The following is a 72,089-nucleotide window of genomic DNA, read 5'->3' as shown; positions in this document are numbered from 1 at the left end:
TGTTTCCTTACTGCCTGTGACAGTGCAGCAAGTCAGTAGACCTAGCAGCTGTGTAGTCATGCCTATTTAGGGACAGCTTGACCACTTGACACAAACCCTCTTGGGGCTGTGGGTTTCCTCTCAGGAGTCAGGTCCTCCCCACATACTTAAGACAGTGGTTTCCTCTGTTCTCATGCTTCTGAAATCCTTTAGCTATTGGTGACTTCCTTACATTCTCTTCCTTTACTGTCATTTGGATTAGATGTCAGGTTTGGGGAGTGGTAGATTATTCATGTATGTGCTCAGGTTACCTCATGGGAACAGAAGCTTTATTTGCATTTCCATATAGACTGAAGAAAGAATAGAGAGGGAACTTTTTGAGATTTTTCGGTAGCTTATATCATACAATATCCAATGACTAAATTGCAAAGCATAAAAACACCATGAAAAGGGACATTTTTGCTGATTCCAAAATCTCTACCTCCTGCATGACTCCTCAGATGTTCACCATAGGAATTGGCAGAACCTTTTAAAGATCAGAAGCTGAGTGGTGTTTTTCTGCAGCGGCAAAGAAGGAAGAGTGGGGAGACATGGTCTGCTTGACTGCAATCTCGGAGCTCACCCCTGTGGATTGGTTTGCTAACACCATTCACACATTCCTGTATGCAGGAGCTGGAGAAGCCTGCACTTACTAGACTCCTGTGCAGCTAGGTTTCCTCAGATCACTGACCTGGTGGGACTTCAAGGTAGACGTGCAGCCCTGGTTGAGTGAGCAGAGATTGTGTCTTTTGGAAAGCACCATTGTGGAGGTTTTTGGTTCTTCTAGAACAAGTGTGCTGGGGTTTCTAGTGTTAATATCTGATGTCATGGGCATAGTTCCTGCTAACCTATACAGCATCTTTGCATTAATTCAAAAAAGATACCTAGGGGCCGGCCTGGTGGCTCAGGCAGTTGGAGCTCCATGCTCCTAATGCCGAAGGCTGCCAGTTCGATTCCCACACGGGCCAGTGGGCTCTCAACCACAAGATTGCCAGTTCGATTCCTCGACTCCCTCAAGGGATGGTGGGCTCTACTCCCTGCAACTAAGATTGAACACAGCACCTTGAACTGAGCTGTCGCTGAGCTCCCGGATGGCTCAGCCAGTTGAAATGCATCCTCTCAACCACAATGTTGCCGGTTTGATTCCTGCAAGAGATGGTGGGCTGTGACCCCTGCAACTAACAATGGCAACTAGACCTGGAGCTGAACTGTGCCCTCTACAACTAAGATAGAAAGGACAACAACTTGACTTGGAAAAAGTCCTGGAAGTACACACTGTTCCCCAATAAAGTCCTGTTCCCCTTCCCCAATAAAAATCTTAAAAAAAAAAAAAAAAAAAAGATACCTAATGCTGCCAAAAGCATCTGTTTAAAAATTGTCATTAGTATACTACTATATTAGAATAAGACATCTGCTGGAAATTGTAATAAATCTAATTGTAAGATGTCTACAGTGTGGATAGCACACCTTGGGATTATAGAGAGAATCCTGGTCAGAGATGCTAAATTGTCTGTGGTGGCAATACTGAGATTATTTTTAGAAGAGTTTACTGGGGTAGTTCCTTAATCCAAGGCTGGTTCTCTCCCTAGTCCTTTAAGAAATGCATAAGACTACATAATACCCTTTAATTAATCCCTTTCTGCATAAAGTAGCTAGAGAGGGTTCTTGTAGGCCCCTAACAACTCTGATCAATACAGGCACAAACGACAGAGAAAGTAGCAGCAGTGAAGAAAGGAGAAAGAAAACCAAATAAGTCTTTGGGGGCCGTAGGGAGTAAAGAAGGGTCCCTTAAGAAGAAACCCTTAGAGAAGTCAGCTTCCACTTAACTGCTAGGAAAACAGAGTTCCTTGAAAAGGACTCATAATATACACATGTAGGGGAGGGTTATAGGTTCAATAGAGGAGAAAAAATATGTTTGAGAAATTAATTTACTAGAGATTTTAAAATCAGCAAAATATACTTTTTTTTCTCTGATGCGTTATGCTTTACAATATACTGGTTGAATGCTTTTTACATAAATGAACATGTGACCCCGTTGATGTACCCCTGTGTTGGAAAGGAAGTAGCTGTCTGATTCACACCACAAATGGACGCACTGATGAAGCACAGACAGAGTCTGGAAGATTGTGCATTAGAGGGCCCACAGGGGAGGGGGAAGTTCCCAAGATGGGTGGGGGTGGGATGGGTGTGTGTGGGGGGTCTCTGCTGCTCTGTTTTACCAGCTTCCCTGCTAGTTTTCCTCTCTGGAAAACCTCAGTTTAGAACTGTTTGAACCAGTTTGCCTCTTCTTCCTTTGCTAAGCACCTTGTATCATCTTATTAGTTCTGTCACTTCTGGTCAAATCTAGGTGGGAAAAGGATTAGGTCTTTGATTTTTATCATCAGTTTAAAGACTGTATCTCCACATATAACTGCATTGTCTACTTGCAGATGGAAAAAAATATAAGTCTCCTAGAAAATAGCAAAGAGAACTTTTGCTTTCAACGACCTCCCCCCCCCCCCCAACTTGGATTTCTTATCTCTACCTCTCCTCCGGGGCTCTTCTTTCTCTTACCCCCTTGCCCTCTCCCTCAGTTTCAATTCAGTCCTTAAGCTTCATCTGCTTCTTTCCTGGATGCACCAAGGGCTTTGGGCCAGGAGAGTGCTGGAAAAAGAGGGCAGAAGAGGCCTTTGCAAGAGCCTGCCCTCGGGGAGTGGCAGAGGGAGGTATTCAAACCCTTGACACTTCCCAGCTGAACAAATCTTCAGGCTATTATGTTAAGAAGCATGACTGCCTCATTTTGTTGTTTTAATCTACTTTGTATTCAACCCTGGGATGGAGAACGGTAAAGGAGAAAAAAAATCTTTCCTGCCACATATAAAATATCACAGATGTTAACTGATGATTACAAAAGCCTGTCAAGCGGGCCAAGAAACCGTTGGGGGGAGCAGGGAGTGTTACGGAGCTGAGTGTTCAGGACAGATGCTCGGAGGATTAAATTACAGAATGAGGCTGCCGGTGCCGCCCCGCCTACCGCCCCGCCTCCGCCCACCAGCAGGGCTGGGACCTGTTTCAAGCCAGTGGGAAAGAGAAAGAGTCTGTACTGTTCGTCTTTAGGAGGCACATTATTTTCTTTCTTGTTTGGGAAAATGATACCTAGTACCTCTGCATGTATGTATGTATGTATGTATGTATGTATGTAGGGGGTATGTATGTTTCGTGAAGTGTTACTTGGCGACTCAATGTAAGGACTGGGTAGGTTGGGCATGTGTGGATTTGGCCTCCTCTGCAGCCATTTCCCCTCCTCTGGTTAACAGATTTTGTATGGGGACACCTTTCCTCACTCTCAGTCCATATGGTCAGTGAGACTGACCCTCACCAGACCTAGTGTCCCTACTACAAGCTGAGCACTTACAGCAACCTAAGCCATCGGTCACTGTGATTGTACTGGGGTGTCCATGTGACTTAAGTTAGGACGAGGAGGGTCAGCCCCAGGACTTCTGCTGTTACGTTTGTAAAAGAGAGGCTTGCTTTCTGCTGCGGGTGCTAAATGGATGGGATATTAGTTTGGAGTGGCTCCTGGTTTGCTTTGTGAAAACTTGCCTGAGAATGAAGCCAAGTAGAAGACATCCAGTTGTTGAACACAGAGAGAAGGTTTTTGAGGACATTTTCTGAGCATGTGCATCCAGCTGCCGCTAAAGCTGATACTACGCCATGACTTTAGATATATGTGCCTATAAGTCTTCCTACCTCCCCTTTATTTGCAACATTTTGCGTTTGGGTTTCCGTCACTTACAACCTAAAGGGTCCTACCCAGTACAAGTAGCATCAGAAAGTCCAGGAGGCTTGCTGAAGTTACTGTGCGGGGCAGAACAAAGTGAGTGCTGCTGCTATCGCATTGTCTGAGATGCTGTTCTTGCTGTGGCTGAAGCTTTCTGGCTATTTCCAGGTCATGTCTGACGTGCAGCACACAGCTGCCTCTGAGAAAAGATTGCCAGCCAGGAGTCAGCAGCCAGAACTCAGCTGAACAACCAACATGTTCAGTTCTGTGCTGCATTGTACAGCTGTACTCTCTGAGGACACCCTGAACAAAAATGAACGCACATAAAAGTCCAACACGCATTTGGATAGCCAGTTTCCACTGCCCATGGGCAAAGGAATAATTGTTCTCAGACCCCCTAGAAGAGACAGCTCTTGGCTCACTGACATGAGCTGATGTGAAAATGTTCCTTGAGTGGAAGGCAGCAGGAAGCAGCTGTTAAGGATATGGACAATGAGAAAGGAGAGGCCAATTTAATATTTATTTGTCCAGCAAACACTGATTGCTTTCTATGTGCTACAGATAATAAAAGACCAAGTTCACGCTCTTCACAAAGAGAAAATTCTGAGATGCCCTAAATTAAATTACAGCAGATAGAAGGAAGAGACAAGAGAGGTTTATCAGTAAACAACTGCAGGGTAAAACCAACAAAAGACTGCTTACACTCCTGAGTGTATGTTGAAACTTTGAATTAACTTCCAGGTGGCTGTTTCCCTGATTATCTAGAGAATAGCCAGGAGCCACAGACCATCAGGTGCCTCCCCTTCCTGCTTAGTATGAACTTTCCGGACTGTTGCACATAACCAATCCAAAAGAACAGACACTTCTTCCTTATGGCCTCTGCACTTATTCCAGAACTAACCTTGCTTCTCCTCCCTCCCACTTTATCTATAGCCAATGTAAATGTTTTGAAAACAACTTACAACTGGCTTCCCTAAACTATGTGCATAAGAGTCCACCACCTCCAGGACAGCAGACAAGTTTGTCTTTTCCACCTAGCCCTGCTCTTGGTGGTTCAGACTGCACCCCCCGGGACCTGATCCTTTTCTGGCTAGCATTTGGCTCAATAAACCCTCTTTCAGGAAAGCTTTTGGCTGTGAAAAGTTTTTGTTCAAACACTCTTAGGAAACGTGCATGTGGAGCAGGGACTCAGGCAAGAAAATCAATGGATAAATAATGTCATTAGTGATACTTTAAATGGAAATAATAGAAGTATGAGCCTCCTCACCTGCATCCTTCTCTTCTTCGTTAGTCCATAGAATCCTGATTTTATTCCGGGGGCAAGATGCTCAGGTAGCCACTACTCTCCAGGCTCAGGATGAACCATGGTAGACCTAAGCCAGCGATTCTCAAATTTTGGTGTGTATTAGAATTACCTAGAGGGATTTTAAAACCCAGAATCCTGGGCCTAGCCCCCAGAGTTCCTGATTCAGTAGGTCTAGGAGAGGCCCAAGGATTTGTATTTCTACGTAACAAATTCCCCAGGTAATGCTGATGCTGCAGGCCTGAGGACCACTAATCTAAATCAAGCATGGTCACCTGGTTTACCTGTTCTGGCATTTGGTTTAGGGTTGGGTACATAACCAAGTTCTGGCCAATGAAGTGAAAGGGAAAGCCTATGGAGGACTTCCGGGAGGAATTTTTGCTTCCTGTGGAAAAATGAGATGGAAGGAAAAAGTGAGTAGAATTATGTGAAGAGATACTGTTTGGAGCTACTGTTGTCATGTTGTGACTCTGTGAACACGGCTGAGTCTTGCAAAAATCCTGAACCAGAGAGAGCCCTGACATTGTTGAGGTAAGCAAACCCTAGAACCGTCCACCTTCAAACTCTTATTTGTGTGAAATAATTAAATGTTGTTATTCCCATTTGCAGTTAGAGTTGTAAGTACTCCAGCAGATTCAGAGGGCCACCAATCTGAGACTGAGTGGGATGGAGTATCAGGAAAGGCTTCCAGGAGGAGGTGACTCACTCTTGTTTCCCAACTCTTCAGGGAGAATGGTTTCCATCTGTGTTTTGGAAAAATTACAAATGATGACACTTCATAGACTCATTTCATAGAGTAACTTTTGAACTGGCTAAATTAGGAATCTTAAATTTATAAATGCCAAGGGTTTATTTCATGTATAAAAACTGTATGGGAACAAAGAACAAAGAAACGATGAAATCTGCCTGTGGTAAAGTCAAGGAAAAATTTGTGTAAGAGGTGACATTTGGACCCGGCCTCTGATGTGGGCTAGGGGGAAAGTATAGCGCTATCGCCTGATATGTAGTAGTATGTACCCATATCTGTGAGGCTTAACTGACCTTAGAAACACATCATCCGGAGGAAATGGCATGGACAACAGTCCGAAAATATGACAGAGCTTGGCGTCTCTGGGTAAGAGCATACACTTTGGTATGGTGACCTCTTGGCAGTATGGGTTCTGTGCTATGAATCGAAAAAAGTGGGGAGGCATTAGATTAAATTAGAAAGCAAAATCTAGGAGATTAATTAGGTCAACAACAACAACCAAAAATGGAATTTCCCAACCCTCAAACGCTTCTGAAATCTAACCCTCTGAACTTTCCTGCCTCAGGAAGGGTACCTTCTTTGCCTTAAGGAGGCAGGCACCCCTCTCCTTCGCCATTGGAGGAGAAATTATTCCATGCCCTACTTCTCTTTTACTATTCTAGTAACCAAAATCTAAATACAGCATGGCCTGCGGTGGAGCAAGGTGGGACAGAGCAGGTTGTGAAATGAGCCAGGACATGATAATAGAAAACAATCACTTGTACAGCATGCTGGGCTAGCAGACGAGAGTGATTACAGCAGGGGGTGATTAGCCCAGGGGCTCCACTTACCCAGCCCCCATCCACCCACTACGACAGTGACGGAACCGGTAATTTTACACATCTGTAACCCATTGCCTATTTACCTTTTAAACATTCCCGGTGATGTTTCTGAGAATGGAATTTGGAGGATGCTTAAACAAGGATGATGGAATATAGTTTTAGTTTGGGCTGAATTTAGTAATCGGGGTGCAGTTATATGCTAGCATGGACAGGCAAGGGTGGCTTTTCTCTTTTTCTACAATGAAAATAGCTCTTGAAACGATTTGAAACAATGGTCATTAAAACAATTCAGAAAAGTCCAGCAATATGTAAATCAGATTTCACATCTGGTCCCAGGAAATACACACCTCAGATCCACTGCCTGGGAAGAACAGCTACCTTCTTTTGTTCTTTAATTAACAGCTTTATTGAGATATAATGCACGCATCATAAAAGTTACCTTTTCAAAGTGTACAATTCAGTGGTTTCAGTAGATTCACGAGATTATGCAACTATCTCCTCTTTCCAAGAGGACGGCCTGAGGGTATGAAGGGAGCCAACAGAGTCTGTATGGAGGTAGCCACCCTGTGCTAGGGGGAGGCCATACCCCCATCTCCCCCAAGTGAAGATCAGTCAGAGAACTTCTGAACAGCCCAGAGTAACCAGAAAAGAAGCGTCATCTTGCTCATTTAATGCGTTCAGAGAAACTGCAAGCCTGGAGTTGTCAGAGTCACACAAAGTAGGTGCAGAATGGGGGAGGGGCTGGCAGAGGAAAAAGAAAAGGAAACCATCATGACACCCTTTCCTCAAGCAGAGGGAAGGAACATGCTTTAAGTTTACATAAAGCTAGCAGCTCCAATTATTACACAGGATAAGACATTGATTTCTAAAATTAGATTTTTCTTTTGGTTGAAAGCAATCAGAGAATGTTTTTCTTTGAGTGAATGATAAACTATGGGGTTTACCCAGGTTTCATCCTGCCGGCAAGAACTGACCCCACAGGGCTTATGGTTTGTCTCCTTTAACACAGAAGTTACACTAACAATTAACTTCAAAGAGTGATAAATGTGGTGAAGGAATAATACGTAACAGTTTAGATGAGAGATGATGATAATATGAAGTCAGTATTTGAGGCAAATGGGATAAAATTGGTTTAAAAATGGACAAGAGTTAGCAGTAGATTAGGTGTGGGAAGTAACAAAGAAAGAGAAAACAAAGATGACTACATTTTCTAGTTTCGGGGAATTAGGTGGATGACAGTCCCGATAACTGAAATAAGGAACACAAAAAAAGGAGCAGGTTTGGGTGGGGGAGAAAGACAAAGGGTTTTGTTTTCAACATGCTGAGTGTGAGGTTCATGTGTCATGGAAAGGTCAGAGGCCAGGAGACAGTTGGAAATATAGTTGGGAGCTCAGGTGACAATTCAGGTGATATAGATTTTGGAGTTCTTAGGCTATAGATAGCAGGGGAAAGAGAAAGTTAGATAAAATCCCACAGAGAAAAAGAGCGCAGGGTAAGAAATGGCTTAAGATGGAGCCAACATTTTTTTAAAATTTATTTTTCAATTACAGTTGACATAACAATCTTGTATTAGTTTCTGGTGTACAACATAGTGATATATACCTTATGAAGTGATCACCCCAATAAGTCTAGTACCCATCTGACACCATACACAATTACTACGATATTATTGACTATATTGTCTACGCGGTACTTTACATCCCTGTGACTACTTTTATAACTGGCAATTTGTGCATCTTAATCCTTTCACCTTTTCCACCCATCCTTCCAACCCCCCCTCTGAGATAGAACCAACATTTAATTGTTAGCAGAAGGTACCAAAGCAACTGTGAAGGAGTAGATAGAAAGATCTAAAGGAAAAGGGAACATGGTAACCGCACAGTACAAGGAGATGAGGAAGGACACCCGAGCCATACAACCACTCCTTTCAATAATGTAAACAAATTAAATATTGATGATGGCTGGCCTAGTAGTAATAATGCTATTCTTCACAACACATTAGCTAACCATCTTGACCCAGTGATAAGGAATGTTACTTGAGCAGACAATGAATTTGCAGCATTTTTATCTACTCATTTGCGTGGTGATTCCTTAAAATCTGTGACTTGAACCTGCAAGATAATTACATAGGGTTGGGATAGGGACCAAAGTCCGGAATGAAGTTGACTGTTGACTTCTGGATCATTTATCAGATCCAAAATGGCTTTACATGGGATGTAAGACCCTTCCTGCTCTGACCCTGACTCCTTTGAATCTATTTCTCACAGTTCTCCTCTGGTTTACCTTGCTCTCCAGGCCCTCCAATTACTTGAGTATGCCAAGTGCTCCCTTGCTCATTCATGCCTTTCGATATGTTCCCTCAGCTGGGATTGCAGGTCTCCATCCTAAAACCCTTCATCAACTGCTCTTGGAATAAAATTCAAACATGATCATGCATGACCATGTTCTTGCCTATGATAAAGACAAACCAATGTCATACTGGAGCTTCATGTTACCTAAACTGCCAGTTAGAGTAAAAGTTGAAATCTCAAGAAAGTCCCAGCTCTTTAAGACTTTCTTGAACACTATGTCCCGTTTGATAGGTAATGCTATTGTCACCTTGTGCTGAAGCCAGATTTTTTTCTTTTCTTTTTTTTTAAGGAGGGTGCAGCTCATGGTGGCCCATGCAGAGATCAAACCGGCAACCTTGCTGCTACCAGCACCACACTCTAACCAACTGAGCTAACCGGCTACCCCTTGAAGCCAGATTTTGAATTTTCTTACTTCTCATCATGTTCCCCTTTCTCTGTGGAATCACATGATATCCTTCTCCCCCACCTCAGCTTCATGAGCCTTCCCCTTCTTTGCTTGAATTCCACAAAAATCCCTCCTCCATTGAATGTCACAGGACAACTCTCAGCCAGGTTCGTAAGTTGTATCTATGTTAAGAGAAAACCTGTCACATAATTTGTGCTATTTCCCGCCCCCCAAATCCATAACCTCAGTCTAATCCCAAGAAAAACATCAGACAAACTCAAACTGAGAAATATTCTAAGAAATATCTGATACTCTTCGAGAGTGTTAAGGTCAAGAGAAGTAAGGAAAGACTGAGGAAGTGTCATAGACTGGAGGAGACGAAGGAGACATGACAAATGATCCAATATGGGATCCTGCATTAGATCCTGAAACAGAAAAAGTAATTTAGTAGTAAAACTGGAGAAATCTGAAGAAACTGTAGTTTAGTTAACAGTACTGTACCAATGTTAATTTCTGATTTTTGAGAAATGTACAATGGTATGTAAGATGCCAACATTAAGAAAACGAAGAGAAAGGCTATAATTTGACATATTAAAATAACTAAGGTATGGGGGTCACCCAACTTCTGGCTGGTGAACACTCCCCTTTTCCCTTCCTTAGTACTTAGGAAATGACAATTCCTGATATTAAATCCTAAATTCCAAACTACTTCTTTGATCTGATCTCGTGCTGTCTGTCTGTCATTTCATCATTCCACTGTAGCCATGATGGCCTTTTCCTAGTTCCCAGGACACGCTAACCCTCGCCCCACTGCAGGATCCTCGTGCTAGTCATTTCCTTTGTCTTGAAATTCTTTTCCCTGCTTCTTTGCAGGGCTGACTTCTCTCCTTCAAGTCTCAGCTTAATGTCACCTTCAGCTTAATGTCTTTCAAGGAGGGAGAGGCCTTCCTTGACCATCTCTCCCATTAATCTCTGTTAGAGCACCTTAATGTATTTTTCTTCATTTCCCTAATCACAATTATTTTTTTAATGCTAACCAGTTATTATTATTATTATTATTAATTTTTTATTAGGGAACAGGGTGTTTCCCCCGGGCCCATCAGCTCCAAGTCGTTGTCCTTCAATCTAGTTGTGGAGGGCACAGCTCAGCTCTAAGTCCAGTTGCCATTTTCAATCTTTAGTTGCAGGGGCTGCAGCCTACCATCCCATGCGGGAATTGAACCGGCAACCTCGTTGTTGAGAGTTCTCACTCTATCCGACTGATGGCCACCCCTCCAGAACTCAGTGGCAGCTCATTGTCTTCAATCTAGTTGTGGAGGGCGCAGCTCACTGGCCCATGTGGGAATCAAACCCGCAACCCTGTTGTTCAGAGCTTGTGCCAGAACCAACTGAGCCATCCGCTGCCCCACCTAATCGCTATGATAATGTGTTGATTTATTTACTGGTTTTCTCCCCTCCAGACTGTTTGCTCCATGAGGCAGATCTATCTTGGTCTATCTTGTCTCTGCTGCATCCCCAGAGCAGTGTCTTGCCTATAACAGTTGTTCAATGAGTACTTGTTAAATGAATGCCAAATAATTTCTAAGAGTTAAAATCATGACTTTCATCAAACACATAATAAGCATGCGTCAAATATTTCTTTTAATTCATTTAATAAAGGACTGAGCAAGATAATAAAGCTGGTTCAAGGAGAATTCTAGGAACAGAAGTTTATAGAGAATCTGGAAGCATGCCGAGATAAATTAGCCTGGTTAGAAGCAGATGTGGTCAATGTTTTCTACAGGGCAATAATCATTGGAGGTGTATTTTCGGTGGAATCATTTGCATCTCTAACAGACAAAAACCTACAAATTGACAGGCAATGTCACAGAATCTGGACCGTAATGATAATGATTAACAAGTCAAAGAAAGGTACGTTTTATCAGAGGAATAATGCTTGGGCAGGCCTCGTTAGGCAATGCTCCAGCATGACATTGAAAAGACACACAATTATCTTTTTGCCTTAATTCTAAGTTTTGGACAATTAAAAAAAAACAAAAACGAAAAAAATAGAATGAGTGAGCAAATGTTCCAATTGAAAGGAGGCATGCTCAGTTAGCTGGGGAGAAAACTAGACCTCTGCTTTATCGTATCTTCCCTGAAAGCATCATCATTTGATCTAGCATCCATTCTCAAGAGTCAGCCTGTTTTACCTTCTCTGTGAAGTCAGCCTAGAGTTTCTTTCACCCTGCATCAGGCAAACTGAGGTATTCAATCCTTGTTATTGAATTGTTATTGTTTCAAGGCCCTAGATTTCTTTTTCCTATGACATGTTGTAGCTCTGCTTTATGACAAGATACCCTATTCCTGTTGTAACCCTTGTCTCCCTGGCTATATTTTTGATTTGTAGATATACATGAGACACCCTTCGGGGATTCTTAGAAATTCCCAAAGGTGGGGTGGGGAGACTTTAAAGGTGGGAGCCCTGTTCCTGTATCAGCAGGTGAGGAGGGCTAGGGGTGAGGACAGCGTAAGCAGAAATATAAAGATGACTTCATTTGTATTCCAGGTAGTGGAACCAGTGCACACTGGTTAGACAAGTATCAGAGCTGCTCCCGCTCTTGGTCGCTGTGAAACAGGTGCAGAGTCCAGCCTCATAGGTATATTTTTCTCTAGTTTTAGAATTTACTTTGTTAGAGGGGGTAACATTCCTTGGGACCCAACTCTTGGGCATTGAACCAGGGGCTATCCTGAGAAGAAATCATTTCCAGGGCGAATAATGACTCAACCCAAGCTGAAAACAATCCCCTTAGTACCTCAGAAGGGACATATTGGCAAGTGGTATCTTGCCAGGGAACTGACTCAAAGCGAATCTCTAGCAGCGCAGAGGTGCTGGAGGGGAGTTACAGAAATCGTCAGCAGGGGAGGACTGTGCAACAGCTTACAGGAATTGCCTCACTCACACTTCGATGTTCATCCTTTGCAGAACTCTGCTTATGCCTGTGGCTTCAAAATAGCACATAGGAATCAGAGATGGTTACATTAGGAACTCAGCAGACCTAAAAGACATTCTCTTCCATGTCTTTCATGGTACAGGTGAGGGATTCTAGGTGCAGAGAGATGAAAGGATTTGCTCAAAGCCACACAGTGGAGAACTGTGAACAGAACCTGGATCTCTTATTTCCTGGTTCAAATATTTCTAATGCCTGGTACCTTATATATTAGCTAGGCAGACGATGTGGCAACCACATGGATTTGCTTTCTTGCTGATAGATCTCTAGTCCTGGTGCGGAGCTCAAGCATCAATCGACACACAGTAGGAAGAGATAGCTGTGGCTTCAGTGATAGTGTGTCAGCACAGACATAATTTAAAGCCATGCCATGGCAACCAGCATTCGCTCTGGTCCCAGACAGCACCAGGAGCTACAGAGTGTGATTGAAAATGGCTTCTCACTTGCTGAGTGGAGTGCTTAGGTCTCTGTTTCCCCTATAGCCAGTGACTCTAAAATACACCAAGTACTGACTGCAGCAACAGGAGTAGTCCAACTTCTTTACCCAGGGCTGGAGGATTTCTCACAGGAGAAATAAACTCAGCAGACTTGGGAATCCCCAAGAATTACTGCATCTGGCAGTATTGGTTTGCAGTCTAGCAGTCTGGTCTTGCTTTCTCTTAGAGCAATGCATTGTTTCAAAGTGTGTTCCTGATCATCAATATTCCAAAGAGGGGCCCTAGGTGGTGAGGGGAAAGTAAGGGGGAAGGGCACCACCACTGGTACCTTTCTTATATATTGCAGGTTTTGCTGCTACCAGAAAAAAAAAAAAAATCATAAACCACGGCAGTACCAGGAGCGCTTTGGACTGAGTTAAGCTGTGCCAGTAGGCTTGATGATTAAGCCATTGTACTGAGATGCTGAAGCCGCCTTGATTTTAACTTGGATGCGCATGTCAACAGAACTCTTCAAACAAGCCATTTGTTGTCCCCCAATATGTGCTTTCCCCTTCTTTTTCTGAGTTTCTAATTGGGCACTTTGGAATAAAGACTTCCAGCTTCCTTGGCATGGAGGCATGGCCAGGTCACCAAGTTTTGACCAATGCACCATGAATGGGAATGCAGCTTTCCAGATTATTTCCTATCCTTCCCCTTCCCTTGGCTGTTTTTTGGTTCTGGTGGTGACAAAGCTTCTTGGGCCATAAGGATGAGGGCAGCACCACAGAAATGGTGGACCGCTAAGGCATACTTTTATGATAATTCAAAAACATGGCTACTTATTTATCAACACTAAAAATAAAGTGGGAGGTACCCAATATGCTAGATAGAAGAAGCCTGGTTTTGGGTGAAGCGTTCGAACCTGAACTGCCTTACCAGCCATCCTAGCTAATCATGCTAAAAGTAGTTTTTTTTAGGATGCTCTCAGTAACAAGCTTTGCTGAAAGTAGCTTAAAAACCTAGGATTTAAAAAAAATGATGTTGTTTCTCAAGAAATCCAGAGGTAGGGAGTTCCAGGGTTGGTTCATTGTTAAGTTGTTGTTACCAAATTGTTGCTATGACAAATTACCACCAAGTTGGTGGCTCAAAACAACCAAATTTATTCTCTTACAGTTCTGGAGACCAGAAATCTGAAATCGTTTCACCGGACAAAAGTCAGTTGGCAGTGCTGGGTTTGTTTGGAGGCTATAGGGAGAATCTGTTCCCTTGTCCTTTTTAGCTTCTGGAAGACTTCTGCATTCCTTGGCTCAGGGACCCTTCCTCAAATCGCTCCAACCTCCGGCTTCTGTTATCACATCTCCTTTTTCTGCAGCCAAATCTCCCTCCGCCTCCCTCTTCTTATAAGGACACTTGTGATTACCTTTAGGGCCCACACTGATAATCCAGGCTAATTGCTTCATCTCAACATCCTTATCTTAATCACATCTGCAAAGTCCCTTTTGTTATATAAGGTAAGATTTGTAGGTTCCAGGATTAGCACATCACCTTACATAGTTATTACAATATTACTGACTATATTCCCTATGCTGAACATTGCATCCTGTGACTATTTTTACAACTGGCCGTTTGTATGTCTTAATCCCCTTCCCCCTCCCCTTTGGCAACCATCAGTTTGTTCTCTATCTATGAGCTTGTTTCTGTTTCATTTTGCTCATTCGTTTTGTGTTTTAGATTCCACATATAAGTGAAATATGGTATTTGTCTTTCTCTGTCCGATGTATTTCACTTAACCTAATAACCTCTAGATCTACCCACATTGTTGCAAATGGCAAGATTTTATTTTATTATTATTATTTATTTTATGGCTGCTGTTCAGCCATTCTCAATGTTTTGGCAACATCTCCCTTCATGGTTTTAAAATCACTTTGGGGCTCTAAGCATCATATCCTCACGAGGCTTTGTCCACAACAACAAGGGAGGAGGTTCCATTGCTTTCTTTTCGGTTGTCAAGCAGGACCTGCTTTCCCAGAGGTCTCAATAGCAGCCACAGGAGTCTCAGGAGTCAAGACTGGGTCGCCTGCCTGTGCTCTAGCGGCACACAGGCTGAGAATTTGCTAGACTGGCATCTTTAACTTCTACAGAAGGATGTGGGCACTGCTACTCAGAAGGAGAATGACTGCCAGGGAGGCGACAACTCACTCCTGAAGGTCCTGCAGGAGAGTCCACAGGCATGAGTACCACTGAAGTGCCCGTATTTCTAGGCAGCCATGAAAAGCATGTGAGATGAGAAGATAATCATGATTGTTTGCAAAAGAATATTCTATTTAACTGTCACCTATGGATGGGAGAAAATATGTTCAATATTTGTGTGTGTGTGTGTGTGTGTGTGTGTGTGTGTGTGTGTAAAGCACCAAACATAATGCCTAAAAATTTTGGTCACGAAACAAGCCATTTAAGGATAATGTGTGATAGGGGTAGCTGGTTAGCTTAGTTGGTTAGAGCACAGTGCTAATAACACCAAGATTGCCAGTTTGATCCCCACATAGGCCACTGTGAGCTGCACCCTCCTTAAAAAAAAAAAGGATAATGTGTGATAATTGAGTTGTCCTTTTATTTATTCAACTGACATTTGAATCACCTTCTCTGTGCCAGACTTCTCCATCAAGGGTGGCAGTTAGAAATAGATACAAAAAAAGATCCTGATGTCAAGGAGATGCTGGATCCCTGTGAGAGAGACAGACAATCTATATGAAGAGAAAGTGTATCTGGGATGGAGACATAAAATGCTGGGATGATACACAGTGGTTCTTTATGGAACACAAGGGCTGTCATGCTTCAGGAAGTATGGAAGCAGGACATGAATTGTCAGGAGCCAGGACTGGCTGATGGTCTCTCTCACTTTCCCATTTCATAGTTTCTTCCTTCCAATGCCAGCTCTCTCTTTCTCCTTTCCTGTCCACATGGGTGTGGTCGGCCACCCTACAACCAATAGACAACCCTACAGTTGGCTCGCCCCCTGTAGTGGGGTGAGGTCATACCGTACTATATATACTACAGCCAGAGAAGGAGGCTTGTAAGTGCAGGAGGCACGGACAAGTGCTTCTCAGAGATGATGCAAGGGAAGAGGAAGTGGGGGCAGGCAGAGGTGATGGTTTTAATTTGAGTCACTTAAGTTAGCTGTCTGTACCCACTTTTAGACAGCTTATTCCACGTCTACAAACCTGGAACAAACTGAACAAAATCTTGCTGGGTTTGGAGGAGGAAGGAGTCATTGTCCACTGTTCTCCCCAGGAAGCACTGGGGTAGGCTGCCACAGAGAGGCTCAGGGCAGATGTGGAGATGTGGGGCTGGCACAAGGCCAGACCCTATTGTTTTTTGGATTAAGTAGGAAAAGTTCCTGCACAGAAATAACAGAGACTGGAGAAGGGGTATGGGATTTTCTCTTACCCTCAGCATGTCTCTACCTCCATCCTGGTCTTATTTCAGGAAGGAGGAAGTTGGGGTACTGCTGGCCCTCACAGACCATTGTTATTCCTGGAACTCTTTTAAAAGTCCCATTTCTGTAACCAATTACAAGGTAAATGCTTTCAGTATGAATTCGTCTTCCTGGAGTAGACAGTTCAGGTTGAAAAGACCCCGAATCTTCAGGAAAGCTGAACTTCATCATAGGGGAAGGTGACAGGAGTAGGAACGGGGACACTAGCTTCACTGTTTTTAGCTGGCATTTCTCCCCAGAGCTAACACATATTTCATCTCGACTTCAGATTTAAAAAAAACAACATAGGTAAAGATGCTTGGGTAGTAGATGTGAAAGGTCCTCTTGTTTTAATGAGTAAAACTCATCATTGTCCCCTTTCTCTGCAGGTTCAGGGGCCCTGAAACTGTCCTCACTGGGACTGGCATTCATGCGCAGTTCATTCTCCTCCTCTGGGGGAGGGGGGGGGCCCGGGAGATAAAGCAATGTGTTTTGAAAAACTGGTTTCTCCCTGCCCTAGGAGAAAGTGGGTCAGAGGAGAATCCCTGTTTCTTCTCTGTTATTTGGGCTCTCTAGTTTTAGAGGGTGGTGGAGGTTTTTACTGCTGGGCCATTAAGGCAATTTTGAGGAGAAGAAAGAAGAGAAAGAAAAAAAAGAATGAAGAAAATGGGGCATTTAGTGAGGGAAAGCCAGGAATTCTGAGAAAAGTTGGAGGTAGTAGTGAGTGCGGCTGCTGTGAAAGAGGTGCCACGTTGGGGGGTCCCCAGAGGAGGACCATTCGGAGGCTATTCTTGAGTGACAGTCCTGCCAGTCTTCCTGTGTAACTCAGGCAGTTTTCACTCCACATTCTGGCTTTCTTTGTTTTTCTAACAACTTAATCCCAATTACCTTATCTCCCCGGGGGCTTCATACTCAATACCTTGCTTCTTCTACTGGCTCCCACCATTTACCTGCATTTAAATCTGCATCTGGAGGCCTTGTGAACACCAGGTGGTGATGGTAGTCTTGAAGGCCCATTTAATCTTCAAGTTACCTACTCATGCAGCTGTCTGCCGAGACTGTCTCTCCAGCATACCAATTATGCAGGTGGCCCTGGGATGCCCTCGTTCCTGTCTGCTTGGTTCCTTCAAGTCACAGGGCCTTTCTCATGCTAGTCCATGCTTAGTCTTGGGGGCATAGGAATCCCTCTGAGGCAGGTACTTTCTCTCTACAGTAATTAGGGCACAGAGCCCCAGTCTCTGGGCCTCAGTGACATCTGCCCTTTTGCCTGTCCCTCCTTTCACTGAGCATGTGGCATTTTTCCCCCCCTGGTGTGGAGAAGGCTCCCTCTCCCCAAATCGCACTGCCAACTCCCACTTTCTGTCCGACTCCTCTCGGTACCACTATGGGCTTTAGGCTTTTGGAAGCCACAGTCAGGAAGAAGCCTCTCTGTGTCTCTTGCTCTCACTCTGTTTAGCTTTTTCCATCCTCTCATATTCCTTCCAAATGGCAATGGCATGAAACACTATCTGCTGGAAATGAGAATAGACAGAAGAGAAAACTACATGGGAAAGATTTGTTAAGCCTTCAAAATACTGTGCACACATGTAGGTAGGACCTCATGTCATCTATCCAGAAAGAAACTAGTACAACATCTGGAATCAGAATCACCTGTGTGCTTACTACAAATGCAAATTCCTGTGGTCCACCCAACGTCTACTGCATCAGAATCTTTCTAGGCAATTCCTTTTTTTTCAATTTCAAGTTACTTTATTTATTTTATTTTTTAAAATAAATTTTATTGGGGAGTATTTGGGAACAGGGTGTTTCCCCCGGGCCCATCAGCTCCAGGTTGTCCTTCCATCTAGTTGTGGAGGGCGCAGCTCAGCTCCAAGTCCAGGTGCTATTTTCAATCTTAGTTGCAGGGGGTGCAGCCCACCATCCCATGTGGGAATTGAATCGGCAACCTTGTTGTTGAGAGCTACGGCTCTAACCAATTGAGCCATCCTGCCACCCCTCTGGAAGCTCAGCAGCAGCTCATTGTCTTTAGTCTAGTTGTGGAGGGCACAGCTCACTGGCCCCTGAGGGAATCAAACCGGCCACCCTGTTGTTCAGAGCTCTTGCTCTAATCAACTGAGCCATCCGGGTGACCTCAAGATACTTTATTTTTAAAACAGGTCACAACACTAAACTTTTGTCCTGTTCTGCCAATATACAAACTACAAATGTTTGCTCACCAGCCGAGGGGCACTCTTTAGTAGCATGTTTGAAAAATGACTAAAAATCCACACAAAACAAATATTCAAATAGTTTCCACAGGCACACAGATAAGTGTGACCCCGTCTCCTCATGTTCCATATTGTTCCAACTGTGCCAAACCTACTTACAAAGTCAAGCTACACTCACAGTGACAGCTATAAGAATAGCACGTAGAGTGCCGGCAGAGAACGTGGTGAGAAGCCGAGCATGGCTTTCTATTCTGGGCCCCTCCAGGCCCTCGGGCCTCGGGCTGGGAGGTGAGCTGGGGGCGCCCAGGGACAGGCCGCAGGCTCTGCCCTGCAGAGACCCAGACCCCTCCCCGCGGTTGCCCACTGGCTGGGCCCAGGCCTTGAAGCAGCAGCGAACCTCTCGCCCTCCCCCCACCTCCATCTCCGCGACCCGATGGCTGCGGCTTCTCGGATCGCACATCCCACCGACCGCCCGGTCTCCTGGCCCAACCCTGCGGGGCTCTGCCGAGCGTTTGAGCGAAGGGCGTGGAGGGGCAAAAAGAACGGCGGCCACTCGAATGCCGCGGACCTTCGGGGACCTTCGGCCGTTAGGACCTTCGGGGGTCGGAAGGCGGGTCTATGCGGTCGCAAGCGGGCCCACTCTTAGGCCTTCGAGCCGCGCAGATGTAGGACCTGGGGTAACTCCTCTGACCCAGTTGGACGAGATGTCACCTCGCACAGACAACGACGGACAAAGGCCATAATGGGCCCGGAAGGTGAGCAGAAAGAACCCAGTCGACGACGGGTGGAAGGGTTAGTGGGCCATCGGGCGGTTGGTCTTCGTTCTGCTAGACCTGGATTACGGAAGAAAGAAAAGGCACAACAATATACCACAGTTGGCCGACAGGAAGTGCCCACCACCCTTTGGGAAGATTTACTGGCCGTGTATAGAAGGCCTGTGTATATAATATGAAAAAGCTGCTCTCAACTTTACCCCCCAACCTTCCAAAAGAAAACTGCTACATCTAGGCCTTTAGATGTAAAGAGGTTGCCGACTATGATAAAGAAGAGTTAGAAAATCACACGTCTTGCAAATGCACATTTGTTTTCTTTGTTTTTGTTTTTGTTTTTTAATCGAAGAAATGTCTTCTGGAAATGGCTTTGAAATAGAATTGTTAGACTACCCCTAGAAGTGACATCAGGAGCAACACACGTTCACGCTTGTTCAGTGGGGTAGAGGACATGGAGAAGACCTTGAGGAGGAAGATAAGAAGGTTCTATGCCAACTGGTCTTATTTAGAAGACATTTTCAGAGTATAATTATTGTTTGTGTATGTATTTCATTCCTCACTACTGTATAATAGTTGAAAACGCTAAGTACTTTTTTGAAATATCTATCTTTCTAGATGTTCTGAAGTGCCTGATACAAGTAGACGTAACAAAATTAAAACTCATGTGAAATATTGTTATTTGGGGCAATGGCCAAACCACCTCTTTTGAACAGTACACACTGAATTTGTGCACTGGTTCGAGGGAGGAGGGAGAAAGAAGTGCAAAGAGCTCTATGCCAGTGTGTTAGTGAGGTAAGATAAACCGTTGTCCCTTATGTTCATGCATTTTGTTTTACTTTGCTGTGTATATAGTGTATATAATGGACAAATAAGTCCTAATTTACAACATCTAGTCTTTCTAGATGTTAAAGAGGTTGCCAGTGTATGACAAAAGTAGAGTTAGTAAACTAATAGATTTTGTACATTTTGTTAAAAATCCCTAGAAAGACTGTCTTGAAAATTTGAGCATTATAGCCCACTTGGTTAGTAGAGGAGGGGGAGAAGGGAAGGGTTGATCTTGGACTAGAATGTTCCTATTTGGAAGACACTTTCAGATTATAACTGTTACATGTGTGCAGTTGATTCAAATCTGCTGTGTATATAGTGGACAAAGTAAGTCCTTATTTGAAACATCTAGTCCATCTAGATGTTTAGAAGTGCCCGACTATGTTAAATGTAGAGGTAGTAAAATAACACTTTGTAAATATCTTTTTGCTAAAATTCATAGGAAATACTGTCTTGGGAATGGAATTGTTAAACCCCCTCTGAGCAATGTATTATATACTTGTTCAGTGGTTTGGAGGAGGTGGGAGGGAAATTGCAAAAGGTAATATGCCAGTGTGTTCATACTTGGACATTTCAGACAAAACCATTTTTGTATGTTATGTGCATTTCGTTTTGCTGTGTAGATAGTGTATGTAATGGACAAGTAAGTCCTAATTTTGCAACATCTAGTTTCTAGATATTAAAAGAGGTTGCCGGTGTATGACAAAGTAGTTAAATTAGCACATTTTGTACACTTTATGTTGCAATTCATAGAAAGCTTGTCTTGTATAAATGACTTTTGGATGTGAATTTGTTCAACCACCTCTGAGCATTACATATATCTGTACTTGTCCACTGGATTGGTGGTGGCGAGAAGGCAGTGACAGGGGGAGTGATTCCAGCCAACACGGTCATATTTAGAAGATACCTCAGACTAACCATTGTTACATGTGTGCAATTTTAACAGTGCTGTGTACATAGTGGCCAAGTAAGTTTGTATATTAAATATCTTTGTAGATATTTAGAAGTGCTTGATGTATTTAAAAGTTAGGAGTAGTAGAATAACGCTTCTTGTAAATAACTTTTAAAAACTGTCTCTGGAAATACTGTCTCTGGAAATGCAATTGTTAAACCACCTCTCTGAACACTGTGCTCTTATGTACTTGTTCGTTGGGTTGAGGGAGGTGGGAAGGAAGAAATTTCAAAATACGTTTTGCTAGTGTGTACTAGAAATTTTTAGCTTATCTATTGCCCTGTTACATGCATTTCATTTAGCTTTATGTATTGTGTATATACTGGACAAATGGGTCCTAATTTTATAATATCTAAGCTCTAGATATTAAGAGATTGCCAATGTATGACAAAAGTAGAGTTAGTAAACTAACACATTTTGTATACTTTGTGTTAAAAGTCACTGAAAGGCCGTCTTCAGAAAAGGACTTTTGAAAATGAAATTGTGAAATCACATCTAAGTTATACACGTGCCTATACTCAACCCACTAGATTGATGGTAGACAGGAGGAATTGGGAGAAATGGAGCGTTCTAGACTAGAATGTTCCTATGTAGAAGACACTTTCAGATATGACCATTGTTACATGTGTGCAGTTTATTCAACACTACTCTGTATATAGTGGACAAACTTAAGTCATTTGAAACATCTAGTATTTCTAGATGTTTAGAAGTACACAAAGTATGTTAAAAGTAGGCTTAGTAAGATAACACATTTTGTAGATATCATTTTGTTAAAATTCATCCGAAATACTGTGTTTTGGAAATGGGATGATCAAAATGATCAAACCACCTCTCTGAGCAGTACATGTTACTATATTTGTGTAGGTTGTGTAGGTTCAGGGAGGAAAGAGAAGAAAGTGCAAAGCGCTTTATACCGGTATGTTTATAGTTTGGCAAGATTAACCACTGTCCCCGTATGTCTGTGCATTTTGTTTTAGTTAGCTGTGTATGTAGTGTATATAAAAGACGAACATCCTAATTTGAACATCTGGTCTGTCCAGATGTTAAAGAGGTTGCCAGTGTATGACAGAAGTAGAGTTAATAAACAAATACATTGTATACAGTTTGTATTAAAAATTCCTAGGAAAGACTATTCTGAAAATGTGAGGAAGTGGCATTTTAAAAATCCCCTTTAAGCATTACAGATGCTTATTATACTTGTCCACTGGGTTGACAGATGAGAAGGGGAAGAAGGGCTCTAAGCCAGAACGTTCCTTCCTATTTAGAAGACACTTTCAGATTATAGCCTTTGTGTGCAGTTTATTCAATGCTACTAGGTGTATAATGGCCAAACTTAAATCCTTATTTGAAACATCTAGAAAGACTAGTCTTTTCTAGATGTTTAAAAGTGTACAACATGTTAAAAAGAGTTAATGCCCTTTAAGTTTTTGGGTTAGTTTTTTTTCCTAGGAGTGATTGTATTTGGTGAATGCAGTCTTGATGTCTTGGAGTGGATGCTGACTGTTCACAGGGTGGGGGGAGGGAAGGAAGTACAGAGACAGGTTCTGTGCCCAGGAGTTTTCAGATAAGTTCAGCTTGTCTAACCATTGTTATAAATGTGCATTTTAGTTAATAGTGCTATGTATTCAAGGATAAACAAGTCCTAATGCCCATAGTATATCAAAAGTAGAGGTAGTAAAATAATCCCTTTACAAATGCCCTTTTGTTAGTTTTTAGGAAGGACTCTTCTGGGAGTGTCTTTGTTAATCCACCTCTTGGAGCTACTAGATGTAGGCTTGTGCGTAGTCATTGACGTGGTGGAGGAGGGAGAAGGAGAAGGGTGACAGGAAGGGCTCTTGGCTAAGATCCCACATCTAGAAGACAGTTTTAGGTTAGAATCATATATCCATGTGCATTTTTGTAAAGTACCTGTGTTGTGGACAAGGTTCATTCTTTATTTTGCAATAGCTGAGCTTTTTAGATGTCCTGAGGTGACTATGATAAAAAGTAGAGCTAATGAATCAACCAATCTTTAAATATCTTTTTGCTACAATTGCTAGAAAAGAGGCAGCTTGAACATGGAATTGTTAAACCATCTCTGAGAAATGGGTGTCCCGACTTGTTCTTGAGGTTGGCGGCAGAGGGGCAGAAGGAAGGATAGGGAGGGATGTATGCGGATGTGTTCGTATTTACATTGTGCTGATAACCACCGATGTGCGTGCATCTGTTGGCTTTACTATCAAAATACACTTAAGTATTTCCGTGGAAATTTGCCTCGTTCATATTTTAAAAGTGTAGATCATAATGAATTCCTTAGAATACTTTGTGTATTCTGTTGCTTTATGTCTCATCTGTAATTGAACATTAAGGGAATGCAGTATTTTAATTGTAACTGCCAATATCTTTATCATGGAGGCCTGTTGCCGTTTTTACCCTTTATGAAATTTTTGTCGCCAAGAAAGGTAGGATTACATTTTTTTTCTTCCAGATTGAGTTGATGTAGTGTGTTCTTGGTTATCAAAATACTCATATTGTTTTGGGATTTTGAAACAGTAAATATTCGTATGTGTGAAAAAGCTTGATACAGGACTATACAATCTTAATTACATAAAAATGGAAGCTTAGTTGTGTAGATACACACAGGACCTAGAAGGACACATCAAACTAAACTGCTTGTGATTATGACTTTGTCTTGTGTTTTCACTTTCTTATTATATGCACATGTTAACTTTTAAAAAATAAATGTTATTTCCAAAACCTAAAAAAAAATAAAAAAAATAAAAATGGCACGTACACAATGATACTAGCTGAAACACAAGCTGCAGGACGGCATTTCATCCCAGTCTCCCACGAGACACACACGGAGTGCTGACACCTGCTCCTCCACTTTGGGTTGGAAGTCATGGTTCGGGATTTGCTGCATCAGTTGTCATATCAGCCCTGACATCACATAGTAGATAGTCAGCCTCTGGAATCCACGAAAAGTAGAAGTGGCAGCAATAATGTAAGTAGCCAGGTTTTCAAAGAGCATCCTGTCTCCCACATGCGTCTTGGGCAAGCCACAGCACTCAACAACGTGATGCAGCCCATCACATATCTGCCCCGTATACTGGATGAATAACAGTTCTCATCTGGATTGGGCCGCTTCTGCAGAAGGAGCTTCATGATCATAGACAATGCGATTAAATGATCCGTATACCACATCATTCACATAATACATACAGGTTTTTCTTCGCTCGACTCATCTTTAGCATTAGAGCCTGTTTGTTCTTTTAATATGAGGTTTTTTTTGGCAATGATAACTACAAGCGTGAAAGCAGGTGTAATTTCCAGGCAATTCTTATGTGCACTAAAGCTTGAGCATATCTTAGTTCCAGCCTTAGCCAAATCATCTACCCAGTTTTAATATTGTGTTGTGCTTGTTCCCAAGCTGGTTCAGAGCACTTGGGTGTGCATTTAAATCACGTGGGGTCTTGTTCAGTTGGGAGGTGGGACCTGAGACTCTGCGTTTCTAACAAATGTTCAGGTGCTGCCACTGCCTGCTGCTGGTTGGAGGAGCACACTTTGAGTGGCAGAGTGCTAAGAAGGCTATGTTTGACATCCTCTGCAGACCTGTGAAGCCAGCTCAAGACTTTTCAAGTCCCTGGTGCCAGTGGCTTGCTTGGACTGGGTTGGAGATTGCTACACCCTTGTAGATGCTTTGACTGGGTTCTACCCAGTGGTGATGGAGATTCTAGGTAAAGTCCTTACTCCTGGGAGAAAAGGGGAAGTGAAACTTGAGTAAGCAAATAAAGGTGAGTCAGGAGTTCTTTTTTCTCTTTCAGTCCACCATCAGTGGGGAAAAACATTATAACTTCCTACACAAGCCTTGACTTTGAAAGAAGAACTGAGCCTGTGGGAACTCCTGCCGCTTTCTGATAGGTGAAGGGAAAGGGAAAACCCAAACTTGCTCTTGTCATACGTGTTTATCCCTCAAGTCCCTGGGGAGTGGCATGGAGCGTTACAGACTTTAAGAAGTGGTGAGATTCTTTTCTGCAGCCTGGAGAACTTTTGATGTGGAAACTAGCGTGGCTTTAATTTTTGTGAGTGAATAATTATAAAGCAGGTCTAAACTAGAGGTGTAGAGAAAGCCAGACCTGTGGCTCTCTCCAGACATGGAGAATCATCAGTCACATTGAAAGATCTAATGGTTGGAGTGAAGCCACCCGTGATCAGTGGACTGAAATGACAATGGATCTAGAAAGAGATCCCTGATCCTATGGTTGGTGATCTGTGGTTCTGGACTGGGGTGAGAGCCACCCAAAGCAGGGACTGCAGAAAGCTCCATCAGTGTCACCTGGAACGTTTAATAACCATGATTTCCATGCCCACCCAGAGAGGGTGACTCAGCAGGGCCTCGTGAACTATATTTTAAAATATATTCTTTGTGTGATTTTGGACATACAGTCAGGTTTGGAAACCAATGCCTTAGCACGTGATTTGCCAAATTTTAACAGAAAAATTTATTCACTAGATACTTATTGAATAACCGTTAGATGCCATGCATGGTTCTAAGCCCTGGCCAAGCAGTCATGAATAAGACTGACAAGGTCTTCCTAGAGCGCCAAGATATGAAATAGACAAAAATAAGGAGTGGATTTTTCAGGAATTTAACATTTTATTGTTTGGTAGAAAATGCTGTTTTTTGCCGAACCCCTGAAGCACTATTGGGTTCTGGGTGCATAGTTTGAGAACCACTCTTTGGGGGCTGGGAAGCAGTTTGGGGCAGACAAAATAGCACAGACCTTTCCGTTTCCTGGCTGATAAGGTGCAGATACCACAGAGTCATATTATGAGTAACAGAAGAACCAGACACACAGAGTGGAGTACAGGGCTTGGCATACAGCTGGCTCTCACTTCATTTTCAGTCTCTTTTCCTTCTTTTTGCTTGGGGGCAGCTTAAGTAAAGGGCAAGTAGGAGGAAACAAGAAGAGTTTTACAAGAGGGATCTGTTGATCAGGCAGTATAATGAGGAGCACAAAATACAGAGGCCAAGAAAAGGCCCAGCCATAGCGAGGAGTGACTACAGGTGTAAAATGATGCAGCTGCTGTGGGAAAGAGTCTGCGAATTCTTCAAAACACTTAAATATAGTGTCACCATATGACCCATCAAGTCCACTCCATGTATAGACCCAAAACTAAGGAAGACACGTGTTTATACAAAAACCACACCAAAGTTTCCAGCAGCACTATTCATGATAGCTGAAAATGGAAACAACCAAAACGTTCATCAAGTGATGAATGTGTAAACAAAATATAATACAGCCAAACAGTGGACTCTTATTCAGTCGTAAAAAGGAATGAAATACTGATAGGTGCAACAAGATGAATGAACCTTGAAAACATTGTACAAAGTGAAATAAGCCAGTCACAAAAGAACACGTATTGTATGATTCCATTTATATGAAGTGTTCAGAATAAGAAATTCTATAGGCACAGAAAGTAGATTAGTGGTATCCAGGGACTGGGCGAAAGATGAGATGGGTGTGACTGCTAATGGATCTGGGGTTTCATTTTGGGGTGATGAAACGTTCTGAAATTAAATAGGAGTGATAGCTGCACAATTTTAGGATTACTAAAACCCATTGAGTCGTACACTTTAAAAGGGTGAATTTTATAGTATGTAAATTATATCTCAATTAAATTTTTTTTTAGAAAAAGAAAGAACTTTTTTTAGGAAACAAAAAAGGTGCAACCACAGAGAATAAAGCCAATATCAGAGCCTGTTGCGCCTCAGCTAGAACCCACCAAAGGCTGAAAACAGGGACTCAGGGTTCAGATGACAAACCTGGTCAGACCTAAGACTGCCTTTCTGTGCTGGGGCTTGAAGAATTTATCCGCTTCTCAGGAAAGAGGGATTGGCAATTGATAAAATTACGCCTGTTGTACTTACAATGGTGATTATTTCTTGGCCTACATTGATTGTTTACCTATGTTTATATTCCAGGCATAGTGATGGTTTGTTAATTTTTAAATACTTACTTCATTTTGTTGTATTTCAAAGTCCCAGTTCTAGAAGCCACTTCAGGTTGTTAGAAACTCAGTGCCAAAATAGAGCAGTGCAGGTTACTCGGTCTTGGGGACTACACATAACCCTCACATTAGCCCAGCAGACAACAAGTACACAGGTCTTGATCAGTAGAGCTCCTTGAACAAGCTCCATTGGGTGGGTGAGGAGAGTCTTTTTGGGAGAAGCAACTTGCAATTTACATGCTGTCTGAAAATGCACTAGTGGGACAGAAGGTGTTTTTAAGCATGAAAAGTCTGGATCATTGATGGGAATGAAGACCGGCCACTGAATTGTTATTCCACTTTCTGGTTCACTGTTGCCTTTGGGTTTTCTCCTGTGAATGGTTCTGACAACATGCCATTTTATAGAATGTGTCACTGTCGTTTCTGAGCTGCCACCTATGCTCTGCCGCACGCTTGGGGTTACTGCATCAGTTAGGCAACAGTGATGAAAAAAATATTTTTGAAGTTTGCTTTTAGCATTTTACAAGGAGGTTGCTCACCAGCTGTTTGTTTATACTCCCTAGTGATTGTTTTTGCACCTTATCAATGAGTAGCATGCAATTACATCATTATAATGGCAAGTAGTAAACAGGGCATTTCTGGGGAATAGATGTACTCTCTCTAATCCTAGTGCCCTGAAGAGACTCCATAGTTTGACAAGCCAGTGGCTCCAGGGAGATGAGTTTAAAGCTTCTGGCAGCCCTTACCAGGCCATTAGCCAACAGATCTCAAAGGCTGCTGGGACTCCGAGGCTGAGGTTTGCCAGGAGTACCTATTTGAACCTCTTGCTACCCTTATTTCTGATCCAAATTATTCATGACAAACCTCTCTTCTGCTGGGATTGACACTGAATTAAAGTGATCCCAAGGATCTAGATATAATTAGAACCTCATTCATTTATTCATTCATTTTTTTATAAGAGCTTATTGAGGTATAATTCATGTACCATAAAAGTCATTCTTTTAAAGTGTACAATTTAGTAGTTTTTAGTGTATTCACAGTTAGCATTACTATCTAATTTTAGAATATTTTCATCCCCCCCAAAAGAAACCTTGTGCTTGTTAGCAGTCATGCCCAATTCCCCTTCCTCTCCCAACCTATGGAAACCACGAATCTACTTTCTGTCTATGGATTTGCCTCTTCTGGATATTTCATATAAACAGAAGCACACAATATGTGGTCTTTTGTAACTGGCTCTTTTCACTGAGTCTAATGTTTTCAAGGTTCATTCATGTTGAATGTATCTACATTCATCATTGAAAAACAAATTTAAATTGTGGTAAACTACACATCACATAAAATTTACCATCTTAACTATTTTTAAGTGTATAGTTCAGCAGTGCTAAGTACATCCACATTGTGGTACAACCAAACTCCAAACTCGTGTCATCTTGCAAAACAGAAGATCTACATGCATTAAACAAGTCCTCATTCTCCCCCAGCCTCTGGCAACCACCCTTCGACTTTCTGTCTCTATGAATCTGGCTACTTTAGGTACCTCAAGAAGTGGAATCATACAAGTATTTGTCTTTTTGTGTCTGGCTTGCTTCTCTTAGCATAATGTCCTCAAGTTTCATCCATGTTGTAGCATGTGTCTGAATTTCCTTTCTTTTTAATCCTTTCATTGTATGTATAGATCACATTTTGTTTACCCATTCGTTTGTCTATGGACAGAGGTAGCGTCCACCTCTTCACAATCGTGTTTAATGCTGCTATAAACATGGAAGTACAAATATCTGAGTCTTTGTTTTCAGTTTCTTTGGGTATACAGTAATTCTATTTTTAATGTTTTGAGGAACCACCATACTGTTTTCCACAGCAGCTGTACCATTTTAAATTTCCACTAACAGTGCACAAGTGTTCTAATTTCTCCTACATTCTTGCTCACAACTGTTATTTCCTTTTTTTTCTTTTATAGTAGCTGTCCCAATGGGTGTGAGGTGGCATTCATTCATTCTTAATGGACATCTGACATATTGTGCTAGGTGAGTGCTTATCTAGTCTAGCCTACCCTCCTGACATTTAACTAGTGACAAATACCAGCAAGCCTTCATGTAGGAGAAGTGTGCAGGCATTATGATCACTTGGGAAGGAAATTGGAAAGTCTCAGAGCAGGCTGGAACAAGACGGGAGTGGAGCAGGCATGTGGAAGGCAGAGCCTGCCATTTATCCAGTGGTTCCCTAAGTCAAGACCTTTGCAGGGGGGCTCCTTAGAGTCAGTTGCCTATACCTCAGCTCCGATTCAAGTCCTGTAGAACTCTGATTCAATTCAGCTCGGATTCAAGTCCTATTGAATCCAGTCCTATTCCCCAAGGTAGGATTTTAGGACTCCAGTGAAGGTCAGTTTTATGTGTTAACCTGGCTAGGCTGTGGCTAGGTCAAACACCAGTCTAGATGTTGCTGTGAAGGCATTTTTTAGATGTGATTAACATTTAAATGAGTGGACTTTGAGTAAAGCAGGTTACCCTCTATAATGTGGGCAAGCCTCTTCCAATCAGTCAAAGGCCTAAGAGCAAAGACGGAACATCCCCAAGGAAGAGGGACTTCTGCCTGCAATCTGCCATCTCAAGACTTTGCAACATCAGCGCTTCCCTGGGTTTCCAGCCTGCCTTGCAGATTTGCCAGCCCCCACAATCCTGTGAGTCAGTTCTTAAAAATTTCTCTTTCCCTTTTCCCTTTCTCCCTGCTCCCCCTCCCCCACACCCTATTGATTCTGTTTCCTTTGAACAACCCTGACTAATACAACTATCCTCAAGTCCAACGATATATAGTCTTTGTGCTCCTATAATTTGAAGTTAGGGTGGATATTTACAGCCAGTGGGGGTGTCCTCACGCTCAGACAACAGGAGGCATGGAAGGAAATACAATGCACATTGACAGCCTGGTTTCACCAGCACCAGGCATTTTTACAGCAGCTTGCCTTGAAAGGACTTTTTTAATTTTTTTAAACCATGTTCTTTTTCCCCATTGTAGCTTTCTGTCTATTCATCCTCCTGCTGCTGTTTGTTTTTCCCACTCTTGTGGGGAATCTGCAAGATACCAGCCTCCCCACTTCCCCAGGCTTTTCATGGGGATGATAGTTAAAGCAGTGATGGTACATCTCTGTTCTATGCCAGAGCTCATCACCCAGCCAGCTGTACAAAAGACTGCAGGGGAGACACTCAGAAGCTGGCTTGAAGCAATTTAAATTGATGTGCTGGGAGGAGAAAGCTGCAGTGCAGCAGCTGCAGGCAGAACTAGTAGGGGAGGGGACAGGGCAGGAGTCTGGAGAAGGTGGCACTGTCAGCCTGGGCCTCTTTTTAAGCAACACAAATACATTAAAAGACAGGGCGTGGCTCCTGGAGAGAGGGATAGTCCTGACAGGTGATTTCTTTCCAGGAACCCTGCACGCCCTCTCTGGTGACAGAGATAGTTAAGGGCCTAATATCCTTGTGGCCATCGTGGACACCAACTACACAAGAAATGGCACTAATCGCTTTCCCACCTTGTTGTGAGTACCAGTGAGATGATGTGTGTCGAAGCGCCTGAAGCTATGCCAACACCATCCATTTTACTGTTATCTTAGTACCTAGAGAAAACTAACTCCAGGTATCAACTCTTACACCAACTCCTGGGTTTCTGTATCAAATACAATTATAGATAGATAGATAGATAGATAGATAGATAGATAGCTAGATAGATAGATAGATAGATAGATAGATAAACATATAGATATATATGAAGCCTAGCGCTTAAAAAATTGTCGCCTATCTGATGCTTTCCATTGAATTTCCCTGAATTATAAATTTAAAGAGATTATTAGTTGTAGTTGCTGCTAAACAGTGCCAAGGTTGAGAAACCCTGCCCAGGAGCAAGTCAGCGTTCCTTTAGCTTAGCCCCTCTTCCCACCTTTTGTGTGAAACACAAGCCTAGAGTGTAATTATCAAACATTCCCTGGCTTCTTTTTTCTCCTGCATTTTTGGACCTTTGTCTCCTTTTCTCTAGGATGGCTTCCTCAGGAGACACTACATGTTTTTAAAAGTAATAAAAGCAAACACTCCTGTTTAGACTTTGATATCCTTAGCTTTTATTTCTTTTGTAACTTGCTTTGTTTTACCACCAAATCAACAAATGAGCTGAGCACAGGCAGTCCACAGGCTCAAGGTCATGTGGGGGCGTGAGCGGCCCAGCGTGTAGATGCCTCCGTTGGTCCTCAAAGAGACCTGCTTGAGGTCCAGCAGGGCAAATGCAGGGAAGAATCCACCGGGCTGGGGCCTCCTCTTACATTTTTTAAGGCAATTGAACTTTGAGGGAAGTTAGCCTAAAACAAATGGCAGGAGACATTCACCTTTTGTTCAGGGTCTTCCCTGTGTGAGGGACGCCTTACTTCCTCACAATTGTTTAGACTCAGAAATTAAGGTATCTGCAAAGGGTCATGATAGGAGAAACGCTGATAAAGCATACAGCTTAAAATATCTTTCTTGACATTGCTTGGGACTTGGTGTACTCCCCAAGGCCTAAGCAAATCTTGCTTATCTAGAAGCCCACCAGGCCTTGTGGACTTGGGTAAGAGAAGGTGAGGTGCTTAGGGCGTGCAATTCTCAGGGTTCTGCAAGTTCAGGGTCAGTATGGCACCAACCCAAGAGTGTCCCAGGTACCCCTCTTGCCTCACCCTAATCCTGGCCCTGACGTTCCCCAACATTTGTGAGGGGCTGGAGTTGCCTTATGCCTTTGGAAAGGACATGAAAGGATACCAAATACTTATATGCAGACATCCTCGGCTCGTGAGTGATCTTGAATCCCCTTTTGTCCAGCTTTGGAGATAAACCTAACACGGTCTCTTGGGCTCAAATTCTTCCTTGGAGCTCTGACCCGGCCTATTCTTAGTCCAGGATTATTTTACTTGGTTCCGTAAGATGTCTGTATTATCTTTCCATTTCCAAATCATTTATACTCCTCTTTCTGACTACCTAAGCAGTATTTCTCACTTGACCTGAATCCCTATGGTTCTCAGTTTGTTCCCTATTCAAAGCACTTGCCAGTGTTGCTATCTATTTTTTCGTCTTGCACTTAACAATTTCTAACTTACTTTTTGTGTAGGCTAAATAGTGGCCACCAAAGATATCCATGTTTGAATCCCTGGAAACTATGCATTTTACCTTACATGGCAAAAGGGACTTTGTAGATGCGATTAAGTGAAGAATCTTGAGATGGGGAAGTTATTCTGGATTATCCAGATGGACTCTAAATATGACCACAAGTTTCCTTATAAGAGGGAGGCAGAGAGTAATCTGACTACAGAAATAGGAGATTGATGATGGAAGAGGTTGAAGTGACTCAAAGAATGTAGGCAGCCTCCAGAAGCTCCAGGGCAAGGAAAGCAAGAAAACAGATTCTCCCCTCAGAGCCTCCAGGAGGAAACCGCCCTGCCCACATGTTGACGTTAGCTCAGTGAAATTGATTTCAGACTTCCGGCCTCCAGAACTGTAAGAGAATAAATCTGTGTTGCTTGAAGCCACCAACTTTGTGGTAATTTGTTATAACAATCATAAGAAATGATTACACTATCCTTTTATTACAGTAAACAGTGCACCTGCTTTTCTGGACTATATACTCCGTGAAGGAGCCAGCATAGCCAGGGGTTAAGAGTACTGGCTCTGGAGCAATTAAACATGGATTCAAATTCTGGCTGACCCCTTTAGTAGACATATGCCAATATTTTGTCTATCCAGGCTTTTGAACTTTCTTCCTATATGAGGCAGAGGAGAGGGTGTTAGTTGTCTTCCTAACAGCCATTTCCCACTTTTCATTACGAATAGAATTTTAATTTTCTATAGGGTGGTAAATGTGACCATCTTAAGAATAATCACATTTACAGTGTCCTTTGAAGCCACAGGCAGCCACTGACAGTTCTTGCCAGGTGGTCATTTCTTGGAAGGACTTCAGAGAAAGCTCTTAAAAAGCAGGTTGATTTTTGCACCTTTGTCCTTTGACTTACCCTTTCTTCTCAGAATGCGATATGCTAGGGATTGTGAAGTGGAAAGATAGATATATCTTGGACTCCTAACAGAATCATGGAGTCGGTGTTCCAGACCTGGTCTTCAGGCTTCTTGTTTTGTGAGAAGAATATGCCCCTTATTTGGTAAACCATTATTTTTTGTGTTCTCTGTTTCATTAACCCTATCATTCATTATTTGTTCCACATTTGAACTCATCCATTTCTATCTTTGATTCTAGTATTCTAGTACATTGTACGTGTATCTATCACCAGGTCCTAAACAGCTTGAAAAAGGCAAATTACCAGTGGGTAGGATCATAGGCTATGGAGTCTAATAGCCCTGGTATATTAGTTAGGTTAAGTGGTGTTAGGTGCTATAACACATGAAACTCAAAATTTTTATGGCTTCAGACAATAGAAGCTTACTTCTTGTTCATACAAAGCCCCTTCTGGTACTCATTTCATTCAGGGAACTAGGCCCTTAATGTAAGTCTTTACTGCCTAATCTTACTAGAGTGGTTTTCTGATGTGTGTAATTAAGAACTTGGGCAGATCTAGCTACTTATTAGATTGAGTGGTAAGAAATTAACATTTGAACACAAAAGTAGCCTACAAAATGGCAGTTTCATATGATTCCACCTAATTTTATGTGGAATACAAAATTTTATGTGGCTTTAAGCAAAAGACTCTCTAAATTCATTTCTTCAGCTATAAAATGGGGTACCAATACTCCCTTCCGCTAGGGAGGTTACAAAGATTAAATAAGAGAATGAATACAAAGAATTAAGCATAGGATCTGACACATAGTAGGAGGCTCAAAAAGGTTAGCTTTTTTTTTTTTTTTTTAAATCCAGTGCTTAGCACAGGATCTCTGGCATATACTAGCCACTCTTGAACTATCTTTTTAAATATTGAGATATAATTTCCATACCATAAGACTCACCCTTTAAAAGTACAGTTCAGTGGTTTTTAGTGTGTTCACAAAGTTGTGCAGCCATCACCACTAATTCCAGAACATTTTTATTATCTCCAAAAGAAACCTCTAACCAATTAGCAGTCACTTTAATTATCTTTTGAATGAATAATCTTTGTCTCAAAATGGCTGAAAGTCTCTGCCTCATAGGAGTCACTTAGTAGTTATTAATTTTATTGGCATTTCCTGTAAACTTAAAGAAACATTCCTTGTTTATCCAACAATTGTTCACCTAATTTAATGTGTGTGTGTGTGTGTGTGTGTGTGTGTGTGTGTGTGTGTATAATCACAGATATCCCACATGTAAGCTCAGGAAATCAGATTCTCTAACACCACAATAACAAAAAGACAACAACAACAATAACATTGATAGCATTCTTGGGTGTGCATTTAAAAAGACACAGGGAAGCTATTGTGAGGCTGAAGGGATCTCCACCTCCACCTCTGGGAGAGAATTCACAGGGGAGATTGGAAGGAAGAGCTCCAATTTCCACATTCTTCTCACATGCAATGACCTTCTTCCTCTCCCCATTTGCAGTCACTGCAGCTCATGTAGCGGCAAGAGAGGAAACTGAACCAGTGTTTAGGAGGGTGCCTTGAAAGCTTCTCATAGTATTAATCTTTTATTTCAAAACATTTTATAAATAGCACTGTTTGGGGCGCACACAAAGAAGGGCAAGTCAAAGTGAAAATAGCATAGTTCTTTTTCTTGGCTAAGAATGCCTACTTTCTACACCTGTCGCATTGGACAGGATGTGTCACTGTGGGAGTTTGCCTGATTCTGTTCAGAGTCACAGCTGTAGAAGCGGATGCATTTTTGCCTACTTTACATTCTTAAAGAAAGGTCATCCTGGAAAACAACGCAATTTTGTATTTTCGTTACTCTACACGGTGGATGGTTTCAAAAGGTTAATCGTGTACTATACTTATTTTGGAGATGGTTCATTGCTCGTATTTAAAAACAGCCCAGTTCTCTTTTGCACCTGCTGAGGCTAACAAAGGTGTCGTTCCCACTTGGGTCCTTCCTTAAAAGTGTGAGCTGCTGTCAACTCAGAAGAAGCAAGAAATATTGTGCACTGCAATGAAATGAAAATAGTTCCCTTACTTTAACTCCTGATGCCTGAGAATGTACGATAAAAGAAAGAGACCTTTAAATGTGGAGGTGACCAATCCACTGGCAAAACATTAAAAAATAACAATGACAACAACAACAACAACAAAACGAACAATCAAAATAAAACTTCCAAACAAACAAAAGTGAAAATAAAAACAGCCCATGGTGGGGTCCAGCCAACTGGTTATATAGTTAGTTGTATGGAATCACATGGAGTATTTAGTCTGATCTCTGATGGAGAAGGAAATTGAGACCGAGAGAGATGAAATGACTTGTGCTAACGCTATTCTGGTCAGTATCACTGTTGGTCTCTGGACTCAGCTTTTTAGCATTCTTTCCGTCACTCTATACAGCTCCTCATGTATCAATTCTCTGAATGACTAAATAACACAGAGTTTGGGCACCGGTAACCCTCACCTTGAATCCAGTCAGCTCAGTATTTCTACTTAGCTTATGAAATCTGGAGCAGCCATGAATAGGTTTTGAAATCAGGTGGCAACAAAAACTTTCTTTGATAGCATGGAGTCTGTGTTATGTTTGCTATTTGGGATGCAGACAATAAAGCTCAAACCCCAGCACTACTGCTCACCAGCTGTGTATTGCTGGTGTTTTTGGGTCCTAGGGCTGCCATAACAAAGTGACCACAAAACAACAAAACAGGTGGCTTAAAACAACAGAAATTTATTCTCTCACGGTTCTGGAGTCTAGGTGTCCAAAATCCAGGCGTCGGCAAGGTCATGCTCCCTTCTTCAGGGAAGAATCCTTTCTAGCTTCTGGTGACGTCCAGCAATCCTTGGTATCCCTTGGCTTGTAGACCCTTCGTTCCAATATCTGCCCCAGTCTCTGTATCTCTGTACCCAAATCTCCCTTTCCTTTCTTTAATAAAGATACCAGTTATTGGATTTAGAGCCCATCCTAATTTAGTATGACTTTATCTTAACTTGATTACATGAGCAAATATCCTATTTCCAAATGAGGATTCATTCACAGGTACTGGGGGTTGGGATTTGAAAAACCTTTATGGAGGGACACAATTCAACCCGCTAATTTGGGTAACTCCCCTTTGCCAACCTGGCTGCAGTTTCTTTCTTCGTATAATAGGGATAAAATAGCATTCTCCCGGAGTTGATATGAACACTGAATGGGTAACATGTGTAAAGTGCCTGGCATATAGTAGGTGCTTTATAGATGATGCATCAGATTTCTGTGTTTCTAGAGTGAAGTTCTGTTCTGTGACTTGCACATAGTAGGTACTCACTAAGTTTATTAGTGATTGATTTTTCCAGATCAAAGGGGTTAATACCTGCTAGACTTGGCACCAAAGGGCCCAAAGAAAGACCAGCTATTCATTCTCTGTGTCTCTTCACAAAGCACGAGCCTTGAAGAATCACTGTTGAGACACACTTCCTGGTTTCACCTCCTTTCTCCCTCAAAACACAATAAAATATGATCTTCTCTGCACATCTAGGGTTCTGCTTTATAGAGCAACAAGTCTTTGATATTTTTTTATGATGAAGAAATTTCCACTTTCTATGTAGAGTTGACACAAAGACATTTGTACTTTTGAATTAGGGCTCCTAATTTATAGGTAAGCATCAGATCAGAATATTAAAGAATTAATGAATTTGCAAAAATAACCTAAGAAATATGAATTTGTATAGAGTGTTTAAAATGGACAAGTTTTATTAGAAAACTCTCCTGGAGAAGAACTGTTCAAACTCAGAAGAAGTACCTCATTAAAAAAAAAAAAAAAAAAAAAAGTCCAGATCTTCAGAGCAAAGAAATGAGTAATCTGAGGATATATTTTAGCAGAATCTAATGTGGTCAGGGGTCTCTAGAAGTTTCTTTTAAGCAACAGCTAAAATCAAGGAAAAGCAGAACAGTGAAAAAGCAGGGTAGAAGAAAGTTTTGTTGAGGAATTCGTTTAACAATTCTAACAGTTTCAGTTCTTTTTTTTTTTTTAAGATTTTATTGGGGAAGGGGAACAGGACTTTATTGGGGAACAGTGTGTACTTCTGGGACTTTTCCAAGTCAAGTTGTTGTCCTTTCAATCTTAGTTGTGGAGGGCGCAGCTCAGCTCCAGGTCCAGTTGCCGTTGTTAGTGACAGGGGGCACAGCCCACCATCCCACAAGGAAGTCGAGGCAACCTTGTGGTTGAGAGCTGGCGCTCCAACCAACTGAGCCATCTGGCCACCTGGGAGCTGAGCAGCAGCTCATTGACTTCATTCTAGTTGTAAAAGGCTCAGCTTGCTGGCCCATGTGGTAATCAAACCAGCAGCCCCGTTGCCCAGAGCTCATGCTCTAACCAACTGAGCCACCCATCTGCCCGAGTTTCAGTTCTTTTAGATACTAAATTGAAAAAAATCACTTATGAATGATTTCTAAATCACTTAGACTTTTAAATAGAGTGAGGAAAATTGTTCATCCAAAATAATTAAAATAGAGATGATGGTGCTGATTTCTTCACCTTGTTATGTCCCTCTGTGTTTAGGTTCATGTTTTCCTTATTTGGTTCTATGTCCCAGTCTGACCTAGATAACTTACTTCTGCATAACTTTCCACTGTCATGTTTGAGGACACAAAGTCAGTAATACCTAAGTGCTACCATGAATGAACAAAACTATTTAATTTTTCCAGTCGAGGCCTGACAATCTAGCAGAAGTCACTGAGGGACTAGGATGTCCACATAAGGTGTTACTAAAAAGTTGACTTCTTAAAAAACAGAAATACCAGAATCTACGCACTCGTCTTGGTCCGTTGATCATAGTTAAATTTTTGAAACTGGAAGTAATAAGCTGATCGCTTTCGAATAACATGCGTTTACTAAAGACACAGTGATGCTAAAAGACCACAGTTCTGAATGAGATAAAGTGGCATTGTCGTCTTGACCCTGAGCTGTTGATTTCTGTGACGGTCCAAAGTCAAATATCCTACATAGCCATCTTGAACTCCAGTATTCTGAGGTATTTCCAGATTGAATTACTTGAGTTTCTCAATGCAGCATCACTCAGCCCTGTGATCTCTGGTTCCCCAGCTTTGCAGGGCTGTTGGTGGACTGAGTTCTTGTTTCAGCAGAGACCATGACAGTAATTGATTGTCTGTTCAATCACTATACCTAACCTGTTGCTGATATAGCTCATGGTATGCTTCTGGACAGTCTCCCTAGGGGTTTGATGGTCAACCAGGCAGGAAGACCCTAGCATTGGGCACCAGCTAAAGAGGAGAATACTTGCATTGAATTTTCATATTGGTTTCATTGACTATCACAGGCATAGCAACATAGGATGATGTTAAGTATTGAGCACTCTAAAAAAGTTTACCTAAGCAGTATGATACCTGAAGGACTGTCCTTTATGGTAGTCTCCTTTGTACGTTATGTACTTGTCCAAACCTTGACACCACATTTATACTCAACATTTTTTTAAATTGCCACCAGGGCCAATTAGTGATCCATATAGGAATATCATTGTATGAATATCTTAATTACTCCTATTACTGATCATGGATCTTACCATTTCTTTTGATCTTTACAAATAGAAATTGACCTCAAGAGCTAAAGATTTCCTGTCACTAGGGACATTTAAAAAGCACACCTCCAGTTCTGACAGCTATAATCAAAACGGAGTCCTAAAAGTTAACTGACCGATGTCAGAGTCACGGTGATGATTATGTAGCTTCCAAGAAGATGACTTTTGAAGGGGAAAACACTCATTTGGATGTAAGTTACAGCATATTTACTAGAAACTAATTATACTATTTTATAGAACATTAAATAAGTCAGGTATGGATAGTATGATGAGTTATGCTACTCACCTAGCAAACATGGAATGTAGATTTTTGTCATTATAAAATGCATTCTTCTAGGTGACAGCATTTCTGATGAAAGTTGGATCTAAGAATAGCTCTAGTACAAAGTTCATCAAAGTCACCCTAGGGGAAAAATGCATAGCAGTTTGTATTTAGATAGCTTCCTTAAATATATTTCTGTTACTCATCGCATAGGCCCTTACATATAATTCATGTTTATTTATAATTACTTGAGTGAGCAGGAGTATTTAACTTTAGGAATTGCAAATTATTAACTTTTTAATGTACTACGAAAGCTAATTTCAGCAGATAAATACAGGACCTGTAGCAGCTTGTTTGATAGAAGAAAATTTTAGTAAGTAGGTCATAGCTCTCTCCATTAGGGAGGAAATACAGCCTTTCCTTCTCTCTCCCCTCCATTCATATCAATTTGTCCACTTTGGTCTCCAGATGACCAACGTTACCCACAGCTACTGACAGAGGAATTTTGCTCTCTTGCTTTTGATTGCTGGTGGCTTTTTGATCTGGTGTTATGTCCCATTAAAGTCAGGTCCATCAAATAACAGGAAAATATTCTTGCTGGTTCCTTCGCTTTCTGTCTCTAGGCCTAACTCTCCAGACTTATAGCAGGGTAGGAAAGGAGAAAGAAAACTACTTTTCCCATTTTCTTCAAAGCCTGTGAAACGTGACTTTTTCACGCTTAGCTTTTTCTCATTCACTGTGTCTGAGGGATGTAACTCATAACCTGTGAAGATAGATGCATCCCGTGTCTCCTCTTAGGAAAAGAGTATACCACCCCCATCACATTCTACCTCTCCCTTCCTAGGGAGGATCACTGCCTTGGGAGGATGCCCAGTGTTCCCTTTTTCTTGTCTTTCCTTTTGCATGTATGATTCAAATGGCCCCATGCTAGGTGTCCTAAAGACCTCTATCCATCCAGAGCCGCCAAATCCTTTCATATTCAAATGGATGGTTGTTGCTACCATTTCACTCGCCACGGGACCTCCAGCATTCTCCTTAAGTTTTCCAAAAATTTTCTGGAGGGAGTTACATTCTAGTCATTCCAAGCTGTGGTCTGCTTCCCTGTTTTAGCTTGGATGCTAAGCCCAGGGCTACCCCCTGTGCCCACCCCATCCCTGACACATAGCACTGCTCCTCTTTCTTTATCTCTTGTTCCCTCCTTTTTGTATGTTACAGGTATGGCTCTTGTGCTACAAACTCAGGTCCAGGAAAAATGTGACTTTCTTGATTTTTCTAAGCTTTGTGTTTAACGATCACCATGGCAGCTAGTGAAAGAAACTTCATCTTAGCCAATTTCAGGTTGAACTCCTGATTTCTCCCCTTCCCTCTTTTTCTCCTTCTAAATTCTGGGCAGGGGTGGGGTCGCCTTATATGGTGTCAGAGCACCAAGGGTGGTGGTGGGGTATAGCCTATTTCCCCCCATCTACCCATGCTGGTCTTCACTGGTTAGAGCACAAGCTCTGAACAACAGGGTTGCCAGTTCGATTTCCACAGGGGCCAGTGAGCTGTGCCCTCCATAACTAGATTGAAGGACAACGACTTGGAGCTGATGGGCCCTGGAGAAACACACTGTTCCCCAACATTCCCAATGAATAAAAAGAAAGGAAGAAAGAAAGAAAGAAAGAAAGAAAAATAGTTTATCTTTTCTGGTTCTTGTCCTACTTCCTTCTTCATACTGGTATTTGTTGGAATGTCCTTTGTTCTGTCCACTTTATTCAGATCATGGCTGGTAAGGTCTCCTTGCCCTGACTGCAAGGCCCCGGTTGTCAGGGTCACATCTGTGCTACCTTTGGCCAGTGAGCACCTGCAGAGTCCTGGGATTCAATGAGGCTGCCTCAGGCCTGCTCTCCTCACGTGCCACACAGACATCTCTACCCATACTTTGTGGGGTACAGAGGACTTCTGAGGGCTTGCCCAACTGGAAAGCAAGGCGCTTGGTTTGCTTTGCTCATGGATCTCCAAATTCTCTAGGGATCTGCCCCAGGGCTGGTCTGGGGACAGGAACAGAGCTACCTCTCCAAGACCCTGAAGGGAAGTCTCATCTCATTTCTCTCTGACTCTCCCTTTCTCTAGTCTATCTGGGGGTTGGGGTTGGGGAGGAGGGGTGGGGTAAGGGCCGAAAGAACAGGATTCTATTAATTATATATTATTTTGAATCCATAATTTATTCCTGGAATCTTAATATTTCAAAAATTAAAAGCCAAGAATTTGACCCCTTTGCGCTACTATAACTGCCTTCTCCTTGTGGAATGCTGTAGCTGAGGAAACGGGGAGCGGGGAAAAGCGTAAGGGTGAGAAAGCAGGAATTGTTGGGAACAGGAGCCACACTGTGTAACATTTCAAAATAATATCCTGCTGCTTGAATAAACCTTTCCGTGAAGTTTTAGAAGGAATGAGTAATGGAGGACGTTCACAACACAATGCCTGTGAGGGAACCACTTAAAAGTCCCAGCAACCCTGCCAGGATTCCAGGAATTTCTCACTAGCTGTCTCTTTCTCAAGCTTTGGTCTTTCCTAGTTACTGAGTTGTTTCCCTCAATCTTTCTCTTCTCCTTGCTCCCCAAACCGCCTCCCTTTCTGGTTTACCTATGGATACTTCCAATTCAGTTCATTTATTTAGCTTCTTTTTGTATCATCCATTTCTTCCAGACCAAGGCCTGAAGTCAGGTGTGGGGTTCTTTAACATCCAAAGATTCCCCCTAGAAATTTTCCTATAAAAGGAGCAATTCCCTACCCCATACTGTACACATGCTTGTGAAATACACCTCCCTCCTACTTAAAAAGCAACTCGTATTTAAAAGCAACTGCAGCACTGTTTTGCTGTAAATAAAATTTTTCCTTCTCTTTCAAGCAAATGTAAAAATTTATTTTTGCTGATATTTTGAATTATATTTATTCTTTTAAAAATAAAAACCACGTATGATCGAGGATTTGCTAATAGTTTCACCAAGTATCCCCACCCAAGAAAAATGCCAACTAAATTTGCATGCAAAGCATCACATCTCCCTGCTTCTAAAATTTACACTTCCTTAACAGTTCTCCCTCAGAGGCTCAGAGAAACGAAACCCAAACCTACCACAGGCATACTGCCCAGTTCCCTCAGTGACACAGAGACTTAATGACACCTTTTGTTAAAGGGACAAGGGATGAGACGCCAAGGACACTATATTCATTTAAGTGTGCTTGGTTACCTTGAATGATAAGCATGATTTTAAAGGAGATCAGAACATGTCATCTCATAATAGGCGTCAACACTGACATCAAAATTACTTTTGAGCTAAAGGCACTTAAAAAACTCCAGCAGGTAAAAGGACACTCTGACCCTCCTCCCCTTTTTCTCTCTAAAAATCCGGAGATAATACTCTGATAGGGAAGACGTCTTTCCTATACCAGAAAGAAAGTAACATTCTTATCATCAAGACAGGAAGTTGAGACTGAAAGAATTCCTTACAAATAGCCCTTCTTCAAATAATTCTTATCTTCCTTTAGCTCACCACAGAATTTAGTTACTTTTCCACAGCTACCTCCCATTCAACCTCTTATAAAAGCATTTAGGTTTCGCCACTTCTCTGGGTCTTCATTGCCTTATGAGGGCTCCTGTGTCACATAAAACTTTTTTGTTTTGTTTTTTGGCTGGGTAATTCTTTTTAATTAAATTTTTTATATTAGTTTCAGGTGTACATAAAACTTATATTGAATAAATTTGTATGCTTTTCTTCTTTTTATTTGTCTTATGTGAGTTTAATTCTGAGGCCCAGCAAAGATTCTAAGCAGATGGAAGTAAACTTTTGCCTTTCCAACCATTTCTTTAGGTAGGGGTGTGTGTGTGTGTGTGTGTGTGTGTGTGTGTGTGAGAGAGAGAGAGAGAGAGAGAGAGAGAGAGAGAGAGAGAGAGAGAGAGAGAGAGACAGAGAGAGAGACAGAGACAGAGAGACAGAGAGAGAGAGAGAGAGACAGAGAAACAGAGAGATGCAGGTGTGCAGGAGGACCAACACAGCCTCTGTGTCAGTGTGTTTTCTTGGTGATTTTTATTTCATTATGATTCAGAGTTTCAGAGAAAAATTTTTAAGGAATTAATTTGTATTTTTATGTGCATTTAATCTTTCACAAGTCAAATAATGCTAGAAGGGGTAAGAGTCTGGGGAAGAATGCTTTCACATTAGTGTTCAGATTTTGACTCAGTCTTCTGTATTCTATTTGCCCTTCAACCCCTTCACATACACCATCCCCCCTCCAATTTTTCCAGAGAGGACATAACTCCCTTCTCCTATGAGGGTGGGGTGAATGGGAACCGAGCATCTAACTGCTCCATAAAGGGGGACTCAACTATTACCCACCTTTTCCACCCCATCCCCTGTACTGCCACCCCTCTTAGCTCCGCCCCCCCCCCAGCCTTCCATGGCATCACAGGCCTGCAATTCTGAGCTTCTACATAATTCAACTTCAACTTTGCCATCTGTTGTCCCTCCTCATATTTTGGGATTCTGCACCGCATACGTTCTCTGCTATGGCAGCCTTGAGAATGCATTTTCAGAGCTCCTACTGCAGGGAGAGAGATTGACCTGGGGCTGATGGCTACCGATGAGCACTGTTTTTACCAAGTGTTGCTCTGCTGGGGTTTGTGGCCTCCTCCCTCTCCTGGGTAAGGCCTCCCCTCTTGCTGCACATTGAAGCCTAGGTGTTTATTTTTGGTAGGTGCATTGAACCCACACAATTCCACAGCTGTGCCATAATCAGTGACAAAGAAGGAAGGTCAGTTCTCTCCCCTCTGCATTCAACGCAGGCAAATGGGTCTCAAAGCAGAGTTGTTTGCACCCAGTGAGTTTAAGTTTAGAAATAGAGCTCTTTTTTATTATTACTAGTGCTCCTTCTGTGGACCCAGCTATGCACAGAGAGCTCAGCTGGGACTAAGTCCACATGACAGTCCTTTTGGTATTCTAGGAATTGATCACTTCTTGCTTTGGTAATTAAAGTAACCCCTTCTACAGCGTTCCCAGCTTCCAGCTGTGCTTTCTTCCTTTGACCCAATCTTCATATCACTTTGGATATTCCTAAACATTTCACTGTCCCAGCTCAAAACCCTTCTACACCGCACTCTCCTCTTTCACATGGGATAAATTTCAAATGCTTTGGATCTCATTTAGGGTTCTTTATTATTTGGCTTCACTCTACTTTTCCAGATGAATGTCCTACTCTTCCTCTGTGCCAACTCTCTACACCCATAGGATGGACTACTCATAGCCTTTTAATGTGCCTTACTCATTTTGTGGTCCTGTCTAGCTCAGAGTCTTCCTCTTTTACCACTCCAAATGTTCTCTCGCATCTCCCGAGGTCAAAATTAAGGTTGTCTTCCTCTTTGAAGTATTCCCTATTCCAATCTAGAGGTCCAGCTCGCCATGGACTTTTATAGTATTTGTAGTGGTAGCTTTCATTTGATAATTACATAGACTTGCACTATTTCCTGTATAGTGATCTTGGAAAAACAACCCCCTCCCCCCCAGCTTTCAGATCCATTTCTCTGGGCACAGACATCAGTAGCAGTAGTGATGGGTGAGGACGAAGAGGCAGTAGTATTGTCTTGGATCTTGGAAAAAGGCCAGAACTGGGCTTCTGCAGCCATGCAGAGCCAGCACTTCTTAGAACTTGGCACTGATCCTGGGGAGCTGATGTATGGGCCCCACCTGTGTGCAACCCCTGGTCTCCAACGGGGTTCTACATCTGATGGGTTTCTGTTCTTCAGACTTACCTGGATTTTAAGGCCTTTGCACTTGCTATTTACTCTGCTTGGCTGTCTCTTTTCATTCAGGTCCCTTCCTTTGGATTTTACCAGCCAGTCAAATGGAGTGGGGGTGGGGGTCATTTCTGGTTAAATGGGCCAGAAGTGTCGATCTTTGTCATCATGGACACTTCACTTTAATACAAGAAACATTTATGGAATAAGTGCAAAGCTCAATGCTTGTTATTCATGTTTTATTTACTCCCTCATTCACTCACAGGTCTGACCCAATCTTTGCTACATCTCACTTTCGAGGCATCCGTTCAGGACGAGGGGCGGTTCCTTTAAGACTCTTGGAAAGGGTCTCGGTGTCGGTTTCTGGGGCTAGGCCACGCCCCGTCACGTGTTTCAGAGGGGGCGGAGCCGGCGTCTCGACTTCCGTCACGTCCGGTTGTCTGTCAGTCGCGAGCGAGCGAGCACTAGGTTGTTAGACTGCAGGAGCGGAGCGTGAGTACCCAGGACCCCGCCCCCACCCCACAAACCCGCTATCCGGCCGATCCCCGACCCTCCCAGCTGGGCCACGAGCTGCCAGCTGCCCTCCGCTCATCTCGTGGGCAACGGCCGCGGGAAATGGCGGCGCTGCCTGACCTCCCCCTTACCGGCCTCGGCCTCCCCGGACCCCCTCCTCTGCCTCCGATCCCTTCTTCCGTCACCGACCCCGCATCCTTTGCGCTGCAAGCCCCTCCACGCCAGAAGCTGGCCCCTGGGAACCGCCTCGGGGCTGCCGGTGCGGCTGCCCCGGGCGGCGGGGCGCGGCCGGGCGCGAGGAGTCTCGGGGAGGGGGCCTGGGCGCCCCCGGGACAATGCAGCGGCGGCCGGGGCCCGGGAGGGGGCGCGTGCTGGCCCTGCTTCTCTGCAAGGCCTCGCTGGAGTCCCCCACCCCTGCCTCCAGGGTGGGGAGGCGCTGGGGGGGAGCGAGAGTGCGGGACCCTTCGGAGGATCGCGGAGGAGGGCGGGGCGGGGGGCGGCGGAGGGGGCTTGGGGTGGAGGACGGCTGTGGTCTGGGGGTAGCGAATGCTTCGAGAGAAGAAAATGGCGCTTGGTGCTAGTCCCTCCTCTTCCCACACGCTCTCCTCCGCTCTCCGCCGCCTCCCACGCCCCCTCGGACCAACGTGTTCCCCCCACCCCGGTCCTAACCGTTTCCAGCCCCTGGCTTCTAGCAGGCTTCCTGGCGCTGCACCACCCTCTTCCCCGGTCTCGGTGCTTATTAAACCCCTCGTGTTGTTCCGAATTCACGTGCCCTTTAATCCTAGTTTATTTTCACCTCGTCTTTTCTGATACCTCCCCCACGCCATCATCCAAGATTCGTTTTTTTTAGGTGCGTTTTGTATATATTCTACCCTAGCGCTTTTAACATCATTTGTTGGAATTATAAGCGTGCTTCTTTTGGAGGGGGGGGGCAGTAAAGGCCCATTAAGGAAAAAAATATGTTTTTTGTCAAAAGTTCAGAATCTGGATTTAGTTACCATTATCTTGTTTTCTTGTTGAATGGACTTTTGTGTTAAAAAGGAGGTGGTTCTTTGAAATGATCTTAGGCCCCCAGGCAGCTTTTATTAACAGATGGTATAGTTATGCTTGACTGTTTCAAAGTGAAAAATAGGTTATGTCGAATTTAATTACCTTTAAAAAATGTTTCTTGGCATTATTAGCAGGTAGCATTTAAAACTAGTAAATTGATTTGGAGAGTAGGTTGTAAAACGGAGCAGTAACAGGAATAATGTATAAAAAGTGCATCTGAGTATTGCTGCTCCATTCCAAATTTATTCTTCCCATCAGGAAATTACCAGTTGAAATCAACATGGCTGCGGTTGGGCATCGTTTGGGATTTTTGAATTTAGTGGTTAGGATGGGGATGGCCCACTTCTTTTAACCTTGACCTCCTATTGTGGAACACATGCAGTGTCAGCGCTAATACAAGTTTAGTCTAAAGTGCTACATTATTTATGATTATTTTGAGGAGAAAATGAAATCTTTTTTCCCGCCTTTATTCAAATATTTACAGACTGTGTGTTGTGTATATTGGGCCCTTTAGGGCAGACAAAAATTAATATGACTTAGTATCTTGGGAGATAGAGAGCTAAAGATACTTTGATAATAAGTGTTTTACCACCTCGTATTATAAGTGCCTTGCAAAGAGGTACAGCATGCCTTAGAATTGAAATTTGGGATTTAGGCTTTAAAAAAAAAAAAATCCCTGCAATAGTAGATGCTAAGGCTCTCTACCTTGCTGCACTCAGGCATTCAGTAAACAGCCACTTGAAAGGAAGGCACTGGGCTAAGTACCTCTGTCTGGGGGGGGCCTAAGGAACTAGAGTCTCAGTTGGGATTGGAGGAAAGGTTTTGTCTCTCCCATAAGAAGAATCTCCAAATTTTAGTTGTATTCCAGAGTAGAAACTCAGTGTAAAATATAATGAATTGTGAATTATGTATAACTCGGTGAACTCTGAATTAGTAGTACTTGTTATTTGAGGACGTGGTCAAAAAGCCAAAGAAAATTAATGTATATAACATATGAAAAAAATAGGATTATAATGGCAATTTAACTAGATATCAACCTCTGTATAGTGCACCTGTTCCTCGTGTTGTGTGAATGTTGTCATTTCCTGCAGTGAATAATTTTATGTTAGGTCTCAATGAGAATATAGCAGTACTGAGAGTGCTGAGGAATTATTCATATTTCTGATTGCTGTCAGCAGCTTCTTGCACTGTGCCCTACCCATAAGCATCTAACCCCGCTAAATGAAGTATAAAAAGACCCATTGGTTTTGAGAAAGAGGTGTAGGAGTGTGAGATGTGTATGACATTTAGTTCTTTCTCCTTGCTGGGTTCAGAACACTTTATTCTGCATGTTATTTTCAACTTGGAAGAGCATAGGTTAGAGTGTAACTTCTAGCATGTGCTCAGTATAACTACTCCAGTACCACCAAATGGTAGCATGAACCATGGAACTTCTTAAAGTTTTGATTGGGGAGAATTAAATTGAAGGTAATAGAAGAATTGTAAATTATCTACATAATGTATTTTTCTTTCAGAATGCCTAAATCAAAGGAACTTGTTTCTTCAAGCTCTTCTGGCAGCGATTCTGACAGTGAAGTTGACAAAAAGGTGACTATTACTGCGTCATGTCATTTCTGTGATATTTAATTGAGCGATATTGCCATATTTAGTTCTGAAGGGGAGCAAGGCGTATCAGAATCTTTCAATGAGAGCCTGGATGGGTGTTTCTGAAAGTGTCAATGGCCCCTGGACTGCTGGACTAAAATGCCTAGAGTGTATGTACATGCACACTTCTAGCTCCTAAATCAGACTTGAGCACATCTTTAGACTTAACAGGTCTGTTGAGGACCCTGAAGCTGTGGAACCACTGCCTTAGACGCTAGGGGAGTAGCATTAGAATTAGGCCAAAGCCTCCATTTGCCATTATTTAGAAATCTGACTAATCAGTAGGGCTTTTGTGTGTAGTAGTTGATCCAAATGACCTGAACTCCCTGCATGCAGAGGTCGTTTTTGACAGCCTTCTCAGCCATTGATGTTTATCCAGCACACAAGTGTTACTTAAAATGTAGGCTTGGTACATATTTTTCTTTTTACAATATTACATAATTCCACATTTATTTTTGTGCACTTTGATGGATTCCTTCTGCCTTGTTTTACTAGAAGCTTCTTTTTTTAAAAAAATTGATTGGGGTGACAGTTGTTAGTAAAGTTACATAGATTTCAGGTGTACAGTTCTGTATTACATCATCTATAAATCCCATTGTGTGTTCACCACCCAGAGTCAGTTCTCCTTCCATCACCATATATTTGAAGGCTTGGTACATTTTAAGTTTGAATGTTATTTACTGTGGTCCCCTTCCTTTGGGTTAAATCAATACCCAGCTAAGCTAACAAGAAATTACCCATTTTTGACAACTGCGCTGCTGTAACCACGCACCTCACACTTTAGCCAGGGCTTCCTTCCACACAGAACTGTCTTTTATCTCCTAGAAACTTACATAGTTGTGTTTCTGAGCTTAGTTGGCAGTGTTAGTTACAAGAGGCCTTATGGGAGAATCTTGGAGACGATGGATCTTTATAGGGAAATACAGAATATAGTATCACCTGGAAGATTGAAGCAAGGCTTCCGAGAACATACATATATTCGAGAAGGAAATCTCTTAATTTTTTTACTTGAACCCAAATATAGCATTTGAATATGTTCATTTAACAAATTTTTATTGAGCTTTTATGTGCTATGTGTGTGTTAGTCCACAGGAAATATCCAGACCCTGATGTAAAGAATAATTGCTTTTGCTTGTTGAGCTGAGTTAATTTTTGCTATTTTTCTCAAATAGTACTATTAATCCTATGAGTACTTACATTAAATACATTATTTTGTTCATATACTTGTGTACATTATATTTTATCTAGCTACATCTGATTTAGTAAAACATTAAAATAGTTTATGCTTTCCACTAAGGAACATGACTGCCCTCTACTGTTTGGGCTGGGAACTCTACTGGTTTTCATGGGCTGTTAGCTCATTTTGAGAATGAGGCTGTATAAAAAGCATTTATAATAATGCTGCTTTTAAAACATTGTTTTGATTTTGAATGCTAGTCTAACGCATTGCTGTTTACCTTCAGTGATCTTTTTGTGAGGAAGATGTTCTTGAGTTGTTGGCTTCTAGTTCCCAGTACAAAATAGCTTTCTTAGCTTTGCCTGCACATAAATTGCTCAAACCAGTTTAAGTCCCTTTTGGAATAGGTAGAGCAGAAATAATCATATCCTAGAATGGAATAAGCTGGTTGTATTCTTCCTAATTAGTATATCCCCTTTGTAGCTTTAGTAGGCCAGTGGTTTCAAAAAGCAGCAGGCTACCTTTACCCGCCCCCCCTCCCTTTTTTGTTTCTCCCAAAGAAACCTTATATGAGATCCTAGTCTGTAAAATAATTCTCAGGTTAATTGCACTCTAATGCCTGAAGTATTTTGGGGCTCCTGAGAACAGTTTGAAAACACTATTACATACCAGTGCTAGGTTAGTTTCAAAGTTGTATTGTCAAGTGAAACTTGCCCATGTATATATTTATGTTTTTTTCTTGATGAATAAACGTAGACTCTTGATTCTTTAAGTCTTAAAAAGTAATGGGATCTTTGGAACCTGTTAATGTAAGAAACGTCCAAACCTGTAGAGAATTTTTGAGTTTATTTGTGCCAAAGTGATCACATTGCTGGGAAGCAAGACCTCAGATGCCCTGGAGAAGAACAGTTTTGCAGTTTCTTTTGTACATTTGGAATTAAGATGGGAACATAAGGAAGATTATATGAAGGTGAGAGAAAGCAAGGCAGGGATTGGATTATAGGATCATTAACTAGACCATGTGTTCTCTTGAGGGTGGGTAATCTTTCCAGGGGTCTGAAAAAAAGCATTTCAAAGGTGTGTTAACCTAGATGCACAAAAACAATGAACAGGGCTTAAGGCAAAGATAAACCTTACACTATAAAGTTAGATGCCTGGGGTGTGACTACCCACCAAGATCTGCCCAGTTAAGAATTTGTGATCAGATTACCCTGTGAGGTTACTTTTGGTTCACTGCACTTGTACATACCCCTTTTTTGTCCACAAACAAGATGTTTTATTCTTAAGTGTGCAAATTTCAACCATGTTCATGTTTTTCTTTCAAGTTAAAGAGGAAAAAGCAAGTTACTCCAGAAAAACCTGTAAAGAAGCAAAAAACCGGTGAAACTTCAAGAGCCCTGGCATCTTCTAAGCAGAGTAGCAGCAGCAGAGATGATAACATGTTTCAGGTAAAGTTGGTTATTTTCTTAGATCCAGAGGCTTTATTATCTGACTTGGTCTAAAGAAGGATGAAAGTAGCCTCTAGACTAAGGATATTCATTGAAATACAAGAAGAAGTTAGTAGAAATGGAAGTACTTTATAGAATGCTAGATTATTGTGAAAAGCTAGAAGGCTATAGTTTTGCTACATTTAAAACAATGTGAATTTAAAAGCTATAGAAATCCAAAAGAAGAAATTGAGAACTGTACATTTAGAAAGCAGTTTGGAGGAGGTAGGTCTATTGGACTGTGAAGTATGGATGTATTATTGGAGAGGAAACAGCAGTATGACCTGCCTAGTTTTGGCTTGGTAAAAACTGAAAAGGTGAGTGGGTTTACTAAAGTAGGTCCTCTCTATCCATAGTGGAGAAGAAGGTTGAATAGTGAGGTAAAGCAAGGGAAATTTAATCACTGCATTAACCTTTTAAACTCTAGAATGATTTGGGCAGGATCCTGGTAGAGAAGAAATACTACTAGATACTTGGTTTTGTCTGGTTCCTTCAGCTCTGAATTTTCAGAACTTGGTTCCATAAGGATATAACCTACCTGAGATCGGACTTATGTGATATTAAAGATGGTCTGGAGAACTATGTTGGCAGGATGGTTGAGGGAGCGGACTTTGATCCCTATTTTTTTCCAAAGGTAGGCATAAGGGTCACTAGGGTCAATAATACAACCTTAGTTAATTGGATGATTTAAGAATAAACCTGATGCTTCTAAATTATGTCATTACAGACAGAGTCAAATGTTCTTGTGGAGGTGGGTGAGGTGGATGGAGTCTTCATGAATGCACTTTAGGGAGTCCATGAAGTTAATTTTTTATTTGAATTTTTTTTTTGGAAGGGATTATTCATAACTTTCATGAGATTCCCAAAGGGGACAGGGAATCAAAAAAATTTAAGAATTACTGTTCTGTATGATGTACATGCTATTTTTTTTCCTGCTAACCTCCAAATTATATGCATGTAAAATTATATGCATTTTGTTATTTGATTCTGTTATTTCTTCCTATGACATGTGATTGCAATGATCTCTATTGTTTCACTTTATTATATCTGTACACTATGTCATTATTTTTCTGGTTTTTTGGGGGATGGTTAAGAATTTCTCAGCTTTATTCATTTCTCAAGGGAGAGGAGGTGACTATTGGGCAAATTCCTGTTTTAAAAATAAATTTTATTGAAATATAATTTATATATATGATATACACACACAAAGTATAATTTGATGAGCTGTAATAAATATACATACTCCTGTAATGAGGCCATTTCCATCACCCCAGAAAGTTCCCTCTTAGCTTCCGTTTAGAGTTACTCCCTGCCCCAGGTAACCACTGATCTGATTTCTATAACTATTAAATAGATTTATTTGCCTGTTCTAGAACCTCATATAAATGAAACCATACAGCCTATATTGTTTTATCTGGCTGCTTTTGCTCGGCACAATTTTTCGAGTATCAGTAGCTTGTTCATATTGCTGAGTGGTATTCCATTGTATGATTATACTGTAATTTGTTTATCCATTCATTCACTTTGGATGGACATTTGGGTTGTTTCTAGTCATGGGCTATTAGAAATAAAGCTCCTCTATGAAGATTCTGTACAAGTCTTTTTGTGGGTATTCCCTTTTGGCTAAATACCAGATGTGTCTGCTGGGTCCTAAGCTAAGTGTATGTTTAAATTTATAAGAAATTGTTGAACTGTTTTCCATAGTAGCTGTACCACTTACTTACACACCCATTAGCAATGTGTGAGATTCCAGTTGCTCCACATCCTCACTGGTTATTGTCAGTCTTTTACATTTTAATCCATTTAAGTTAATGGATGTGTAGAGGTGGCTCATTGTAGTTTTACTTTGCATTTCTTTAATGTCTTACATCTTTGTTTGAAGATTCTGTTGAAGTCTTTTGCCCATTAAAAAAAAAAGAAGATCGTTTGAGTTGTAGGAGTTATTTATGTTTTAGATACAAGTTTTTTGTCAGATACAAGTATGGTGAATATTTTCTGTGGGTCTGTGGTTTGCGTTCTTATTTTCTTAAGTATCTTTTAAAAGCTTTAATTTTGATTGTCAATTTTTATCAATTTTTCCTTTTTTTGGTTAATACTTTTTGTTTCCTGTGAAGACATATTTCTCTATCCCAAGACCACAAAAACTTTGCTGTTGTTTTTTTCCTAGAATTTTTATAGTTTAACTTTCACGTTGAGGTCTGTGATCCATGTAGAGTTAGTTTCCCTCTGTATGGTGTACAGTAGGGGTTGACACTCATTTTTGCCCCACATACAGATACCCAGTTGTTCCAGAACCATTTGTTGAAAAGACTATTCTCTTTCCATTGAATCACCTTGGAACTTTATAAAGAAAATCAGTTAATGTATAAAAAAGTGTCTATTTCTGAACTCTGTTTTTTTCCATTGATCTATACACGTCTGTCTACTCCAGTACCACACTTTCATAACTATGTTTTTATAGTGAGTTTTGAAATCAGGTGATAATACGTTCTTTAACATTATTCTTCACCTTTAGAATTATTTTTGCTGTCCTCTGTATTTTGTATTTTCATACACACTTTAGAATCAGCGTGTCAGTCTTTACCAAATAACCTGCTGGGATTTTGATGGGGATTGGGTAAAACTGAAGACTGATTTTGGGAGAATAGGCAACTTGACAGTATTGAGTCTTCTAATTCAGGAACATGATATGTCTCTCCAATTTATTTAGATCTTTTTGAATTTTTGTTTCAAGAATAAATTAACAAAAGATGTGCAAGAGATCTTGCACATCTTTTGTTAATTCTTAAGTATTTTTGTTTTTTGTATCATAAATTTTTAAATTTCATTTTCCAGTTTATTGCTAGAAAAAGATGTATATTACATAACAAAATATAAATGCGTAATTTTATATATATACTTTAAAATGTTACCTATGTAATTTTTAGAGACTTATGTTACGATTATGTCTGTTGAGTTTTATGTCATCTTTTTCATTCTTTTTCTTGCTTTATTGCTAGCATTTCTAGTACAATATTGAAAGGAGTGAGAACTGGTGAGAGCAGACCTTGTCTTGTTCCTGATCTTAGGGGTAATCCTTCTTTCTCAACTTCCTCTAATGCCACTATTACTGAAGCTCTGGAGTGACTATACATACTGCTGTGGTTTTGCTGCTCTGATTGGGAGAATGAAAGTCATGGGATAAACATGTGCATTTTTATGTAGGGCCCATCTTTATTTGGAGATTTGCGTTAATAAAACTTATGTTAGGGGCCGTCCCAGTGGCTCAGGCGGTTAGAGCTCCATGCTCCTAACTCCGAAGGCTGCCGGTTCGATGCCCACATAGGCCAGTGGGCTCTCAACCACAAGGTTGCCTGTTTGACTCCCACAAGGGATGGTGGGCTGTGCCCCCTGCAACTAGAAACGGCAACTGGACCTGGAGCTGAGCTGCGCCCTCCACAACTAAGATTGAAAGGACAACAACTTGACTTGGAAAAAAGACCTGAAAGTACACACTGTTCCCCAATAAAGTCTTGTTCCCTTCCCCAATAAAATCTAAAAATAAAAACAAAACAAAACAAAACAAAAAAACAAACAAACAAAAAAACTTATGTTAAAATGAACATGGATATGTTGAGGAATAGTATACAAAATGCGCAGTTAGTTTTAGGTTATAATAGACTCAAATTTTGGTGGAGCTGCTGCATTAGTCTGTGTCTCCAGATTTTCCCTTCCTTCCAACCACAGCACTTTGGTGCTGGTGGTGTCTGAAACGTTGTTACAAATTTTAGAGAATCAGTTTACTGATTTATACTTTTTCTCTACTTTGAGTTTTTTAGTTTCTTATTTAGTGTATATAAACACAAGTTACTTGAAAAGTGATTAGGGACTTCAAATTGTAAATGCACAAAGTTTTGAATATGTGGATAGTCAGCTATGTTTGGGAGGAAGAAAATGCCTCTTACTATGTTAATCGTTAGCAAACAAAAATACTTACAACTCACTCATCTCATTGAAATTGTGGATGAGGGAGCTTCCAAGAAGTTTCTAGGGAGCAAAGGTAGAAATTAAAGTAGTTAGCTAACCATTTCTTGTGTGTTTATTGTACTATGTACTTTACATAAAATAATTGAGTGCTTATTTCTAATTTAAGACTGGTAAAGGCCATTAATATACTTGTAATGTATTATACTTGTCTCTTTTTTAAAAAAATAGGTTTGCTTTCAGTCTTGATATTTTAAATACGATTTTTCTAGTGAGATTTTAGAGGTTTAACCCTGTTGTTGGGTTTCAGATTTCTCAGGCATATGAGCCTTGCAGAAGATAGTAGTAGTAATATTTTTCTGCTTCTGGGTTTGTTTGTTTTTTTCATCCATGGTCCAAGAACCTATAAAGGTTTCAGAATTCTCCTTGGTGTTTCAAGTCCTCTTCAGTATAGCTCAGTCTATTCAGCCTGTTCTTAAATCTCATCAGTATTGTTTCTTGCGCTTTCTCTCTTCTATGTCCTTGTCACTTTTTTCTCCATTTTATTTATTTAATGACTTGTCATATTTCAAGGTCAAATTCCACCATCTAAATAAAGACTCTTCCATTAGCTTAAGCCTACACTGAACTCTTATTTGACATAACCAAATCAATATTATTTTATTAGGTTTTCAGTATATTTTATTTTTATCTACTCAACTAGCTCGTGGGCTTACTATAAAAAGAAAGTGAAAAATGTTTAGTTCAATGCTGTAGCAACCTAAGATACTTATAAACTTTTTAGAGTTATTAAATTAGTAGTATAAACTACTACTGACAGTTTCACTGTGACAGTTATTTTGGTCTTATTCAATTCATCCATTAAAACAGTTTATTGGGAACTCAGTATGATAGGTACTAGGGGATACAAAGAAGATTGATTAAAAAATAAGCCATTAAAGCTGACCATGAAATTACGAGTGACTTTAGAGTAGGCAATGTGAATTTTATTAGTAAAAACAATTCTCTCTTTTCAATGTTTAGCAATAAAGGGAAGAAGGAAGTATGGGGAAAGTTAAAAAATGCGGGTTAGGGAAAATGCATTATAGAAAGAGGAGAAAGAACGTGTTTGGGAATGGTGGATAAGAACCCAGTGGAAAGGGAAAGCATGCATATACGAGAATTGGGATATAAAAGGTAAAGAAGTTAAGAATTGATGATGATATGGGTAAGTAAAGAGAAGAGAGATTTGAAGGCCCTCACCCATACCTAAGTGACTTGATTTTTGCCATAAAGCATGGGTTGCGCCCTGGAAGTAGGGGGCACGATAGCAGGACAAGAAACTTACTTGGGAATGAAAAACTAAAGGAAAAGGAATAAGACCTAACAGACAAGAAAAAGTCTAAGAAGATGTAGGCAATACATAAATGTGGACTTGTGTCGTCAGCACCACTGTGATTCTACTACAGCCATACTTGGTGTCCCAATGAAAGACTCAGGTTGGTAGGGAAAGAAACGGAGCCAAACCCAGAACTTTTACATGATGATGTGTTATAAGCACAAAAATCATAGCTAGTTTTAAGTCATTAAGATTGAAGAGTAGTTTTAGAATGAGTAAGAGATAGGTAGAGGTTTTTATAGGTTTTGATCAGAAAGTGATTTCTTAGATTAAGTGCTGGGCCCTATGAGTATATTACAGCAGCAGAAGACTTCCTAGAAAGTGCTTGCAGATACTTTGTTAAAGTCTTTACCTTCCTGTGGAATTTGTAGTTTGTGTGAACAGCGGTATGAAGTTTTTGAAAAATCGTTTTCTGGGGATGCTTTTAAGTTCTCAATTTGAGACTGAGTGAAGTGTATTCAAGATGTTATTTGAAGTGGATATCTAAAGAGAAAAGCTTTCCTCTGTTACTGGAGCTCAGGATTCTTATGTTCAGGATGGTTGCTAAAGCAATGTAGTTGAATCTATGGATTCCTTTAGTTGTAGTTTTTACTGCAAGATTTTGCTTTCTAATGACTTTTATTGTAAAAAAACATGAAATTTACCATCTTAACCATTTTTTAAGCGTACAGTAGTGTTAAGTATGTTCATTGTTCTGAAACAGATCTCCAGAACTTTCTCATCTCACAGAACTGTTAAACAGTTGTTAAACATAACTTCCCCCTTTATTCCCTCCTCCCAGCCCCTGGTAACCACCCTTCTACTTTCTGTCTCTGTGACTTGGACTACTCTAGGCACCTTACATAAGTGGAATCATAATTACGTACTGTGTTTCCCCAAAAATAAGACCTAGCCGGACAATCAGTTCTAATGCGTCTTTTGGAGCAAAAATTAATATAAGACACGTTAGAGCTAATTGTCCGGCTAGGTCTTATTTTTGGGGAAACACGGTGTCTTTTGTGACTGGCTTCTTTCACTCAGCATAACGTCCTAAGGCTCCCTTATGTTGTAGCATGTGACAGGATTTCCTTCCCGTGTAAGACCGAGTAATAATACTCCATTGTATGTATTATATATACCACGTTTTTTTTTTTAACTAAAGAACATTTGTTTGTTTTTCACCAAGACTGTCTTGAGGACATAACTAATTAAACTGTGTGACCACCCCCCACGCCAACTTGAAGAAGGATTAGTACTGTGAATGTTATAAAGCAGGCATGAACAGTTTTTGAAGGACTGCAAACATTAACTGACAAAGAACAATTTCCACGTAAATCATAAAAATATTTAAGTAAAAAAAAGGAAGGAAAAAAGGGGTGGTGGTGATGGGGATTTCAGATTGAACCAGATGCTCACATTTCATCTAACACATTCAATCCTGGCTAGAGTGTATCAAAATGGAAACAGGATTACTATGATACAGAGCTTCCATGACAGCACGCTGTGCACACCTGTGTTCCAAACCCACCCCATCGCTTAATGCTTCTAACACAACTTTTTCCTGGCCTGTTGGGCCTGCCAACAAAGGAGCACATAGATCTTCTCTTTAATCCAGTCTTTGTCGTAAGGCTGGTATGTCTGGGTATCTGCTTGGTGCACAAGGCGGCTGAGGTCTGCCAGGTCATCTATAAAATCAAACAACTGGCTGATACCATATGTGATCGAGGGGCTGATGTGATTCATTCTCTTCACATGTTCCTCAGACATTTTACAGACGCCTTCCATGCATTCATTCACAGATTCATAGTCGGCGTAAATTCTTCCTTCTGGCCTCTTGGTGGGCTCTACCAGCAAAATGGTCTGAGACATGCGCCAAACTCGTTCACTGCAGCTGCCGCCGGCACTCCACATTTTCTTTTTTTATCTGAAGATGCACACTTGGGTTTCTCCCATCTCTCGGCTATTTGTGAGCAATGCTGCTATGAATATGAGTGTGCAAATAAATATCTCTTTCATTTCTTATAGATACATACCCAGAAGAGGGGTGCTGGATCATAACGTCCTATTTTCAACTTTTTGAGTAACGTCCATACTGTTTTCCATAATGTTTGTACTATTTTACTAAAGATTCTTTTAATATAAAATGATTGGAAATGTGAGGTGTACTTGTTTAATTCCATCTTTTTCAAAAGATTTTTTTAATGGAGACATTTCTTCTGGTTGTAGTTTTGATACTGAAAATAGTTATTTTTGTGATTCAGGGTATAGTGAGTATGTAGTAAGTTGTGAATACAAATATGGACAAGACTGTTGAAATGAATACCTTTTTATGTTTTGTTTCTTTTGCAGATTGGAAAGATGAGGTACGTCAGTGTTCGAGACTTTAAAGGGAAAGTCCTAATTGATATTAGAGAATATTGGATGGATCCAGAAGGTGAAATGAAACCAGGAAGAAAAGGTGAGATTTAATTACCTGAATTTGGTCCTAATGTTGGGACTAAATTAAAAATTATCTAAGTAACCTACCTTATTTGAAATTGAAATATTTGCGGAGCATTAGAAAGATCCTCATTCAGTTGGTTCACTATTTTCTGTAGTTTTTTTTTGATATGATGCGTAAGTTACTTTGTCTTAAATTTAGCTGTTGGAATACAACTCAGAAAAAATAATACCCCTAATATCACTCCAATTGGCTGCTAATTTGACTGTAACTTAAAAAAAAAAAAGATTGACATGCTGAAGTGATGAGTAGGCACTATCTGGGAAGCTGTAAAATCGAATGGAAAAGCCTGGTTTACAGTGTTTTATCTTGAATATTCTTTAGGATGGTATCTTTTAAGTGGGCTTTCGTCATCTTCTATTTGTGCCTCATCCAGTCCCAAGCCTGTCAGCATCATAAAAGCATACTTGATTCATGCACCAAATAGCTAGAGATCGTTTGTGTACCAACGTAAATTCGTATATTTGGGTAGTTAGCTGCTCCAGGTTGATCCTTAGCTAATGAACAAATGCCTCCTTATTGTAGTCTCTTCTGCCTGTGTGTTGTTTTGAAAGGTACCACTTGTTTGCTTCAAGCAGTTTTTAGGCTTATTGAACTTAGCCTCTGGGTTTTCATACCCTTTAACATTTTCGTGTTCTGGCTGCTTCTGGATTGGTCATTCAAGTTGTTCCATTGTGGCCAATGCCAGACTTCTTTTCTTGTTCCTGCAAACGTTTACTAAAACCATTTGGGTAGCTTTAAAGCTTTGCTTAGGTGTTGTCCCCATACATTCTCCTCCTTTCTATGAATTTCATGGCCTCCCAACCAGTATTTCTGAGAAATACATTAATTCTTCAATTCTAGTTTATTTCTCTATTTACATGGGTCAGGTATTAAAATATTGGAAATTTGAAGTACAAAGTTCTTTTATATCTTAAATAGGAAAGACTTGTCATTTGCTAGCAGTTCAAGTGTTTACTTACGTGCCGGGTCATAGGCTAAACTTTTAATTCAGATCAGCTAATTTAACCATTTACAGCAACCCTTTGAATAAGGGTTTCCTCACCATTTTACTGGTGAGGAAATGGAAGTTCAGAGGTAATGCAATTGTCTTAAAGTCATACAAATCCCATCATACAAATCCCAGTCACGCTGGGATTTGAATCCTGACAGCATGACTTCAGAATGCATTAGCCAGTATGTACATTCTAAGAAGTCCTATATGGATCATATCCCAGGGATTTTTCCAAAGTGAAATGAATGCTTCTGGAAGAACTCAGCACATTCATTTACTTTCATTTCCTTTGGAAATTTTGAGCAAATGTTGGAACCAACTGGGTATAGAAACCGGGTGTCACACACCAAATCTAGACCTGGCCACTTAGCCTGCTAGTTTGCAATCGTTTGTGAGACACATCTTCATTATTTGTTCTCACTGGGGATAATATGTGTTATGCAGGATGTGTGTTGATGTTGGAAGTAAAATTGAATATAAGATTGATATGCTCAGGTAATCGTGATGAGTCTGTAATTAACAAATTAAGAGATTTTATTCTCAATATTATACCATTGTGCTATTTAAAATGGCAATTTTGATAAAACAGTATGTTAGTTGGAAGTATGAAAGTCCTCAAGAAAGCTTAAATAGATTTTCAACTTTTGATTTTTAAAACTTTGTTTTAGGTATTTCTTTAAATCCTGAGCAGTGGAGCCAGCTGAAGGAACAGATTTCTGACATTGATGATGCAGTAAGAAAACTGTAAAATCAGAGCCATATAAAACCTGTACTGTTCTAGTTGTTTTAATCTGTCTTTTTACATTGGCTTTTGTTTTCTAAACATTGTTTTCCAAGCTATTGTATATTTGGATTACAGAAGAATTTGTAAGAATACTTTTTTTTTAATGTTCATTATTAAAAATGTTCTGAATGAAACTAATTGTCAACTTTATTAAGGAAGATTTCTTTGTGCCCACCACCTAGTGTAAAATAAAATCAAGTAATACAATCTTAACTGTTGTGGCCTTCTTTGATCAGAAGAGTTGATACTGTTTAAGGCCAAAAGTTATCAGTTTATAGACACTTAATTTCAACTTGGCTTTTACATTCAAAAGGATTTGTATTGTACTGAATTTATAAACTTTTGATTTGTGAAATCCATGGTTGATCTGTTTTCTTCCAACCAAATGTCTAGACTTTGATTTTTCTACCCCCGTGATATTTTTTACTTTCTCCTTTTTATCTTTACTTTATTTTCCTTTAATAACTTGTCATGTTCAGTTGTCATTTCACTTTTTGCTCTTTTTCTTGAGTATATTACGCTAATCTGGAAAGTCAGTGCAACTGTCGAAATGTTAAATATCTCAATAAGGTACTTATAATTAAAATATTATACGAGGACTACAATCACTAATTCTACTGTATTAAATATTAGGAGATATAGTTTGATAAACAACATGGCTTTTATGAAAACTCTGAGCAAGTAAGTGTATGTCATTACCTGTAGTGTTCTGTGTAGTTGTTATCTTATTGCTTGGTCTGCAGAAAATAATGACTTAGATGTCTGATTTGCTTTCACTTATTAAACATGTTCACCATAGGATGATGTCTATGAAATCAGATATTGTTAAATTAGACTAGGATTTAATAAAAATTGTGAAAGCTTACTGGCCTAACATTTATTTTATAACATTGAGTATGGCTTATATATAGCTAGAGATATCACTGAGCTTTATTGTCATAGGTAATGTGGTCAGCTTTTAGGGGAAAAAGCGCATACTTTTTTGGCCTCTGCTTCAGTAGACTTGGTTCTTTTGCAGTTTATCTATTGGACTTAAATGTTACTAAGTTTTACCAGGCACTCTGAAATGATTTTCATTGAACCATAATGACAAAGGAGACAGATAGAGGCACAGACTTCAGGGGCTTTGCAGCAATAAGGAGGGCGTGGTGTGCCTTAGGAAAAGAATGTTTGTAAGGGAGCTGTCACTAAAGTTAAAGAAGACAGTGAAGACAAAGGAATTATCTTCAAACTAAATGATAACATGATATTTTGATCACATTGATAGGACACAATTCTAGATAGAATAGTAACAAGGTTGAAAGATGTGTAAAAAAATCTTGTTGACAAATTATTTTTGGTAGCTGATCTCAAATGGTTACTGCCACATCAGAGAGTTGTGCTATTATGGTTCAAGTTTTATTACTATGTCTAGAACATTTTTATAGTAGAATTGTCAAAGACTTGGTTTTGAAACCATCTGCCAGGCCACATACAGTTAGTTATCAATATTTAGCAGCTATTCTGTTTTTAAGGGTTTTTTTTACTTTTTTTTCTTTTTAAGATGATTTGAAGTGTTTTAGCAGTAACCCTAATAGGTGTGTAATTGGGGAAATAATTCTCTTCTGCTATTTTAGCCTTCATCAAATAATAGGTACCAAAGTGTTCAAAATAACATATTTTAGACAAATTATACTTGATTGGTAACTTTCCCCGTTTTGGAAACCTGTGTGTCCTATTAATTGGGGAGATTTGTAAAGTATTCCTTATCTATACAGGAACGGTAGTTAGAACACAGAACTTTGATTTTGGTGTAAATGAGAGGGGATAATGGTTACATTTCTTAGGTGTATATGAATTTAAGGGGTGTATGCAGTTTGAAACAATCTGCTAATACAGAGATGGTGCTGAAATCTATTACCTAGGCATTTTCTAGCTGTTTAGCTTATGTCATTAAACCTTCATATAAGGAGTGTTTCTCTGGCAGAATTTGGTAAGTTGACAGCTAAATTCATTTAAACACATTATGGATATGCAATATATAGAAATTATTAATCTTTGTGTATAGGAAAGGATGAGAACTGGGTTAAAATCAACCAAATTTACTTGGACTGAAAAGAAAAGATTGGGTGCTTTTGTTATCTGTTTAAGCTTTTCTTGGTAAGATTTCTTCAGAAAGAAAGCTTGGCATTTTGGGTCAGCCCTTTCTACCCTTGTAATGCCAAAATGAATTTAATTAATGCCAGCCTTGAATGTACTCTAGCAGGGCTTTTCTAATGGGGTTTTATTTTACTCTTTGTCTTTCAAAGTACAAGCAGCGTTTGACCAATTTCCAGTGCCCTTGGCATTTTATTAAAAGAACAACCACTGAAAAAGAAAAACTATATAATTTGATTATTCTCTTTTGTTTTGCTTCATAAATGCTTGAGAACTTTTGAAGAATAATCCTACCTCATTAACTAGTCAAGATCCTGTGACGATCAACCTATTCTATATAATGGTTTTGGGGGAAAAAAAGACTTACGAAAATAAAAACTGTACATCTTGGCCTTGGCTATTGAGAAAAGAAAAAGAATTGAGAATTAATTGTTCCTGGCAGAGGTATGTTAGAAGAGCACTACATAAGTGAAATATTAAAGTGCTGGCTAATCTTTTAAGTACCTTTCCTGATATTCTTTGTTATTCACTTTTTATGGGAATTAATCCAGTGAAACACTCAAAAGTTTTTTGTGTATGTTTTCTTTTTTTTTAAGTGATGTTTTTCCAGATAAACTCTAGGGGTAAACATTCACATAGTCACAAATGTACTTCTGTAATTGTGGAATAGCTGTATGCTTTGTTTGGTGCATCTTCCATGGAGATGTCAGTGAACATAATGCTCCATCTGTGAATATTTTAAATGTTGAAATAAAAATAAGAAATGTGCCCTATGTGTCATCTCAGTTTCACAAACCTGAAGATGAATGGTTAAGTTATTCATTGAATGGGTTTTACCAACAAATAGAATGCCTTTCTGTGTGAATGCTTCTGGAATATGAATTAGCCATAGCATGTAAAATCTGAGGACGTCTGGGATCACGTGGTCTACCTGATCCAAATGGAAAAATGCAAGTGTCTCATTTGTTTACCCGATGAATGTTTTGCAGTCTGATTATTCCTTGGTATACTTAGCTGTATACTAGATGCCTTATGACTCTTATTTTGCTCCACTTAATCAACTGCAAATTTGCATTTTAGTAAAACCGATTGACTCAAAAATCCAGTCAAGAAAAAGAAAACAATAGTACTTGAAATTTATACAATCACTGACTTTACAGTTTTGTGGAATGGCTCAAAGGTGTAATGGGATAGAAAAGGGGTTTGGAAAACATGAAACATTAAAAAACTTACATGGAATTATTTACTGTATAACAGCTCATCCAAGACATAATGTCCATCTGAGTAAAAGATAACTTCTTTTTTCCCCCCACTTGCTTTATTTAAGTCGATGACAGAGTTCAAACCTTCCCAGACCTGCTTTTACAGCCATTCTAGTCATAGATTAACACTGACCTGTTAATGTTTCTAGTGAAAGTGAAACATTCCTCTCTTTTAATTTCCCTCTTTGGCTCCTGATAGTTTTAAATAGTTTATCTTTCTGCTGGATAATTTAGCTTGGAAATGGTTTAGGCCACTTCTTTAACTACCAGAAAAAAATCATTTATCCTGAATTTCAACAGTAGGGTACTATAACTACAATAACCTTCCTTGGTAAAAGAAACGGTATATACAAAGTGCTTTTCCTACCATCTAAATCAGAACTTAAATGTGTGTGTAGTAGCTCATCTGTCTTGGAAAGTGATACGAAGTTCCACTTTGACCCTCTTCCCACTTAAGCCCAAGTCTTCTAATAGCTCCCACTCTGGATTTATTTTCCAAATAAGTACAGTGGTACCCCGGTTTTCGAACGTCTCCATTGATGAACATTTTGGTTAACGAACGTCGTAAATTTTATGGATCTATGTTATTACATAATAAAATTCATGCTAAATTTGCAGTTATAGGGGTTGATTTTAAAGGTCTGGAATGGATTAATACATTTTGCATTACTTTCTATGGCCTCGGTTTTCAAATGTTTCAGAACTCGGACAGTCTTCTGGGACGGAATATATTTGAAAACCGAGGTACCACTGTAGTTGTAAGAATGGGACAGAGAACTCCCATATATTCCTTCACCCAGAGACCCCATTCACATGTTGCCAATTGTTCCAATGTCTGTAGAAAAAGCTTCCAACCCATTTGATTGTTGTTATATCTCTAGTCTTAAGTCTGACACACAGTTCCTCAGTTTTTCCTTGATTTTTACAACCTTGACAGTAGTGAAATTTGGGTAATTGGTAGGTTAGTGGTGATGTTGAGAAGGGTGGGAAAGGCAGAGGCTGGGTGAATGAGTGGAGTCTCAGCAGCTTGGTTGTGAAGGATGAAGAGAAATGGGATGGTGGCTGTGGAAGGACCTTGGCTGCAAGGGCGGGGTGTGTGATTGAACACAGTGTCCAGCATCTAAGCGGCAGTGCAGACTTGGCTGCGTTCAGTACATGTTTAAGTTGACCTTTGGTGTCAGCTACGGTTACACTCACTTCCCACTTTTGTTTTCTGGTGACTTCTTCCTAAGTGCTACCAGGACTGTGAGTAATTTAAAAAAAAAAAATTTATACCTACTTCATTTTAACACCAAGAATCTGATCATTGTGGTTCTCAGAGCACTTTTGCCTCCTACAGCTGAGCTTGTCACATGTAGACCACGGGCTTGTCCAACAGTGCATTTGAGCGTTGTAGTCAGGAGCCTCGTTCATTGTCTGTCAGGCTTGAGCTTTGTTTCCTCTAGTCACTGCTTGGCCTTGGAAGATGGAAAGGAGAAAGGACGTTTTCATTTGTTCACACTTCAGTGATACAAAAGGATGAAAGGGGTAGTGAGAAAGGGATATAACAAATCTGAAGATTTTGAGGTATTGGAAGATTTCAGCCTTGATCGAGGATCAAAAGTTTTCTCCTGGTGTTCAAGTTTGAGGACTATATTATTAATTGAAAAATAATTTCAGACGTCCTCTGGTTTTCCTTAAATTTCTTTATTCGGAAATAAAGGTCTTCTGGTATCTAAGCACTCAGGTATTTTTCTTTCCCCTGAATATGGAGAAATGCTTCTTGCTCACTCTCGAGTTATTAACTGGTAGACAGAGAAAGCCCTTAGAAACAATTGAGGACATTTTCAACACACTGGAGTCCTGTAACGGTGGTTCTTGAATTTTTAAGTAGAAAGGAAACTGTTGCTTGCTGTGAAAGGTATTCAAAGCAATGTCAGCAAGTCCTTAGAAAACTGCTTCCAGAAGCTTGATGGATATGATAACTAAAATTTAAAAATGCTTTGAAGTCTGAGTTTTGCAACCTTTTCAATGCTAGCAATCTCCAAGGAGGGTAAAATTCATACTTAAAATTGTCCTATAAGTATTGAAAAGAATTTGGGCTCGACTCTTTCGTCTTTGGAAATGTCTTAGGAGAGGCAGAAGCACTGTGCTACAAGTTTATATAAACCATCCCTTACTATCAACTACCCAGTGGATTAACTTATTTTCCCATTTAATATTTATCATGCTGTGGGAATGCACTCTTCATACTCACATTTTACAGGTGGAAATTGAGGTTTCCAGAGACGAGTTGATCTGGTTGTAGTAACACAAGTGGCAGAGGCACAATCTGAGTCCACATCTGGCTAATTCCAAAACCTGAGACCATGTTTACCTCACTATGTCCTATGGTATTAACATAGGCAAGGGTCATGAGGACTATTTTTACAAAAGAAAAAACTAAGAGGTTGAATTCCCAGCCTGCTGCCTGCGTGCTGCCAGACACAGAACCTGGGCAGATGTTAATGAGTCACACAGAACAGATCATCTGAAGCCTATTGAACAGAGATTCCATTATGTCCATTCCTGTAATTAAACCGATTACATACTAGCCACACACTGTACCTTACAAACGTTAAAGTTACACCTGCCCCTATTGTACTTTGCAGAGGTTCCCCATACCAAGTTTTCCATGGAAACAAGAAACAGAAACCCTAGCCTGGTGGAAAGGGGGGGTCTCTCCCACTAGCGATTAGAGACTGCCGCCCAGTCTGTGGGTGGCCTTTCTTATTTACTCTGCTAAAACTTTCACTTTAAACTCTGTATTGGCTCATGCTTGAATTCTTTCTTGTGTGAAGCCAACGATCCTCTTTTCCCATAAGAGTATAGACCTTGAACAATGGCAAAATTCACTTGGTTTGTTGTTTTAGCAGTGACTCGACTGCAGTAACTCTCACCCTGATTTTCACTGGCATCGTAAGCTAGGATTAGCCTCTGACCCAGTGACTCTTGTTTAGAGTTTCTTAAAACCGTTTTATCACAGTCCCAGCAGCAACAGAAAGGGCAGTTGTCCACACTTGCGTCACCAGCCCATGGTTGCAAACTAGGGTTAGGTGGCTGTTGAACCTTTAATCAAGGCTAACCTCGAAGAACGTCTGTGTTGACTTTATCAGTTGGATTTCGCTACTGGCCAGAACTGAAAATAGAAGTAGATTAAATTATTCTTGAGTTAGGGACTAGGATTTCCTTTGGCCTGGTCTCTACCAGTTTCCGGGCACCATACGCTTTGTGACTGTGTAGGAAAAACGTAACTAGTAATGAAAATAATACTGGGAAAAAGAAGAGAATTACATAAAATCTGACCCTTCTCTCTTCCCTCCTCCCAACTTTGTAATGGGTAGTGAAATTGGAACTATACATAGGTGTCTCCTGCTACTCAATGTCGAGGCTCGCTCTGCCTTCTGGTGCTTCTCCAGATCACTTCCCACCCTCCAGCCCTGGTGGGCTGGCCTGCGTGGACACAGCGACAGGTTCCTCTGCTCTCCGGTTGCTGGCTGAGTTTGGCCAGTTCAGAGCCGTGCTAGAAAATTGGAGAGAGAAGAACAGCGGTCAGATATTTATTCCTCTGGCTTCCCTCCTTCTTGTCAAGGTCATCTTGTGTCCCCCAACTAAAGGTGACCTCTTAAGGGCCCCTCTACCCAATTCTCTCCTGTTTCCAGTAATCACTCCCTTAACCTTGTCCCTTTGGGCCTAATGGGTTAACTCTCCCTGCGTTTTTCCCATCCTCCACTCATATTTGTAAATGGTCTTTATGAAATCCTCAAGTTGTGATTTGAGTGTGCCATCTGCTTTCTGTTGGTACTGTGATTGCTACAGTCATAGGTACCGGAAACAGCCCCAGGAAACCGACCTCTAAGATAGTATTCTGGGATTAGGTGGCACCTACATTTGGAGAGGACAGGGCTAATGTCAGTGTAGGGGCAACGGGACAGGAGTAAACTTGGTCTATGGTGGTGTCACAACGACTTAAACCAGTCAGCGTGATAACATGGAATGAAGGGCAAGTCTGAGGGCAAGATTGACAGACCAAATGGCTGTGGCACTTCACCATGGTGAGTTGTGACTAAATATTTGGCAGGAATCTTATTTCTGACAGCCGGAAAAGGTGCAAAAGAAGGAAAAAGTAAATATTATGAACACGAAAGGAAGACGCGTAAAGAGCTAGAGAGCCTCCATGGTAGCTTTGAAGGGGGGGTCTCATCTCCTGTGCTCACAGAGCCGTTGAGCACCAATGAAATGCTCAGTCCTGCTAGATCTCTAAGGGCACTGAGGACAGGAGAGGACACTTGGGCCAAGAACTCCAATTTCCCTGGCCTTCCATTGTCTGCAGTGACAGGCCACTCTCCCCGCTACTGCCTCCAGCTCCATAACCAGAAGTAGATCCCAGTATTTCCCTGTTAGAGTTACAGGGCCTGCTCCAGGAGGAGAGCCGGTGAACAAAGAAAGGAATTTTAACACTTCCAGTCTATGGGAGGAGCCCGGAGAGCATTTGTGGGAGTAGCTCCTAAGTGTGTTAGACCCGTGGGGTCATAGATGGGAGTGGCCCTGCTCTGTCTCTTAAATCTGGGATGTTTGTGTTTGGACTTGATGCCCCCTTTCCCTGTTTTATTTTAAAAATTTTCAAACCTATACAAAAGTTGAATGAACAGTAAAAGGAACACCTTTATAGCCTTCACCTATTATTTCACATTCTGTCTCTTGCTGGATTGTTTGAAAGTAAAGTACAGATACATACATACATATATACATATATAAACATATATACATATATACACATATATAAACATACATATATAGACACAATATATGAATCTTTTTGGATGAACTATTTGAAAGTAAACTGTAGACATTTCATTGCTACAGTATGTATTTCTTAGGAATAAACACATGTTAAAATAACACTTTTTAATGGAAAATAATCACATTTTTCAAAACAAACATGAAAAAATTAGGGGCGGCCGGTTAGCTCAGTTGGTTAGAGCACGGTGCTCCTAACAACAAGGTTGTTGGTTCGATCCCCACATGGGCCACTGTGAGCTGCAGCCTCCACAACTAGATTGAAACAACTACTTGACTTGGAATTGATGGGTCCTGGAAAACACACTTAAATAAAAGTTTAAAAAAAAATGAGAAGACTTACATTATTTTACTTATTACCAATCTCTTTAATAGAAGATAGCTGGATTCTACTATCTGCTGCAGATAATTTTTTGTGATACGTTGTTTAGGTTAAAGTATGTGAAGAAAATTCAGCGTCACAGAAATCTGTCGTTGGAAAATGGAGGAGTATTTTAATAGCCTTTTCAGATAATTGTGGTTATTTTTTTGATAACAACCACAGAACTTGACAAGTGGTATTTTCTTAAAGATTAGTTGCACTATGTAATTTTTGCTTGAAAGCTCGAATTCCACCATTGGCAGCAAATGCTGTCAGTTGTTTTCCTTGAAGTGGCTGGCTCCGTTTGTTCATTTCTGAGAAATAGCTGCCAAATCCACATGTCTTCAGAATCATAGTTTGTCAATCATTCTTGAAAGTAAAAATGGTGGTCCATGGAAAAAACAGTAGTTCAATTCACAATCTAAACAATTGTGCTTATGCTTTTCATTGAGACAGTCATTGAATTTCAATATGCATTTCCCAAGAATAAAGACATTCTTCTACCTAACCTCACTATTATCACAACTTAGAAAAATTCAGTAATTTTACCTATCATTCAGTTTAAATTTCCCCAGTTGTTCCCCCAAATGTTCTGTTTCTTTCCCTGATACACTATCTGATCAAAGTTCCTGCCTTCATTTGGTTATTAGTCCCTTTCAATCTAGAATAATTATCTACTGTTTTTGTTTTCCGTAACATTAACTTTCTAAAAAGAGTCTGAGTGTCTTGTAGTATGTCTCACATCCTGGATTTGTCTTTTCTCATGGCTCAATTCAGGTTAAATATCTTTACAGGATACTGCATAGGGGAGGTTCCGTGCTTATTGCATCACGCCGTAAGGCATATCAGGCCAGGCTGCTTCAGTCTGATCACTAGGTTAGTTAAGGTAGTGATTGCCAGATCTCCCCATTTTAAGGACACCTTCCTCCAACCTTTTAATTCTTTGAAAAGTATGTCAGTTTTGGGGACCTGGTGTGGAAGGGAGGAATGGTTCCAATGAATTGGCAGTGGTGATTGCCCTTTGGCCATCTTGGGCTTTTCAGGCCACTGAACCAATAGGCAGAGTGTGTGGACTGAGTTGATTGATCTTTGATTGTCTGGAGGAAACTGGGCTGTGGAGAACTATGGAAACCAGGGGATTTATTGGTGATTTTTTATATTCCCTTGACCAGTTGTCCTGGTGAGTGAAAAACTACAATAACTCACAAAGAAAAGTAGAGTTTGGACACCCCATCTGGTAAAGAACGCTGGTCCAGCCAAGATGCTGGGAGAGGTAAAGGGCTACGCAGAATGGGCAGTGGGAAAATGCAGCCACAGTGACCAACACAGGCCTCACAGAAATCAGGAGTGTCACAACAATGTTTTGTGTAAATTATTTCTTGTCTCCCTCTGTTTTCTCTGAAATGAATTATATGGATAACACCAATATTTGCTAATGTTTGAGGTTTAGGTGGGAGTATTGAGAAAATTGATACCAACTTGCAATGACATACTAGGTGATAGAACTTCATGTCCACACTATGCTGGGGACTCAATCTTTCCACCAGATGATGAAGGACCAGAGAGGATGGTAAAGGCAAGAAGACTTGGGTGGTGCTGTGTATATATTCTGTCTGCCCCACCAGATCCACCAGAACCATTGTACATTGTTCTCTCTCGGGAGGCTGATGTGTTTGGATTACATCAATGGGCTGTGCTCTCTAGTTTCCGGTTGGGCTTGGCCCATGGTGAAAGGAGAGGGAGGTGGAGTGGGGTCTCCTCAGGCTGGCTGGGTTTCTCATCTCTACTCCTTTCAAGGTGACTTCTACGTGAGTTTCCGTTTTGGGTTCCAGTGACTGCTCCTTCCTCTCACCTTTTGGTGATGGGATGGTAACAGTTCCTCCATTAAATTGGGAACCTGATTAATGGGCAAGTAGGATTAGCAGAGAGATTATCGGGGATGAGAAGTCTGTTATCTGGCCCTGAAGACTAAAGTCAAAAGTCAAAAGAAGAGCAAGTGAATGTGTCTTTAAACCTGTCTTGGGCCTTGCAAAGCACTTTGTTCAGTGGTTTAGTGTGTTTGTTCTCCTTGGGCAATGTGGCCTCTAAAAACAGTCATATTAATGTAGGGAGATCGTTTTTCTGTTGGCTGTGGATCTCAGGCAGCGGTCACGCAAGGCCTCTGGCCTCTTGAGTCTGTTCTATGGACTGATTTCAGCCAGTTATTTTTTCAGAATTCTGTTCTGCCATTTCACATCCCTGCAGATTCTGGGAGATGTGGGCTTTGAGAAGGATTTATAGATTTCCTTTGTAATTTGACCTGGATGTAGTTGGCTCCTGTAATTATTATTGGGTTGGTGCAAAAGTAATTGGGGTTTCTGCAATTATTTTTAACCTTTTAAACCGCAACTACTTTTGCACCAACTTAATATTAGACATAGGGATCTCAAATAGAGTCTTCTTCATGGCAGTAATGCTATGGTGTATAGATATGCTTCTATTTACTCAGAAGCCTAGCAACAATTTGCAAAATATCTTTTTTGCTATTTGTATACGTCAACTTTAATATTTGTAAATGTCCCATACAAGGGAGACTGAATTGCCTTCTCTGTTGGCTTGACAAATAGGAAAGGTATGACAAATCTGCCAGACTGTGCTGGAGAAGTTTGTAGTGTAGGAAGTGCCTTATTCTCAGTTGGGGGTGCTATTCCAAAGGGCCTGCAAGCGTCTGGGAGAAGATCCTTGGGCCCCACCTAGTGGCTATCTAGGGAGCAGCAGGGCAGCTCAAATGCTCTGTCAGACGTGTCATTTCCAAATGGTTGTGGACCAATATTTTTGTAAAATAAAACAAAAAATTATTAGAAAAATTATATAAAAACATACACAAAAAATACAAGTCTCAGTTTTTATGATTATAGTCAAGAGACAAAGAATAACTTAAATATAATCAGAACAAACAGAATGTAGGGAAAAAGAAAATAAAAACTACACATTGTTCATTGAAAGTAAACAAAACTAAACAAAAAGAGTGAAATAGCTATTTCCCAATATTAAGTGCCAAAACACAGTTTCTGGTAAGGCTGGTACCCACCTGGCACTAGATATAGTTATTACAATATCATTGACTATATTCCCTATGCTGTACTCCTTTACATCCCCATGACTGTTTTGTAACAACCAATTGGTACTTTTTAATCCTTTCATCTTTCTCACCCAACCCCCCAAACTCTCTCCCATCTGGCAACCATCAGTGTGTTCTCTGTATCTGTGAGTCTGTTTCTGTTTTGTTTGTTCATTTATTTCCTAAACACAGTTTTGAACGAACACCATATGTACCAATATTTAAGTTCAGTATCAACTATTTGGTACAAATATATACCGATATTTAAA

At 40.8% G+C, this 72,089-nt stretch overlaps 1 protein-coding gene, 1 long non-coding RNA gene and 2 pseudogenes across 3 annotated transcripts; 1 reads left to right on the top strand and 3 right to left on the bottom strand.

Moving 5' to 3' along the window:
* Positions 1–19,267: 19,267 nt before the first annotated feature.
* Positions 19,268–25,828, bottom strand: LOC109450182 (ornithine decarboxylase; annotated as a pseudogene).
* Positions 25,829–44,991: 19,163 nt separating this feature from the next.
* Positions 44,992–46,535, bottom strand: LOC141570790 (uncharacterized). The gene is made up of 3 exons (XM_074329219.1): positions 46,504–46,535; positions 45,319–45,922; positions 44,992–45,114 (listed from the first exon to the last, which is right to left on the bottom strand). Exons 1-3 carry the CDS (start codon positions 46,533–46,535, stop codon positions 45,004–45,006), a joined length of 747 nt encoding a protein of 248 aa, XP_074185320.1. The 3' UTR covers positions 44,992–45,003.
* On the top strand, positions 45,058–63,047 carry LOC109450188 (activated RNA polymerase II transcriptional coactivator p15). 2 transcript variants are annotated; one of them, XR_012495170.1, is made up of 5 exons: positions 45,058–45,166; positions 47,752–47,824; positions 50,384–50,506; positions 58,215–58,323; positions 60,028–63,047. It is a non-coding gene; the product is annotated as an activated RNA polymerase II transcriptional coactivator p15 (long non-coding RNA). The 2 variants fall into 2 exon arrangements; XR_012495171.1 differs by lacking the exon at positions 45,058–45,166 and adding an exon at positions 45,838–46,037.
* On the bottom strand, positions 57,411–57,734 carry LOC141570466 (enhancer of rudimentary homolog pseudogene; annotated as a pseudogene).
* Positions 63,048–72,089: the final 9,042 nt, after the last annotated feature.

The sequence above is a fragment of the Rhinolophus sinicus genome, linkage group LG03 (assembly GCF_036562045.2).
Source record: "Rhinolophus sinicus isolate RSC01 linkage group LG03, ASM3656204v1, whole genome shotgun sequence".
Classification (NCBI taxonomy): domain Eukaryota; kingdom Metazoa; phylum Chordata; class Mammalia; order Chiroptera; family Rhinolophidae; genus Rhinolophus; species Rhinolophus sinicus.
This window is presented reverse-complemented; position numbering and strand designations above follow the sequence as displayed.

What these genes read in the sequence shown, in the direction of transcription:
- LOC141570790 (XM_074329219.1), bottom strand. Translation starts at nt 46,535, where the DNA reads ATGCCCAACCGCAGCCATGTTGATTTCAACTG. An exon ending in AGCCATGTTGATTTCAACTG is followed by an intron (nt 45,923 to 46,503) that starts GTAATTTCCTGA and finishes GGGTTTAATAAG; the next exon opens with CACCGAGACCGGGGAAGAGG. An exon ending in GTCCGGGGAGGCCGAGGCCG is followed by an intron (nt 45,115 to 45,318) that starts GTAAGGGGGAGG and finishes CGCGACTGACAG; the next exon opens with ACAACCGGACGTGACGGAAG.